The following is a 71401-nucleotide window of genomic DNA, read 5'->3' on the forward strand; positions in this document are numbered from 1 at the left end:
CCAGTTCGGCAGGCGATGGATGAAGGAACTCCCCTCGGTGGTCTGGAGCCTAAGGACGACGCCGAGTCGTGCCACGGGCTTCACGCCGTTTTTCCTGGTCTACGGGGCTGAAGCTATCCTGCCCACTGACCTGGAATACGGCTCCCCAAGGGCGAGGGCCTACACCGAGCAAAGCAACCAAGCCAGCCGAGAGGAATCGCTAGACCAGTTGGAGGAAGCTCGGGACAGGGCCTTACTACACTCGGCGCGGTACCAACAGTCCCTGCGACGTTACCACGCCCGAGGGGTCCGGTCCCGAGAACTCCAGGTGGGCGACCTGGTGCTTCGGCTGCGACAAGACGCCCGAGGGAGGCACAAGCTCACGCCCCCCTGGGAAGGGCCGTTCGTCACCGCCAAAGTTCTGAAGCCCGGAACATACAAGCTGGCCAACAGTCAAGGCGAGATCTACGGCAACGCTTGGAACATCAAACAGCTACGTCGCTTCTACCCTTAAGATGTTTTCAAGTTGTTCACATACCTCGCACCTACGCAAAGTTTAGTTGTCAAGGAAGGGTCGGCCTAGCCTCGGCAAAGCCCGACCCTCCCTCGGGGGCTAAAGGGGGGGAGACCCCCTCTGCGTCGAATTTTTTCCTCGAAAAAGGACCTCTTTTTAGCAGGATTTCTTCCGTGCTTCTTGACTACTTTGGAAAGCGGATCCTGGAAACGACGAGGTACACGTAAGCAGCCAAGGCTGACCGAGCCGAGGGACTCCTACGCCTCCGGGATACGGATACCTCACTCGTCCCCTTCTGCGATAAGTAACTTGCGCTCGGATAAAGCGACTCCGTGGACCGAACGAGTCATCACGTTCGGAAGCTCTCCTGCCGAAGCAGTCCTTCAAGCTTTCTCGACTAAATCGGGGACAGGGCCTCATGGACGGGTGAAAGTACGCGTAAGCGGCAAGGCCGACCGAGCCGAGGGATTCCCACGCCTCTGGGATACGGATACCTCACTCGTCCCTTCCGCGAAAAGCAACTCTCGCTCACACAAACATCCCTATTACCGACAGAGTCCAGATGCTCGAAACAAGAGGAAAAAAGGACGCAGCTTCGCAAGCGCGGCGAGGGCGTGTTCTTCTGGCCTCGGCGGCCGCAGAAAGCGCACGCTACAAGATGATCTGATCCTGCAGGCTCGGGTCTTCACGCCGAGGGGAGCCATAGCACCCTCGGCATCGACGACGTCTACAGCAAAGCCCGACCCAGCCTCGGGCGGCGCCGAGGTCCAGGGGCTCCTCCAGGAATCCGGCCCGAGCAGGCGGCTCAACCGGTTACCCCTGGGGCCTCGGGCAACCGGCTTCCAAGGGCGCTAGCCCGATCCGAGGCCTCGACTGACCGACTTGGGCGTCGACACCGCTGACGGGCGACACGGCTAGGCTCCGGTCAACCAGGTTCCCCATTCTCGAGCCAACTCCGCCTCTGTTCATACTGATATCGCTACCCCCGGCCTCGATCCACCAAAGGGCGGCCGAGGGGTCCCTTCAACTAAGCTAGAGGAGCCTCACGTAACAAGGACGAACGGGCCGAGGGATTCCTACGCCTCCGGGATACGGATACCTCACCCGTCACCTTGACACGGGGCAACTCATGCTTGGTAAAGCGGTTTAGATAATAAAACAGGCGAGACTTAGTGCTCGGAAATGAGGAAAAAACACGGCTCCGTGCCAAAATTACATACACGTTCAGGCCTCGACAGCCACAATGAACGAACTCACTGGCATTCGAAGTGCCATTACAAACGGAACTCCGGTTCCCCCTCCGCAGGTACGAACAACCCCACTCCGAGGGGGAAGGCCAGCGGAGCAACGGAAGACCGACGAACGGCGCGCCGTCACCTGCTCCAGCAGTGGCGACGACGGCGACTTCTGCTCCGGGGGGCCGAACAGCGGCAACGCTGACCTCAGGGTGGATGCCGCTGTCAGGAGGCCCCCGCCCGTGCCAAAACTTGTAAGGCAAGGACGGGCAGAAGGCCGTAGAAGATGGAGGTCAGCCCGTGGCCGGTCCCGGCCGCCGCGCCGGCGGAAGAACCTCTTCCGGCTGCCGTGGCAGACGCCGACGCCGCAAGGGGCCCCGAAGCCACTCGCGGCTAAAGACCAGGCACGCTGCAGCTGCCGGACGCCACGGGCAATGCCCGCTTCTCCCCCCATCACTGAGTGAAGGAGCGGGCCACCGCCCACGCAGGGGCCGACCCCAACTCGGCACTCTCCCCTCCCCAGCCTTGGTGATGAAAATCCTTGAGGCTGAGGAAGGGGCAGAGGCCGCAGCCCGGCTCGCTTTCCCCCACCATCAAGCTGGAGGTCGCCATCTCGGGTGACCGCCGGTGAAGGGGTGCGACCGGGCTGCGTGATGAAAATCCTTGAAGCCGAACGATGGCTGAGAGGTACCAACTCCCATGGAGTTGCGTTCCTCCAACGAGGAGGCGGAAAGGCGGCGGATATCCCCCATCCGGGGGCTTGGAAGACGGGAAGACCCGGCGCTTAAGGAAGGAAGAAGACATGGTTGCCTTACGAAGGGAGCCTCCCTCCTTTTAAAGGCAACTCCCCCTACGTGCGCCCCCAGGCGCCGCGGGCCGAGTCTTCTCCAACACGCTCCAAGGCCCTCCCCTGCGACTCGGGGGCTGGGTCCCGCATGTCATGCAAGCCGGCTCAGGGCAGAAGAAGCCAAACCACCGCGCATGGTGCGCACGACCGTCCAGCGGTTACAGGCGACCCCCCATTTCCGCCCAGACCAACGGGCAGAAGGGGCGAGCAGCCATGCAGGCGGCATGCAACCGCGCCAGATGGACGCGCTTCTCCAACTTCTGACACGCCAGCCTGGGGCCCAGGCCCACGCGTCGAGCAACTGGCACGCCAGTTGCTGCATGCAAGCAACCGCACCGCCACTTGTGCCACCGTCGCGCCTCTTCGGTTGCGAAGCCTATGCCACGACTCGAGGCGACCCAACAGCGCCAGACTGGCGCGTCGGTCAAAGCGACCGAAAGTGGGCCGGCAGTAATAGCGGTGGCAGGCGGGCGGGCGCAGCGGTCACGTCGTCAGCCAGGCTCACGTCCCATCCTGAGACAGCAAGAGAGCCTCCTCTCACGGCGTGAAGACGGTGCACCCGTGACCCGTTCCTCGAACGGATCACCCGCGCGCAACGGCCGCCCCGCCAACCACTCGCCCCGTCGCATTAACTCCGCGGCGGGACACGCGGCGCTTCTGGCGGGAGGAGCGCGCGACGCTTCACCTTCGCCTTAATAACCGCGTCAGAAAAGGTACGCCACGTCGTCTGATTTCGTATCCTTTTCCGTTTTCCTCTTTCTCTATCTCTTGCAACAGGGACCGGGGAAGGGGGATACCCCGAGAGGGATCCTTCTCCGCGAAGGAACCGGGCTCCGCGCCCCCCATTACTGATCAGGGGTTCGAAGGCTGGCCCCCCGAGGGTTCAACAGCCGCCTCAGATCGCGTGGGCCCGACACCCACTACTGGTCAGGGGTTCGAAGGCCAGCCCCCCGAAGGGCTCCATGGCCGCCTCAGGCTACTCGGGCTCCGCGCCCATTACTGATCAGGGGTTCGAAGGCTGGCCCCCGAAGGGTTCACAGTCGCCTCAGACACCGAGCGAGGGATGACCAGGGGTACGTTCGATACATAACCGAGGCTCGGGCTGCGCTCCCGAGGTACCCTAGGACATATCCGAGACCAGTGGGAACGATCTTGTAACGGAATCCCATCGGAGGGAGGCATCGAGCCCTCGGACCCCGTCGCCAGGGGACCGGGTCCGGCAAGTCACCCGCAGGTACTTTTGGGCGTGCCTCTGGGCCCCTAGCCGACCCCCAACGAACGGGGCACGGACGTCCACTCGGATTACCCGCTTGCAGCTCACCGGAGACACCATGTTCGGTGCCCATCGAGGGTAACATGGCGCACTCCCCCCCTCCTCCTTGCGGAAAGGCGACGTAGGGGCGTATGTAAAAAGCCGAGTCTGTCCCTGATCGTCCTCTCGCCCTGTGCAGAGGCTCGGGGGCTGCTCTCGCAAAAACCGGCTCCGGCCAAATCGTTGACAGCGTCAACATACCAGCCCGAGAGCTTGGGCCCCGACCGTGCACCCGGGCTACGACCAGTTCGCATGAGGGAACGACCAGACCAGCCGAAGCGTTAAGCGAAGTATTAAGACCTCGAAGGAGTGTAACCACTCCTCCGAGGCCTCGGGGGCTACACCCGGCGGGTGCGCTCGCGCGCACCCACCGGAACGAAATGCAACCGAGAAAGGCTGGTCCCCTTGCAAAAAAGTGCGACAAAAGCCTCCAAGCGAGTGCTAACACTCCCTTCGAGGCTCGGGGGCTACTGTCGGGGACCATAATTAGGGGTACCCTCAAGACGCCTAATTCTCAGCTGGTAACCCCCATCAGCATAAAGCTGCAAAGGCCTGATGGGCACGATTAAGTCAGGGATCAGTCCACACGAGTGACTCGATCGCGCTTCACCCGAGCCTAGCCTCGGCCAAAGGCAGCCGACCTCGAGAGACTTCCGTCTCGCCCGAGGCCCCCCTTTTTATGGCGGACACATCACCGGCTTGCCCAAGGCCTTGGCTTCGCTCAGAAGCAACCTTGACTAAATCACCACACCGACTGACCAAATTGCAGGGGCATTTAACGCAAAGGTGGCCTGACACCTCTATCCTGACACGCGCCCCCGGCAGAGCCGAGGTGACCGCCGTCACTCCACCGCTCCACTGGCCAGTCTGACAGAAGGACAGCGCCGCCTGCGCCACTCCGACTGCAGTGCCACTCGACAGAGTGAGTCTGACAGGCAATTAGGCCTTGCCAAAGGCGCCATGGCGAACTCCGCTCCGCCCGACCCCAGGGCTCGGACTCGGGCTAAGACCCGGAAGACGGCGAACTCCGCTCCGCCCGACCCCAGGGCTCGGACTCGGGCTAAGACCCGGAAGACGGCGAACTCCGCTCCGCCCGACCCCAGGGCTCGGACTCGGGCTAAGACCCGGAAGACGGCGAACTCCGCTCCGCCCGACCCCAGGGCTCGGACTCGGGCTAAGACCCGGAAGACGGCGAACTCCGCTCCGCCCGACCCCAGGGCTCGGACTCGGGCTAAGACCCGGAAGACGGCGAACTCCGCTCCGCCCGACCCCAGGGCTCGGACTCGGGCTAAGACCCGGAAGAAGGCGAACTCCGCTCCGCCCGACCCCAGGGCTCGGACTCAGGCTAAGACCCGGAAGACGACGAAACTCCGCCTCGCCCGACCCCAGGGCTCGGACTCCGCCCTGGCCTCGGCCGGACGACTTCCGCCTCGCCCGACCCCCTGGCTCGGGCTCGGCCACGGCAACTGAAGGCAAGACTCAACCTCGGCTTCGGAGGAAACCCCACGTCGCCCTGCCTAGAGCACAGACCGCCACGTCAACAGGAAACGTCATCATCACCCTACCCCGAATCGACTCGGGTCACGGAGAACAAGACCGGCGTCTCGTCCGGCCAGCTCCACCAGAGGGGCAATGATGGCGCTCCACGAGCTCTATGACGACGGCGGCCCCCAGCTCTCTTACGGCAGCAGGACAACGTCAGCAGGGACTCGACCGCTCCAACAGCTGTCCCTCCATCAGGCTCCGCCGCACCACCGATAGCCACGACATCACGCCAGCAGGATGCCCAGATCTCTCCGGCTGCCACATCGGCATGTACCTAGGGCACTAGCTCTCCCTCCGCTAGACACGTAGCACTCTGCTACATCCCCATTGTACACCTGGGTCCTCTCCTTACGACTATAAAAGGAAGGACCAGGGCCTTCTCAGAGAAGGTTGGCCGCGCGGGACCGAGGACGGGACAGGCGCTCTCTTAGGGCCGCTCGCTTCCCTCACCCGCGTGGACGCTTGTAACCCCCTACTGCAAGCGCACCTGACCTGGGCGCGGGACGAACACGAAGGCCGCGGGACTTCCACCTCTCTCACGCTCGGCTCCGGCCGCCTCGCCTCTCTCCCCTCCGCGCTCGCCCACGCGCTCGACCCATCTGGGCTGGGGCACGCAGCACACTCACTCGTCGGCTTAGGGACCCCCCTGTCTCGAAACGCCGACAAGGTGCACCCCATGATTAAGCTCCTATGTCTAGATATGTATATTACCTGTCAACAAATCTTGGCATCCAGGTTTAAACTCCTCCCGCTGCTCGCCGATGTAAAGCTACGTACCTTCTGTCGGACTATGGCTCTAACTGATATAGCTTTTAGGCCCAACAGCATCTACCACTGCTTATCACGCCATTAAATTGTTTGATGAAATACCAATATAATATAGTAATGTGTCATATATCAGTTCAGTTTGAGTTGTGGTTGCAACTTGAGAACATATATTTTGTTTCTAATAAGTGATGAATTTTTGTTGTTGTTCTTCCCTTCTGCAAAACTTCATATCTCCTACCTCTGCGATTCTAAAAAGAAGATTCAGGTCCCATTTGCCATAGTGGATCCGTTCCACTGTTGCTATTGTTTTTGTTTGTTATCTGGCAAAAAAACTTAGCAAATGCTTATAGGAATAATGAGTTATCTTGGAAGATGATTACTTAGATAGGTGCATGTTTGTTTCAGAGCTTATTTCAACCATTTAACTATGTGTCCAACTATATAGAGAGAATATCATTGAAAGGAACTTGAAACTCTGCAGGCAAAAGGATCTCTAGAAATGACTAACTGAATTTTTCTAGGTAACAACAAGCTTCCCAGTTCCTCATTAGTTCTGTATTTTTTACCCATTCTGCCTCATGCAAATATTTATATCTTTGATTACTGATTTTTTAGAAAAAAACTATATATCTTTATGTTTTTAGATCCCAAGATACTTATTAATATGTTGTGGAACTAAGGATTCTTAAAACTGTTGGTCAAAGATAGTAATATTTAACTTAGGATATGTAACAAAGATTAGAGGGGGATAGTATTAGAGTTTTTCTGGTTATAGTTTAAAGGCTATACTTGGCACTGCACTCCGCACCTCGCAAAATGTACATATGTTCTCTTTTTGTGGGGCTGTGTTTGTTACATTATAAAACAGAATTTGAAAAAAAGGAATAGCATTGTTGAAAGTTGGCTAGGTTGAGCTTCAGCCAAACTCACAGAAGGTTCGAGCTTTACACATGGTATCTAAAATGTTTATTGAATCCGGGGCAAGGGGGCAGAGGATCTGGAGGCGGCGATTGCGCGGCTTCGCCTGCCTGTCTTCCTGATGCCTACTTCTACTCGTGCTCACACCAACCAAAGGAGCAAGCCCGCAACTGATGCCACCCCTATAAAGGGACCAGAGGGAAGGCGACGCCGGGAGACAGGGAAGGAGACGCGGTGACCATGTCTCAGATATGGGTGTTCGAGTACAGCTCGTTGATCTGGAACCAGGCATCACCCACGACGTCCGCGTCGTCGGCTTCGTCGGGGACTACCACCACGTCTTCTACCAAGGTAACGTCCACACTGCTTACCTGCTTGTGAGTCAATGAAGTGCTGACTTTTCCAACTAGACGGTCAATGAATTTTTGCAAAATCAAATACATCAGCAGTGCAAAGACACAACCAGTCAATTGCAAAGTTGCAACGGTTTCCATGTACTGTAAACCCTAAGGCCAAGTAATGTACAAGGCATGCTAGCAGGTTCTGGGAGTTTGTTCTTTGATAGGAGTACATAAACACTTAAACAGTGTACCGTGTAAACTATCAGAACATATTACCAGGTAGTTGAAGAGCAAGGCATATCAAAACACAGGTACCAGTTAGAACTCACAAATCCTGCAGTTTTATTCATTTTGTGTATCTTAAGTTATGCTTTCAAATATCTTTTGTCATGTGCCACCTAATTGCACCAGAACACATCACTTTCAGAACCAATTCTTTTTCAGATAGAAGTATTTTCCTTGCTGGCGCCTAATCTTTATCTTGTAGGTGCGCGACAGAGCAACCCTTTACCTCAAATTGTTAGGTGGGGAAGCTACAGTTGGTGAGACAGAGAAGGATGTGAATGAATTTCTCTTCGGATCACTTGATGTTCCATTAGTGAACTTGGAGACGAGTCTGCGGAATTATGTATTTCTTGGCCACTTCAATGTAATCTTGATTTTTTTGTATTATCCTTGCATATTATGTTAGCTTAACTTGTTGACAGGAACCTTCGGATGTACCTTTTGATATATCATCTGTTCCGAAGGAGACAAAATCCCAACCCCTTGCGGAGAAAAAGTCTACAGGCAAGAAATCAGCAGGTCCGGCATCTGCTGTCAGTGACCCTGTTTCTACAGTTGATGCTTCGTATGAGAAGCTTCTTTCGTCCATTCCGGAATTCGCTGATTTTGGAAAGCTTTTTAAGGTTGGTATATATTACTTGTCCTTCTATGGAAGATGAGCATTATGGACCTGACTGAATCTCATTTGATGTGTTGTAACTTTTTGTTCGCACTTCCAGTCATCTGCACCTGTAGAATTGACTGAAGCTGAGACTGAATACTCAGTTAATGTTGTGAAGCATATTTTTGATGGACATGTTGTGCTCCAATACAACTGTACCAATACAATTCCTGAACAATTGCTTGAACAGGTATGTAACTTATTTTGTGCATAGGTTTAAAAGCAATATGATGTGTTTTTATGATTCATTGCTTTTAACTCCTCAATTCCACAGGTTATTGTTTTTGTTGATGCTTCTGAGGCTGATGAATTTTTAGAAGTTGCTTCGAAGCCTTTAGAATCATTACCATATGATTCTCCTGGGCAGACCTTTGTCGTTTTTGAGAAGCCAGAAGGTGTCATTGCTACTGGCAAGTTCTCAAATATCCTGAAATTCATTGTTAAGGAGGTATATATTTTGTTTGCCGCTCCCCATTATCTTATATATTTTATGTGCATTTTGTGTGAGAAGTGCCATACAATGCGGTGAACATCTGCAAGTCTGTACCTTCAAGGTTTGAATTCCTTCTTCATAAGTCCAGTCCAGTTCTCGGTACATATTTTTAGCGATGTTTAAGAAACCTTTTGCCCATTACATGTTTTGACAATCTCACACTAATGTGTCTTTACCATTGGATCATGGCGCTCCAATTTTATGAGATGCTAGCGAGCCAACGCAACTTGATCTCTTCTCGTGTTAGCCAACGCAACTTGATCTGTGCTTCTAATCATGACTATGGACCTTCCTTCCTTCTTGTGCTAGCCAACACAACTTGATCTCTGTATGTAAATATCTTACTACAGTTCCCAGGTGCAGTGGCTGCTCTTCTTACGCCCACTGGTAGGTTAATCTGGTTCTTAGAATTTTCTAGCCGCAAATTGTATTGTTTAGTTACTTGGATAGCTGACGTCTTTTGATCACCAAAATATGTAATTGATTTCGTACTGTCCATGTCCTTGCGATCATGCAGCCAACACACTAATGCTAAATTCGTATGTCTGAATTTGTTGCTTATTTTCGTACTGCACACGTTATATCTCCTGATCTCAATATGCCTGATACAGCGTCCGATAGGGCGCTTTCTTTTTCTAGTAGGAGTAATTGGTGCTAGGATAGGAAAGGTGGTGCGTCCGTTGTCCGTCGCGGGGTTGGGTTGCGTCCCAGAAGATCCGCGGCGGCGCTCCCACGTCCCACGGCCAGCAAGTGGCGGCGACCCCTGGCGATCTGATCTCTCGTTCCGGCCGTTGATCCGTGTGCACGCACGGACCCGACGCGCGCATTGGGCGACGCCGACGCTGAATGGTGGCGCGCCCACCCACCACCACCACCATTGGGAGGCGCAACTGTATATGTATCCGCATCAGATGGATCGCCTCGCCCCGATATATACCTCCCCTCAGGGCCTCCTCAGGTAGTCACGTGAAGCTCCTGCTCCCCTCCCCGGCTGTTGGAGCAGGATTTGCAGCAAATCGCAGCACCCCCACCCAGACATGCATCTCTTGTTCCAACCCACCCGTTTGCATGTGTGTGTGTGTGTGTTGGTGGTGGCAGCGCGCATTCCGTTGCCTGGACTGGACCACGCCGTCAGGAAGGAGCCAGCAAACCTCTTTGCGCGGTTCAAAAAATCGCGCACGGCACAGGGCGCGTTTGCTGCGCCGACCTTCACAGGTTTTCCAGACGTGTGGCTTGGCATGACACGCTGGATACCGCAGTCCGCAGCTGTAGTTAGCATTAGTAATTAGTACAGTAGAGACTAGAGAGGCCTGAAGTACCTGCGGCCAGGCGGCCACAATGGATCCGACACACAGGAGTCATCCAAAAAAAAAAAAAAAGCTGGAGGCAAGCCGGCCGGCCGGCCCGGGACCAATCGATCGATCGTCCGTCTACTTAAGTACTACTACTAGGAACTAGAAAGGGCATCTATGGACTCTATATATAGTACAGCAACGAGACGTCTGCTCCTTTTATTTTATTTTTTACACGGATGGAAATCGCCCTGGTCAGTCAAAGCTTTCAGACGCCATGTTTGTTGTGTTGTGTTGTGTTGTGCTGTGACCACAGCAGAGCGAGCGCGCGTACTCCGGCGCGACAGGACGGACGTAACCCCCAAACTCCGTGCCGATTCAGCTACCCAAGCACCCGTTCCGTTCCGCTGTGACGGACGCGAGAGAGAAATACACCGTACGTAGCAGACACGACACGACACGGGCTGCTGCACTTGCACCTGCACCTGCACCGCACCACCTCCGTGCCGTCGTTTTCGAGGCCGGCCGGCCGGGCGCGCGGGACGGACGATCGCCAGACAGCAACGGCTCGCGAGTATTGTTTTTTTAAAAAACTCGGAGGACGGCGATGAGCCCCGACGACGGCGACAGGGAGTAGTAGCTATAGCTAGCTAGCTACTAGGTAGGAGTAGCTTCGTCATCTGAATGCTCCATCTGATCAGCCGACGGATGGACGCTGCTGCGTAGCGCTTGAGATTGAGCCGGCCCGCGTCACATCGCTAGGCCTTAAATTAATTACAACACCTTGATGCCGAGCATTAGTGGCAGCAGCTAGGATCATGGTTCAATTTAAGGACAGCTGCAGCTCTAGCTTGGCTGTAACAATATACAACAACTGGGACGGAACTCTCGCGGGATCGGATGTTTATTATTATGTGCACGTCAAGATCCGATGAACGCACGCACACACCGGCGAAGATCGCAGCCAGATACGTACCGGGGGGGGGGGGGGGGGGGGGGGGGGGGGGGGGGGGTCGGGGTCGCGTCACGCTGTCACTTGTGTGTGTGTGTGTCTGTGTACCTGGTTGTGTGTGTGGTTGCCGAATGCCGAGCAGAGAGCCCCATGCCCAGCAAACGCCGCTCTAGCTTTCGATGCCTTTTCTCGTCGTCGCCACAGGCCCACAGCCCACACAGTGCAGCGCTCTCTGCCTGTGCCCTGTGTACGTACGAACTGCGTGCCTGCCCTCGCTCGCTCCCCTGTCTCTCTCTCTCTCTTTCTTTTTTCCTTCGCACCCACCATCACGCAGTACGTACTCACTCTGCGGCACTCGTCTTTGATGAAAGGCATGCATGCGCGGTGCGCCCGTGTGCTGGACCGTACGTAAACTCGTCGTAGGCAGCCGCCGTGTGTGTGTGTTTCGCGTAACCCTTTTGCTACACAAGGACGGCGCGCATGTGAGCCCTCTCTGCCACGCGCGTACCGCCGTGCATGGGGCTGTACCGACACATTCAGTGCCCCCCCCCCCCCCCCCCCCCCTCTTTTTTTTTGTAACGACCGATTATTTGTAGCCTGTTCGTTTGATTTTAATTCTTAACGGTTTTTACTGCAATGCTTTTGTCTCTGTTCGCTTTGCGCTCGCATTCGGAGTTGTCACGTCGGAACACGTAGGAAACGCACTGCATACATATATATATAGAGAGAGGGGCTCGCGCTAATAATTCGTCCAATGGGGCTTATCGGGCCAGGCAGATAAAAGACCGCGCCGACATAATTTGGTTCTCTTGCGCTACGTAGCGCAGCCAGGACCGCAGGAGCCAAGCAAAGTTTTTCCAAAAAAAAAAAAATCCTCTCTCTCTCTCGCGTCTGGACTAGTGAATCTGAATCACAGGAGGGGAGAGGTTGGCAAGTGCCGTCTTGTCCGGTCGGCGTGAGTTGAGTGTGAGGTCCCGTCAGCTTTACGGCGCCTCTTGAGATGAGGAGAGGCGCCGAAGCAAGCACTCGGCGCACCCCGGATGACCCGAGGCCTCCATCGATCGGTCCAATCCGCCTGCGCGCGGTGAAAACGCGGCGGAGGGAGGCGAGCACAACTATTATTATTATCACAGCACTGCCGAACTCCTGTTGTGCCCGCCCGGCCTGGCCCGTCTGTAGCAAAATGTTTTTTTTTTGTTTTTTTAAGACAACGAGTGTCGGTGTTTTTGATCCGAGTAACCTACCAACCAGTGAATTAGTGCTACATGTCTAGCAGGGGCGAAGCCAGCATTTGAGATTGAGGGGGACAAATCAGATTGAGGGGGCTATTAACACGTATTTTATATTATTTATATGGTGATTAGCTAAAAAAAATAGTAGCTTCTATAGAATTTAGGGAAGATTAGGGGGACCTTGCCCCCCTCAGCCCCTCCCTGGAATCACCCCTGATGTCTAGGTCCAGATGATGATATAAGATGACACAAGTTTTATCCTAGTTTGGTTAAAATAAGCCTTACTTTCAGCAAAAGGGATAAGACTTATATTACTTACATCTAAGTGATTATAGCAGTGATGTCGGGAGAGTGAGAAGTTTCCAAGTGCCTAAGTGCCCGGCCATGTGAGCCTGTGGTCGCGCGTAGCTCGCTCGCTCGCGATCGGCGCGGCACACATGGGTATCCCAATCTGACGCCGGCCCGGCCGCTCCTGTCGCCATCGCGTCGCGTGCCTGTTTGTTTCGGCTTCTGGCAGCTTCTGGCCACCAAAAGCTGCCGCGGACTGCCAAACGCTCAGCTTTTCAGCCAGCTTCTATAAAATTCGTTAAGGCAAAAACCATCCAAAATCAACATAAACACATAATTGGTTGAGTCGTTGTAATAGTAGGAATCCGTCACTTTCTAGATCCTGAGCCCTATGAACAATTTTATCTTCCTCCACTCGTAATCGTAATGATACTTAGATTCTCCCCACAGTCAGATTCTCCCCACAGCCAGATTTTCAGAAAAGCTGGTCAGAAAAAGCTGAACCAACCAGGCCCGCTAGCTCGGCCGAGCTGTACGCGACCGTGCTGAGCTGTTGACGGGTTGCGCTGTGTGGTGCGCGCGCGCGTGAGCGACCCTGAGCTGTGGTGATCTGATTCATCTCGGCGGGCGGGCGGACGGCGGACCGGCGCACGCGCCCGACGGGGATTGGGGGCGCTGCTGGGGCGCGGATCCATGACCATGTGCCGCCCGCCCTCTAGGCACAGGCAAGGCAGCTGGATGGATCGATCTCATCATCGGCCGAGGCGTGGGGACGGTCAGGGCGGCGAGTTCTTGAGATCATCTAGGCCGGCCGTCCAGTCAGTCGCATTGCAGTCACATTATTTTGCACGGTTGCGCCTTGATGCGCGGATACATGGTAGTACATTGCATACGCCGGGGAGCTAGCACTGCTACTAGCGCGCTACACGCTACCACCACCCTCTTGGCCTCACAGACGTCTGTGGTTGCAGTGGCTTCTTGTCGCTGGAAAAGCAAGCTCTCCGTCTCCGTCTCGATCAAGCGACGAGGGTGGGGCGAGCGAGACGGACGGAACGCAACGCGAGCGGATCGGGCCGGCGGAGCAAGCAGGCAGGCAGTCAACAAAAGGCAAGGCCGAGAGGCACGGCGAAAGCGAAGCGTGCACGTGTACGGATAGGAGCAGCTAGATTAACCGCGAGCTGGTTTTGTCGGACGGACGCGTGTCGCGCGGCCACGCTTCTGTGCCACGAAAAACTAATAATTTTGCTATTAGCGCGCTAGAGAGATAGTAGTACAGTACTTATGGATCCGGCTATTAGCGCTAACTAATAATTTTGCCCTCGAGATGGTTCGGTGTCAACGAATGGGACATGATCAACCCTGGCTGACCCCGTCCCTTGTTTTTTTGAGGGATGATCTCATCCACTATTTTTGAAGAATATTCTTTGACCCTGATTTTGGACCTCTAAACCAAACACGAGTTAAACTAAAATGATTCCATCACATCCATCTTCATCCTTACTCACCCCTCCACCCAAACACTACCTAAGAGGACTTGGTGGGGAGGCGTCGCGGAGTGAGACGGACGCCCCACGTACCGATCGTGTCAAGGTAACCGGTCCCGTCGACCTGTAATGTAAGCTTCTCGCGTCGTCGTCAGAGAAAACGATGCCTGCGAGGCGACCTACGAGGCACGTACTACTACTCGTACAACAAAGATCTATCAGCTGAGGCAGAGATCTCGAAAGGTACGGTGCAGGTTTCACCAGCCGGTCGAAAGGAACACCCAGTGAATTCCACGCTGGGGGACGAGAACGAGAGGATGCGTGGGGGCCCCTACCCTTCCACTGGAATGGCCACATGTTATTGTGGCTCGCTGACGCTGACGCTGACGCTGCCGCCCAGATGCAAAAATAATAATAATAAAACTACTATAAGGCTCCGGCCTCCGAGCAGAGCATACAGTCTGCTGCTAGATCTGGCAGGCAGCGAGCGGCATGGAACCCGAAGCCTGTCGCCCGCCGAGACGGTGGTCCTCTTCTCTCGATCGGGTCCGGGTCCGTGTCCGTCTGCGCTGTGCGTGCCTCCTCGCTCCTCCTCCTCCTCCTGGTGACCACGCGGGCGGGCGAACGACGAGGAAGGGGAGGGACAGGGACAGCCGCAACGACGCACGCGCGGAGACAGGCGTCGTCCGGAGTCGCTGCGGTTTCGGCAGGCGGTAGAGACGTAGACCCCATATACGATCGATCGAGACTGAGGTGAACAATAATGCGACGATTCAGAGCACCGCCACTATATGGGCCATCGCCAGACCGTATTGTTCGTCACTTGGCGAGCTGGCCAGAGAGAGAGAGAGATAGAGAGTCGTTCGAGAACTCGTTTTGTTGTTGTTGTTGTTGTTGTTGTTGTTATTATTGTTGATGATGCTGCGTGTGTTGTGGAATTAAGACCTTGCCGCGGTGTCGAGGGACAGGATGTCACAGGCTCACAGCGACGATGCACCACGAGGTAACCGCCGACTAGCAGACTTTGTAGGCGGCGACGCGCATCGGCGGCATGCCGCCCTTGGCGGTGTCTATGGCGTAGCTGAAGAGGCTGCGCAGGACACAAAGTTATCGGTGGTGATGTAGAGCCTGTGAGTGCATTGGCCCTCACTGTCGCGCGTCCGGTTAGCGTCCATCACGGCGGCGGGTTGCTGAGCAGCATGTCCCTGTTGAAGAATCCGGCGCCGATAAGCTTGTGGTTGCAACGCCGTGTTTTTGGAGGAGCGTTTCCCAGCGGGGGATAGCACTAGGCATCATCGTTTTGATCTTGCACGGGCATATTTTTTTTACTAGTATTTAATAGTTCTCAACCAACGAGAATGACAACTGCAGAGAGAGTACATGCAGACCCGTCTCGTCTTTCAAACCTGAACTGTGGTCACTGCGCAGTTTTTGTTGATGCATTGCACTGCCTGCGTTTGCGTTCGCATGGTCCCGGACCCGGATGAGAAGGGAAGGGAAGGGAAGGAAGGGGGGGCTAACCTAGCCAGCCTAGCGAGAACCACCGGGCAGCAGGATGGAACACGTACGGCGTACCTACCCGTCGCCTCCTGCGCCTCACGGGCGGGCGGGCGGGCTGGGCCCATGCCTCGTGGTCGTGCTGCTCCTGTTGAGAACGTCCGGCCGGCCGGCCCAGTGCGTCCCGCATGATGTTGTCTGTCTGTTCACTTCACGGCTTCAGTTTCGGTGGTGTGTACCTGGTGCTCATCTTTTTCTGGACTCAGGGATATATGATTGTGATCGCACAGAGAAATTCCACGGTACTCGTTGCCCCAAATAATATAAGGCCCTATGTGTGGCCGGCCCCCTGGCAACAACAACAACAATAAAAAAACTCGACGAATATCTTGCGTAGGATTCACAAAAATACTTTTTTTTCTAAAGGGAAATATATATTTACCGAATACTCTGAGAAAAGTACTCGCAGCTTTGCCAACGGCCATTGTGTTCGGTTGATGCCGGAACCTTCCTATCCTGCTGCCCCGCTCGTCGTCGTGCAAGGGGGGCTGTTTTCTTCGCGAAAAAAGGGGTCGGGCTCCGGGTCCCGATCAACGATTAGTTTACGACCACGCACGCACGTACGGCGCGGCGCCCTCCTCCCTCCGTTGGCTAGGGGGCCAGGGCCCAGGGCGGAGTGGTAGTGGAAGCCAAGTCAAAGGACCGCTCCTCCACACCGTGCGGCTGAGGATCGCTTTTTCATTTCCGAGCAACAATGATAGAGAAACGCATTCGGCGCCGGTTGGCCGGTCCCGTCCACGTCGTCGTCGAGGAGCAGCACTGGGCTGGGGGAAGGACGGCGGCACTGCCGTGTTGCCTCGCCCGTGTCGCCCGGCCCCGTACCGGTCAAACCAGCGGCTGTTTCTCGCTGCTGCCAATGATTCCTCCGAGTCCAGGCCACAAACTTTTTTCACGGAGCAACCAGTGATTCTCACGGCGGCTAGCTACTCTGTTCGCCGTGGTGAAACTGTTTGGTTTGATGCTTAAGACGCCACAAGGTGTCTAACCTTTTCATCCAACATTAGCTTTTCGATCTATGTAAGGTACGACGCCTTATGCGTAAACCAAAGAGGCCCGTCTTCCTTCTCGCAGGGCGTCAAATTGTTAGGCCTCGTGCGATATGACGACACGGCGTCGCGCTTAGAACCAGCAAGGGGAATAGAATCTTTGCAAGCTGCACATCCCAGTACTGGGTCCGCACAACATGCAACGTCCAGTGTCCGTAGCTCGCTAGCATTAGGTGAGTTCCACACAATCAGGGTAACGAGCTTAGGTTGGAGCCCGTTAGCGCTCCTGTATATGGCCCAAAACTAACCCAACAGCCTATGCGTAACAACAGCAATCACCGGATCACCCATCCATTGAAACAGGAACTAGCCTCAGCCCTCAGGACCACTTGCACATCCACGCACTGGACGAGGTACCTCTTGTTAAGCAATCCATCAACATACGATTAGGGACGCGTCATTTGACGCAGACAGCCGCTACTATAATACAGGAAATTTCAGTGACGCTGACAGCAACTAGCAAACAACCGAAACTGAAAGGGCTGAAAGGTTCAGCCGGCGAAGCGACTGCGCGTCAGCACATGGCCGCCTAACAGCCTCCACGAGCGACCTCACTGGTGGCAGCCGTTTTCAGAGCGAGCCCGCAAAAAAGCTGCCGCTCAGAACGGCAAGGAGAGATGGGTACAGGTAAGCATGGCAGAAAAAGTTCGATTGGCAAAGCGTCTGAACAAATAATTGGCGAAACTATATTATACATGGTGGGGATGGCGGACACCCGTAAACTGCTTTCCGGTTCCCAAAAAACCTTCTTTATTTTGCTTTTCCAAAACTTTGGGTGGGGAGAGAAACCGCTAAATTGACCCTTAACCTGATCTCAGTGTTGAAATCCGTTCCCACTAGCTCAAACTGTGATCAGCATCCGTCGGTTGAACTCAGGTACTTCAATCCCACCCCTTGTGTGTGCACAAAATATGAGGTTATCATATCTTCATGCAGCTTCATATTCAAGGAAACAGCTTCTTTAACCTGTTGATGGCAACACCAGCCGTCTTGTTCATTGGTTCTAGAACAAGGGCGTGGTTGAAATCTGTAAAATAATATAAGGTCATAATTTGATCCAGTTCATTGGATATTAAACAAACAGACGATTCCTTGCATATAGTATTAACTAAAGGGCAAAAGGCAAGACTGACCATCAACGGCCTCCTTATAATAACCTAGCATCTCCCTTGCAGTGCCTCTCCGTAAATAAGCTTTCACGCTCTGTCAACGATAAATAGATTGGAGTTAGAATATACAGCAAATATCAAACCAATAATTTAGGGGGAACTTGCATTGCCTATCAAAACATCAACCAAAATTAAATGTGTCCAAAGTTTGAAAATTTGAACAAAGTCTACCAACGATAGATACAACTAGTAAAAATAAACATTGGAATGTTTCCCTACAGCACACCCGTTAAGTAAATTTTAATACAATTCGCAATATCATATGCTCCATTTTAATTTCGCCTGCATTGAATACGTTAGAATAATATCCATTGCACATTGCTCTGTAATAAAATGCAAAAACCCAGAATACAAAACAAAGACCGAACCTTGGAATCAAGTTCGATGGCACTTGTGCAATCTGCCTCAGCCTGACGGTAGCTGAAAGGAACCATCGAGCAACAGAGTGTTGAGAAAAAAACTCAATGTCAAATCATTAAAAATTTCGAAGAAAAATATGTCTGATAAGTAGGGGAAAATCATACCTAGTTAGTTCTAGAAAGGCAGCAGCTCTGTTGCTGTAGTATGTAGCCACTTTTCCATTTAACTTTATTGCTTCAGTGTAGAAATTTACTGCCTTTTGCCATTGTTTTTCCTTAAATGCAGCATTACCCTGTGGAGAAGCAAACAGTAAAAAGAAAACTAGTAAGAACAATGTTAACACACTAATCCGCCAAGAAAGATTTGGTTGGAGGACTTGATTGAGCGTTGTTACAGGGCATATGAGAAATAAGTATGCCCAAGACTGTTGGGACAGTAGGACAATGTATCTTCAAAGTAAACTACCACCAGATTGTTCTTTCATACATTAAATGAGCAATCAGAAAATTTAACTTCCTTTGATGCCATCAGGTTCTAAGTGAACTTTTTTTTTATTGCTGTTAAGCCTAAAATAAGTATGCCCAAGACTGTTGGGACAGTAGGACTATGTATATCCAAGTGAACTACCATCACTTCTTTGATATATTAAATGAGCCATCAGAAATTTAAACTTCCTTTGATGCCATCAGGTTCTAAGTGAACATTGTCTTACTGCTGTTAAGCCAAAGTGCTACTAGAGGATTTGCACAGGAGTTAGAAAATTTTACATCCTACAAGAATATGCAATAAGAAAAACTAACTTTCTCTTTAGCAGCTTCAGCTGCTTCTTCATTCATCGCCTGTTTACTTGAAACACTAGATTTCGCTAGTATCTCCACTTGCTCTTGGATGGTTGTATACATGGTTTGTGTGGTGTCCAACAAAAACCGATCACCACCATGCCTAGCAATCAACGAAACTGAAATGGGGCACTTATCATGTGTACCCAAAGGAATGGAAACCTGAAATGATCACCAAACAGCTGAGGATTAGTACAAATTTAAAGAGTGCTTACTGGAAAAGCAAGCTCACACGCTATGCACTTAAAGCTAGGAATGATATCGAAACTCCTCATTTTTATCTAGATCCATACTCACCAAATATTCACCCAAATTCAATTAGCACATTTATTCTATAATAACAAGTATTAGTGTATGACATGGCACTACCACAAAAAAAACTAAGGCATGTTTAGGGCAGTATCTATTCCAATGACTATTTATATTCACCCAGGACCAAACCTAAATCCTAAAAGTAGTGGCTTCATTTATACAGGTTACACTAGTATTCACATCTCCAATCTTCCATTACTTGGAGATTTTGAAAAAAAACTTCAGGTCCAGCATTCTGCTACTGATTGAGCCCATGTAATAAATCATGAGTCCTTCCCTTGTTGCCAAACATTGTTTGTCTGTTGTTAAGAGTCTGAGTAGGGCTGGGCACTTTAAACCCGCAACCTAAAAACCGACCTGACTAGACCGAATTTGTGGTCCATTCGGATGTCGGATCTCGGATTCAGTCTACGATCTGTGCTAATTCAGGTTTCAGGTTCGGTTCCTGACTCCTTAAACCCGAAAAGACCTATTAACCCGAAATAAATCCCTATTAGGCTGTCACCTAGCCGAGCAACGTTTCTACTTAGTTTTCTTTTTTAATCCAGCAAACCACTTCTGGTAAGTACGCAAGGCAAAAAAAACATGCTAAAATAGGTGGGAAATGAACCACTTTTGCTGATCTGGACTAGTTAATTCAAGATTTTTTTGTACGACATACTGTTATTTCGGTCTAATAGGTGGACCGAATAGATCGAACCGAAATTTTCGATTTATTTGGGTTCGGTTCCTATAATTGTGTCTATCATTTTGGTCCATATTTTCTGATGCCCGAAATTTTCGGAACCCGAACAGACTGAACCGTATAGACCAAATAGACCAAATGCCCACCCCCAAGTCTGAGTAATCTGCTACTTTGGAATAACTTTTGCAAAGATTTTATTTCATTCAGAGTAAAGTTCGCCCTACCCTGTAGGCTACAGTGATTCTTTTCTCTAGAAGATTTCAGTAAACTTAATTATTCTGGTAGCTTAACTCATGCTGTGTAAAGATCAACTGATTGTCACTCTAGACTCTTCACTTGTTCAAGAGTGCTTAACTACAGAATTCAGACACTCTACAAGTTGTTATGTTTCCATAGAACATGCATTACGTGAGTTTGCACATGACAGTAGTTGTTATATTTATTCCTTGTTTGAATTAGGACTAATATTCAAAATGATTGCAAGCTTGCAACCTCATAAAGAAAAAGGTTCAGCAGATCACTGGAAGAGAACTAGAGAAGAAAGAACAGGTTCATATAATTCATGTGCTACTAAACCCAATACAGAAAAACTGTACCTGGCAACACCCTGACATGCTAGCTAAAGACAAAAGGCGTAGTGTCTGAGAATTGTAGCTTTCAGACGAGAGTTCCTTAGCGTTAAGCTTCGGGGGGCACCCCAAAGCAGTTGGAATCACCAGAATCCCATCATCCTGTGTATTAGCATATCACCAGAAAATAATGCATTAGCAGTGCACTATTAAATAGTAAGTAGCACATTCAGTGGTACCACTTCTCTATATACAGAAAAAACTATGGATCATAGAACACAAACAGTATTAGCAAAAGTGCATGAGAAAGGAAAAAATTACAAAGGATTTTTTTTAAAGCTCAGTTGTTGGCTTGTTACACACACTGGGCAGTATTATACTTAGCTGAAACATCAACCTAGAAAATTTCAGCAAAAGAACTTTACTTTCTGGAATGTTCCTCAAGTGGTTAATTATACATTCTTATTAGTAAGAAAATACAGAATGTATCAGATTCAACTGTGATGGATAACAAAGAGCAGAATTGTTTTTGAACAAAAAAGTATACTTTGGTCGTACATCGTGTTTCTGGTAACCGTTTTGGGAGGGGGGATAGTAACTGTAACTTTGCTAGGCCAATTCTGCCATTCTATGCGCATGTGAAACATATAAGGCAAAGTTTCCAATGGAATATGCAAAACCTACGAAACAGGTTTTCCTTCCCTATGGTAGTCCAGAAATATCAGCCATGCCAAGGTTTTGAAATGATATTTACCAAGTAAAACTACCAGTAACGGTCATAAACCTGTGCTAACTGCTAAACAAAAAAAACATAATTGCAGTTTTTATTAATATTGTTAGTAAGCACCATCATAAGCTCGCGACTAAGAAATAAACAATAGTTCATTCTGAAACTGATGTCCCAGTACCTTAAGAAGTCCACTTAGAGCAGAGCGCGCTTCTTTCCTCACATTTTGGCAGCCATCAATATCTGAATCACCATCCTCAGACAAATCACTGACTATGCGTGCATCCACAGCAGGCTTAACTGAATTTATCCACTCCATATGCTTATCTTTGAATTCCTGCCTGAATCCAGTTCGTGAATTAATATTATTAACCAAATGATGCCAAATTGCTAAAGGATGACAAAGAGAAAGAGCTAACCATTACAACACACAACAGACAAGTTGAATTACAATCAAGTAATAATATATAGGCATAACAGATTAACAATAGAAGTGGTGAGCACATGGCAAAATTTACGATCATTTTGGAGAACTAAGGAATTTGCAATCATACACCACAGAATTTGCAACTACACTCTGCAGTTAAAAAGTCCTAACTTACGGCCCCCCTTCGGAAGGAGAATGCTTTACTACTTTTTCTAATTTAATTCACATTTTAACTTTTAGATGGGCTGGCACCACTGTTGGGCTGCCGGCCGATTAGGGTTTCCTGGGTAGTATATATGTAACCATCTTCTATGCAATACACAAGGTGTTCCATTTTCTTACATGGTATCGGAGCTAGGTTTTCTTCTTCCTTCCATTCCTAGCCGCCGACCACCTCTTGCACAGGCAGTCGGCATCTGCTTCTACGCCACCGTGCCCGGGAGGCTCCGCTTATCCTTCCCTCCCAGGGCAACCCCCATCCCAGCCGTTGGCCACTTTCCACTCCTCGGCCGACAGCCCATGTGCCCCTGCTCCCCAGGCCGGCCCCGCACGCCTCCGCTCCTCCTCCCGCTGGATCCGGCGCTAATGCCTCATGTCCGTTTCCGCAACGTCTCCACCGCGCCCCTTCCGGCCGCGACTACGGCACCGCGACCACACCTGCCCCCGACGCTGCTCCTCTTCCTATCCCCGCACGCGCTGTCGCTGGGCTACGACGCGCGCACCTTCCTCCCTCCCACGAAGCTGCCGCTAGGTCCGCGTCCCTTCCTCCATGGTCGGCACGTCTCCCTCCTTCGCCGGCGACGCCCGTCGTTCCCCTCCCCTTCCCGGCATGAGCTTCTCCTGTCGCGGCGTCAAACCCCCTGCCAGGCCCGGCGCAGCCCCCTGCCCAGTCTCATTGCTTGGGGTGCCCCCGTTGTGACTGCGGGGGATGTTAGAGTGTGTGTTCCTATTATCCTTGTATGTGTAGATGAGCTAGCACCATCGTTGGGCTGCCGGCCATTAGGGTTAGGGTTTCCTGGGTCTCTATACATATAACCATCTTCTATGCAATACACAAGGTGTTCCATTTTCTTACATTAACTAACACCTAAGTATTTGGATCCAAAAACAATCTTTCCGACTATGAGAGTTGTGTCAAAAACCTATAAGCAGCTTCAACTAAAGTGAGTCCTGGAAGTCATAGTTTGAATAGTATTAATAATATTTTACACCGAACGATCGCTAATTATTTCTTTAGCAGCAACAGTATGACTGTTAGGAAGACATACTTGTGAAGTGATATCATGGAGTTACAAAGTGCTAGCAACAGAGGGAACTTTGAATCCCCATTCTTATGCCCATTTGAATAGTTACCCAGGCTGGATATTCTTGAACTCAAATAATTTTCGAGATTCACATGCCGGACTTGTCCTAATAAAATAAAAAAGAAATCCTTCACCATTAGGAAGTTAACTGCCAGAAAAGAATTCAGAAAGTTTTGAAATAATGAAGGAAATCACAGAGAGTAAAAACACATACTTCCAAAGAGCTTCTCCACAGATTTTGTCACCACCTGAGTAAGTCTCCTAGCAGGTATCTTTGAAAGTTCAAAGCAATCATCTGCTATGTAAAAAATTCTCGGTTGGCGAATACCAGCATAAGGAAGTCTAAGAAGAAGATGCCCAACACGATGCAAAACACTTGGATCCTTTGCAAACCAACCTGTAATAGAATAAATAAAATATTGGGTCATGCCAAGTTCAAAGAGATTGGTTTTAGAGAACAGTTTTCAAAGAGGTTATGCCACTCATGACATAAACTCCACACTGGAGAAAAAACAATTCCAGCAAATACCTATAGTGTCCAGGCTAGGTGCAACAGGAATGACACCACTATTGGAAACCACAGCATGCGAAGGCCTGAATGCTAAGACACCACAATAAGCACCAGGTATCCTTACACCTCCAATCGAGTCAATACCTGCCAAAACCACACTTTCTGTAACATTAATCAAATGAAAAATGGGCCAACCCACATTTAATGTACAGTACACGCGTAGCGTAGATAATGGCATGGGCCAAAAAAATTTATCTAGAAATGTCAGCCACCAGGTATCATGAATTATAATGACATCTCTAAAATACTTGATTTTCGTAATGGCATATATCTGAAAACCCCTATAAAAAGGCAGACCCAGTGCCGGAGGCTCCCACATGAGGGATATGAGGAAGAGATAAAACGAGGCAAGCCTTCCCTCCACAAATGCAGAGAGGCCGCTTTGAACTTGCAGACCCAGTGCCGGAGGCTCTCACTATTACACCAGACCTGTCCCTTTGTCAATATTAAAAAAAATAGTTTTTTAAGAGAAATAAAGACACCCTAGGTAGAACAAATAAGAGAGCTACAGATAAGCACATGTGCAGTATACTTTAGACCTGCACCACAATCGTTGACATCTACCAACTCTATAAAACCCACTTTTTGACATGAACTGAACCATAAGAAAAGAATATTTGCACATATCAAGAGAGATGTAATGGTTCATTGGTTCCAACTTCCAACTCTAAACCTAAACATTTGAAAAGAAATCTCACTGTTATATTAAAACTAAACGATCCTTTCTTATAATTCACTTTACAAATTATTGAGTAGGCTTTAAGGTTTAAGCCCTCTTTTGCAACACATTGTGTGAACATTGTAAGTACAAATTCTCATGAAATAAAACATTAAAGGGGTAAGTATCAAGAACATATGCAAGCATTCATCAAGATTCAAAGCATTTTTTATTTTACCACGAGTTACATGTGAAATGATACTGTTTTGTTTCTTTCTTGGAGCTTAGAGATGGTTCAGTTGGGTGCCCGCTGCCATAACACATGTGATATTAAGAAAACTATGAAAGCTTCAGCCCAAATAGCCAACGACTTTTGAATAAACAAAACTCGTAGCATAATAGCATGCACAGGCTGTCCAGAAATTCTACAGATATTTATGAAGAAAAAAACTCACCCAGGGCAAAATCTACCATTCCACCAGCAACTGCAACAGCTGATCCACTTGAACATCCTCCTGGTACTCGATCTGGAGCGGCAGGATTTGTTGGTGTATCAAAATATCTATTCTCACCATGGATACTGAAAGAATATGTATTAAGTCACACACACACATAATACAGCTAAAAAAGATATCATACTAAATGCAACGAGCCTTTGTTGCCATTACAATATGCATAAAAATTAGAATCAGCAAGAGATAAAAAGAAATCAGCTCTACAAAACAAATGTCAAGCAAAAATGATTTTACCTGTATGCCATCTCATCAATAACAGTTTTCCCAACACAAATAGCACCACCATCAACAAGAGCTGAAACCACTGAAGATGTTAGCACTTCTGCATTGTGTGTCTTTGCCCATTCAAGACTGCCGAAACTTGTAATATAACCACTGACATGCAATCTGCAAATCATCAAAGCAGATATTTGTTCTCAAGGGTAAATAACGCAAGATGACAAAAAACACCATTGCAGATGTACTACTGATCTACTGGTTGTCAGGGCAGGTGCAGAAATCATGACATGTAACTATTTCATGCAACATTGGAAAGAATAAATTTTACACCTAGGTAGTGCAAGCATCTATTAAATTTCTTTCTCATGATGTGCGTGCAACAATTACCAACCTAGTAACCTACAGATCTAAAACTACTGGTGTATCACAAAACAGCAACAAACTTTCTACCATAATACATATCTATGGTATAGCATGAAAATGCCCTCCTAAAAAACTAACTACACGAACGTTTTCAGGGAGTAGTGATGGCAAATCTAGGTATTAATTATTAATTTCTGGTAGGGTAATAAAGTTCAAGAAATTTATAACTGCTTAAATATGCGAGTAGAAGCAATATTACCCTTGGTTCAGATAATTACTCACCGGGTGGCTGTCACTACATAACTAAGAGGCCAAAAGCTGTACGAGGAATGACTAATTATATTATACCTTAAACCAGTTTAGAACACCTTATCAAACATGGCTTTATGACTGGCAGCATTTATACACCATATGACTGCAGATACAATGAGATGGTTGGCATGCAAAGTATTGTGTTGAAACTGATAAAACATTATCTTATATCTCAAAGTTCTCAATTGTTTACAAGAAGGTAAAGCCCTGTATAATTTTATGGCAGATAACTGCAACTCCCATAGAAAATCCAATGCCGGAGGTTCCCACATGAGTAGGGTCTGGGAAGAGAAAAACCAAGGCAAGCCTTCCCCCGCAGATGATGGGAGGCTACAAATCTCATCAACAGACAAAACTCATCCATCGGCGTTGGTAGCGCCCAGATGCCACATCTGGGTCTGGCACTGGACGCAGCATCCACCATCCATTTGTCCTATCCTTTGATCCACAGTTCATTTAATTTAGTCCACAAGGAATAACATATCTACTTCTAATTAATCCAAGTGAAATGGGACTATCTTCGTGCATTCCTTTACCTCCACATCTGCCTACCTCTTGCACCATCGCTATTTCTCTCGTGCGGAATTCCAAGGCTGGGTTAAAAAAAACACGGAACACCCCTCACCCCTGTCGGCCTGTTCTTCCACTGACGCAGCTGCAGAGATATAAGTAACCTGCAGCCACATCCTGGTTGCTCCTGGACAGATAACCTATGCGGATGGGGCCTTCAGGGTGTTTTCGTGGTCCTGCAGCGAGAAAATTTCTTCTTCTTTAATACCCAGGGTGGTCTATCCCCCAAGGACTGAGTCTGACAACCAGGAAAACCCTTGCAACAAATAATTTAAGATATTGAAACATTTTGAGAAAAGCGACGAAGCATTGCCACAGCAAGTGCTCCATGGAGTAGAGGTCCTGTTGGCCAGGCTGCTGTTGCTGCACATGGCACCTAAGCTTGTGTCAACTTGATGATGACACAATCACCTCCAGGGATGCTCTTCCTCTTCCCCTTGACCTACTCCTTGACCCATGAGGAAGCAGGAGCAGCCGAACAGGACGGGGTCAGCAGCCCAGCAACCATGACGGACAACTTCTTCATGTTAAGAGTGGTGATGGCATTGATAGAGGGCGTGTATGCTGCCATTTGGTTCCTGCCAGGTCAGATATCTGGCATCTCGAATTTGGCATAAACAGCACTAGATTGGTGCTTGAAGAGATGAGGTGTGAGGAGAGAGGAGAGCACGGGAGGAGATAGAAGCAAATGGGGAATCGGAGAGGGATGAGGTGTGTCGAGCAGGGGTATAATAAAAAGCTAGTGGTGGAGGTTTGATGGTGGAAATTGTGTGTTTTAATTGATTGGAGAACTGGTCCTATGTGGAAGGAGTGGCCAATGTGTTGTACACACGACGAGGAGCATTTCCACGGGTCCATTCATGTTCCTTTGCAGCCAACATTTTGGTATAAAGAAAGCCATGCATAAAGCTGTCTGATGTGAGGCAATTTACTCAGTTCCAAGAGTATATACCGGTTTGCAAGGCAAAACAAGCTCTGTGCAATTCATTGTCCTTTTTGGCTCAGGCAAGCCATGCACGAATTTGTCTAGTGTGAGGAAGTTTAGTATCAACTGACAGAACGTATCCGCTTTGCCACATAGAGCAAGCTAAAGAAAACACACAATCATGTTGTGCTGAAATAGATAAGAGCAAAAGCATGCTATACTTTGGCATGATGAGCATCCAATGCACCATGTCAAATGAATTTGTATCGCCCTAGCTCAGTGATACCAGACAAAAATTCCACCACTCACGACATCGACCTGATATCGATAACAACCTAGCATTATCCAATCTATCGAATTACTATTCATGCAGCTCTAAAAAGTCTTCCACCGATCCAAATCCGACGCTAAATCATATAATCAACCAAACACAAGGATATGTGGTCGCTAGAGCTTACGCGTCAGCGATGGCGAAGCAGAGTCCGGTGAGCGGGTGGGGCGCCTGCGGCGGCGGAGGCTGGGGCGGCGGGAGGAGCTCGAGGCGGGCGACGAAGGCGCCGTGATCGGGGCGCGCAGGGCGCCTCAGTCGCCGCGCCGCCAGGAGAACGCCCGCGATGCCGAGACCAAGCAGTACCCAGAGGTTAGCGGCGGCCCCTGAGGACGCCATGGACGAGGAGGACGGGCTCAGGCTCGTCTGCTCCGCGCGGGCAGGGGAAGGAATTCGAGGGCTAGGGTTTTAGCACGGCGCCAGGGGTTTTGAGGCAAGCGTACAAGCGCTGAGGACGACGGACGGCGAGGGGTGGAAGAGGAAGGCGAGGCGGCGTGAGAAGCAGATGCAGCGTGGTGGATGGATAATACCGCGGGCGATTGCTTTCTAGCAGACCTAGGAGATACTGCGCCGAAGAAAGAATTTAAGGGGAGCTTCTTATGACCACGAATAAGTACACTAGGAGGCAAAGGCGATCAGCTCTCAGGAGGCTGAACCGAGACAATTAGGTAAGTTTGTTAGAAAGAGGAAGATAAAATAGTAGATAAGTTAGAATGATTAGTTCCAGAGAGATAAAATAGGAGATAAGTTAGAAAGATTAGTTTCAGAGAGATAAAATAGGAGATAAGTTAGATGGATTAGTTCCAAACATGATAAGCTGTTATCAGTTGAGATAAATTAGGAGATGTATTATGATGCCGGGCTATATTATGCACCGGTAATGATTCAATGAAAAACAGAGAAGAATTAATCTAAGAAAAGAGATTATCTTCTCACTTCTCTCCGGCAACCCTCGACGGCGCTCCAGCCACTTCGCCGTCGTAGAGCCTACCGATCTCGGCCAGCAACCTCTCATCCGTACCAGCTCAAGCTTAGGCTTGGTTCTTCCAATTTGGTATCGAAAATGCCAGGTTCTACGGAAGGAGACGCATCAGCACCCGTCGTCGTCACCACCAATTCGGGTTTCGATCACAAACTCGATCACGTCCTCAAGATCGTCACCGACCTAGTTACCAAATTCTCCGACCTTTCCACCCGTGTCATCAACATTGAAGCCTGCCCAGCTGTATCCACACCCTTTCCCACGTTGCTAGTGTCAACCAAAATTTTGGTGCCCAGTTTAAATCTTGTGTGCATATCTTACATTACCATTGTCTCTAATGCTAAAAAAAGACAAGCATTTAATATTATGATGATGTATTCTTAGCACATTTAAGTGTTATCCTAAGCATCTCTTTCTCTAGCGACTCCCCTGCTAGAGGCATCGAAAATTCTGGTGGTGCCTAAAAAGCAGCACTAAGTCAAACTCGCAATCAGCTTAAATTCACTAATTCTAATATACTCAAACATGAATGTACCTTAGGAATGGAGTTAGCTTTTCAAAACAACATGTTCACTTGCATCTCACTATTTAATTAGGTATAATGCAAATATAAGTTAGTTCACACCTAGTTCCACTATGATAACCATTTAGCGTTAGAGTTCGCCTCTTCAAAGTACGACTATCTAACATAAACACCCTCTATTGTTTCTTAGTCAACAAAAGAAAATTTTAACATATATCTTTGACTTTGATTTTGCTCCTAACTTTTTTCTCTAATGTTGAAACTTTATCAGCTTGAGGCCTTGTCACGACCCGGTTGTGCCAACCTTCTGTTCACAAGAACCATGGGCATAATCTACACTTCAAAATTCATATTTTAAAAACTTGCATACTAACTCTACACTTTTGGGTTCTGCGATAATCAGACAATTCGGTTGTCCTACAAAACAGTCTGACAATGGATGATTTCTTGTAGTGTCTGCACTTACATTCACTTTAAACCATGTTATACTTTGTCAATGCTTAGTATAAGGTCCACATTTACATTCTTGTATAAAACTGCTTTTATGCAAAACCAAATGTGTCCCTTTCTACTAACCAAATGCATTATCCTTGTATTATATTAGGTAAGCCTTGTAGAGTATATTTGAGTATTGATCTTGTGATTGCTTAAGTTTTGTAGGTAGTGTTGTGTCTGCCTATTAGTTTTTCTATGCACCTGATTCTGTTGAGGACCTAGAGTGGTAGAGAAATCCATGTTGCATAGATATGTGGAACATGACACCGTCCACATGTGTTAATTTTCAAACACTATGTCATTAATATTTCTGCTATACTCTTTAATGTTGGTATTTTTAATTAGATGGTTGTATTTCATGTGTGATGTGTGATAAATTAAGTTTGGAACAATAGTTTGTGAAACCAGTGTACATATTGTGATGTGATATGATCTACCCATGTGTTTTGATATTTTCTTTCCCTTGTGTGATCCTGGATGAAGGTCGAACATAGTACATCATATTGGTGGTGTACTGGGATGACTAATTAAGTGTTATCTAATCTAGTACCCAATGAAACACTACTAATCCATGTATTCTACTTAAAATGGATATGATCCTGACCTTTTGGGGTTCTTGGGTTGGGACAAGGACGTGGTTTTACAATGCTTGTGACATCTTATATGGCTCCTAGCTTCTCTTTATCTCCTGGTCTATAACAATGAATTGATGGGTTGCCTTCTTAGCCACTTAACACTAGTACTTAAGGTCTTCTCTTAAGGGGGATTTTGTCTAGTTGGGCTCGAGCGTATTTTTATTCTAACTTTGGTGACTCTGGACAAGGTTTGGCAACCATGGAAATTATGGTGTAGGGACATGTAGGTTTGACTATTCATTGGGAAACTAAAAGTAGCTACTCATTAACCTTTGCTAGGATATTGAACTTGCAAGATTTTAGTTCAAGGAAAACAAGGTTAACAATGAAAGACTTGACAATAACTATGGGTCTTGCAGTGCCTGTGTTGGAGGGTAAGGTTAATGCACTTAGAATCAGGGGAAATTCCAACATGGTTCAAGATCCATCATGGGAAACAATACAAACAACTTAAAGAGATGTCTAGCTCATGGGGTTAGGAAGAAAAAATCAATGCATTAGACAAGACATATGTGATCTTTACCTTCCATTGGGGGATAACAAGTTTGACCAAGCTAGAAGAAAATCATGAGCATGACTTAACCACTACAAGATCAATGATGGATAAGGGCCCAATTGATTCACTAGGGTGTAACAAGACTATAGCTAAAGATGGTGAAGCGCCCCAATCCTCTGGGACTCAAATGTGATACAATTACTAGTCCCAGGAGGCTAGTAACCGTACATTCCTTACTTCAAATAGTACAGAGTTCGAATAAAAGTTATTACAATACCAGAGTACAAGCTCTATTGAGCCTGAAATACATAACATAGTGGAAGATTCAACTAGCCCAAGCCACATGCAGATTGGGTGCAGACACAGCCCCCTTCTAGTCGAGCATAGCAGAAAAGAAGTCATCAGCTGCTAAAAAACATAAATAAATCTGGGTGAATACACTAGGTATTCCGCAAGCCCATCCCGCCCGTAAAGAGAGAGGGACCTATATAATACATGCTTTATATGGTGGAGTTGAAGTCACTCTTATTGAAAGGGAAATAGGGTCAAACCTTTTCCTATATGAATTTTGGTGGTTGAATTGCCCAACACAAATTAATTGGACTAACTAGTTTGCTCTAGATTATGAGTTCTACAGGTGCCAAAGGTTCAACACAAACCAATAAAAGTCCAAGAAAGGGTTCAAATAAAAAAGAGCAAAAGACAACCCAAAGGCAGCCCTGGTCTGGCGCACCGGACTGTCCGGTGTGCCACCGGACAGTGTCCGACGCACCAGGGAACCCAACTCCAAACTTGCCACCTTCGGGAATTCTGGGAGCCGCTCCGCTATAATTCACCGGATTGTCCGGTGTAGCACCGGACTGTCCGGTGTGCCAGTGGAGTAACAGCTACACAACGCCAACGGTCGTCTGCAAAGGAACAGTAAAAGTGAACAGTGCGCGCCTGCGCGCGTAGAAGTCAGAGCAGTGCCAGAAGGCGCACCGGACAGTGAATAGTGACTGTCCGGTGGCCCAGTTGTCAGAAGCTCCAACGGTCAGAACCCAACGACCTGGTAACATGGCTGGCGCACCGGACTGTCCAGTGCGCCATACGACAGAAGCCCTCACCAACGGTTCTTTTGGTGGTTGGGGCTATAAATACCCTCCAACCACCACACTTCATTGCATCCAAGTTTTCAGCCTTCAAACCTCATACAAGAGCTCTAGACTTCATTCAAAGACACAAACAAGAGATCAAATCCTCTCCCAAGTCCAAAGATCATTCCAATCAAATAGTGACTAGTGAGAGAGACAATTGTGTTCATTTGAGTTCTTGCGCTTGGATTGCTTTTCTTCTTCCTTCTTTCTTGTTTCCAACTCAATTGTAATCAAGGCAAGAGACACTGAAAGTCGCCTAGAGGGGGGGGGGGTGAATAGGGCGAAACTGAAATTTCCAAATATAAACACAACTACAAGCCGGGTTAGTGTTAGAAATGTAAACGAGTCCGCGAGAGAGGGCGTAAAACAAATCGCAAGCAAATGAGGAGTGTGACACACGGATTTGTTTTACCGAGGTTCGGTTCTCGCAAACCTACTCCCCGTTGAGGAGGCCACAAAGGCCGGGTCTCTTTCAACCCTTCCCTCTCTCAAACGGTCCCACGGACCGAGTGAGCTTCTCTTCTCAAATCACTTGGAACACAAAGTTCCCGCAAGGACCACCACACGATTGGTGTCTCTTGCCTCAATTACAAGTGAGTGTTTGATCACAAGAAAGAATGCGAAAGAAAAGAAGCGATCCAAGCGCAAGAGCTCAAATGAACACTACAAATCACTCTCTCTAGTCACTAGGACTTTGAATGGGATTGGGAGAGGACTTGATCTCTTGTTGGTGTGCTTTGCAATGAATGCTAGCTCTTGTATAGTGGTTGGAAGCTGGAAAACTTGGATGCAATGAATGGTGGGGTGGTTGGGGTATTTATAGCCCCAACCACCAACACGACCGTTGGTGGAGGCCGTCTGTTCGATGGCGCACCGGACAGTTCGGTGCCCCAGCCACGTCACCAGTTCCGTTGGATTCCGACCGTTGAAGCTTCTGACTTCTGGGCCCGCCTTGATGTCCGGTGGCACACCGGACATGCAATGTTCACTGTCCGGTGTGCCAGCATGGGCATGTCTGACCTCTGCCCGCGCTGGCGCGCAATAAATGCGCTGCAGGTAGCCGTTGGCGCCTGAAGTAGCCGTTGCTCCACAGATGCACTGGACAGTCCGGTGAATTATAGCGGAGCGGCTGAAGTGAAAACCCGAGGCTGGCGAGTTCCTGAGGCCGCCCTTCCTTGGAGCATCGGACATGTCCGGTGCACACCGGACAGTCCGGTGAATTATAGCGGAGTGGTCTCCGGAAAATCCCGAAGCCGAGCAGTTCGAAGTTGGAGTCCCCTGGTGCACCGGACATGTCCGGTGGCACACCGGACAGTCCGGTGCGCCAGACCAGAGGAGCCTTCTGTTGCTCCTTTGCTCTTGTGTTGAACCCAACTCTTGGTCTTTTTATTGGCTAAGTGTGAACATTTTGCACCTGTATAACTTATACACTAGAGCAAACTAGTTAGTCCAATATTTGTGTTGGGCAATTCAACCACCAAAATTATTTAGGAACTAGGTGAAAGTCTAATTCCCTTTCAATCTCCCCCTATTTGGTGATTGATGCCAACACAAACCAAAGCAAATATAAAAGTGCATAATTGATCTAGTTTGCATAATGTAAGTGCAAAGGTTGCTTGGAATTTGAGCCAATATAAATACTTACAAGATATGCATGGATTGTTTCTTTCTTATTTAACATTTTGGACCACGTTTGCACCACATGTTTTGTTTTTGCAAACTCTTTTGTAAATCATTTTCAAAGTTCTTTTGCAAATAGTCAAAGGTAAATGAATAAGATTTTGCAAAGCATTTTCAAGATTTGAAATTTTCTCCCCCTGTTTCAAATGCTTTTCCTTTGACTAAACAAAACACCCCCTCAAATAAATTCTCCTCTTAGTGTTCAAGAGGGTTTTAAGATATCAAGTTTTGAAATACTACTTCCTCCCCCTTTAGAACATAATAAGATACCAATTTGAAATTGACCAATTGAAAATCTCCAATTTTAAAAACTATGTGGTGGTGCGGTCCTTTTGCTTTGGGCTCATATTTTCTCCCCCTTTGGCATGAATCGCCAAAAACGGAACCATTAGAGCCCTCGAAGTAATTTCTTCCCCTTTGGTCATAAACAAAAGAGTTAAGATTATACCAAAGATGAAGTCCTTTTTGCTTTCTCCCCAAGGATGGAGAGTGGCTTGGAACGACGGCGAAGGATGAGTTACGGAGTGGAAGCCTTTTTCTTCGCCGAAGACTCCAATTCCCTTTCAATACACCTATGACTTGGTTTGAAATAGACTTGAAAACACATTAGTCATAGCATATGAAAGAGATATGATCAAAAGTATATAAATGAGTTATGTGTGCAAGCTAGCAAAAGAAGTTGCGAGAATCAAGAATATTGAGCTCATGCCTAAGTTTGGTAAAAGTTTGTTCATCAAGAGGCTTGGTAAAGATATCGGCTAATTGATCTTTAGTGTTAATGTAAGAAATCTCGATATCCCCCTTTTGTTGGTGATCCCTAAGGAAATGATACCGGATGGCTATGTGTTTAGTGCGGCTATGCTCGACAGGATTGTCGGCCATTTTGATTGCACTCTCATTATCACATAGCAAAGGGACTTTGGTTAATTTGTAACCGTAGTCCCGCAGGGTTTGCCTCATCCAAAGTAGTTGCGCGCAACAATGACCTGCGGCAATGTACTCGGCTTCGACGGTGGAAAGAGCAACCGAATTTTGCTTCTTTGAAGCCCAAGACACCAAGGATCTTCCCAAGAACTGGCAAGTCCCCGATGTGCTCTTCCTATTAATTTTACACCCCGCCCAATCGGCATCTGAATAACCAATCAAATCAAATGTGGATCCCCGAGGGTACCAAAGCCCAAACTTAGGAGTATAAGCCAAGTATCTCAAGATTCGTTTTACGGTCATAAGGTGTGATTCCTTAGGGTCGGATTGGAATCTTGCACACATGCAAACGGAAAGCATAATATCCGGTCGAGATGCACATAAATAAAGCAATGAACCAATCATCGACCGATATACCTTTTGATCCACGGACTTACCTCCCGTGTCGAGGTCGAGATGCCCATTTGTTCCCATGGGAGTCTTGATGGGCTTGGCATCCTTCATCCCAAACTTGTTTAGAATGTCTTGAGTGTACTTCGTTTGGCTAATGAAGGTGCCCTCTTGGAGTTGTTTCACTTGGAATCCTAAGAAATACTTCAACTCCCCCATCATTGACATCTCGAATTTCTGTGTCATAATCCTACTAAACTCTTCACATGTAGACTCATTAGTAGACCCAAATATAATATCATCAACATAAATTTGGCATACAAACAAGTCATTTTCAAGAGTTTTAGTAAAGAGTGTAGGATCGGCTTTGCCGACTTTGAAGCCATTAGCAATAAGGAAATCTCTAAGGCATTCATACCATGCTCTTGGGGCTTGCTTGAGCCCATAAAGCGCCTTAGAGAGTCTATAGACATGGTTAGGATACTCACTGTCTTCAAAGCCGGGAGGTTGCTCAACATAGACCTCTTCCTTGATTGGTCCATTGAGGAAGGCACTTTTCACGTCCATTTGATAAAGCTTAAAGCCATGGTAAGTAGCATAGGCTAATAATATACGAATTGACTCAAGCCTAGCTACGGGTGCATAGGTTTCACCAAAATCCAAACCTTCGACTTGTGAATACCCCTTGGCCACGAGTCGAGCTTTGTTCCTAGTCACCACACCATGCTCATCTTGCTTGTTGCGGAAGACCCATTTTGTTCCTACAACATTTTGATTAGGACGTGGAACCAAATGCCATACCTCATTCCTAGTGAAGTTGTTGAGCTCCTCTTGCATTGCCATCACCCAATCCGCATCTTGGAGTGCTTCCTCTACCCTGTGTGGCTCAATAGAGGAAACAAAAGAGTAATGTTCACAAAAATGTGCAACCCGAGATCGTGTGGTTACCCCCTTATGAATGTCGCCGAGGATGGTGTCGACGGGGTGATCTCGTTGTATTGCTTGGTGGACTCTTGGGTGTGGCGGTCTTGGTTCTTGCTCATCCTCCTTTTCTTGATCATTTGTATCTCCCCCTTGATCGTTGCCGTCATTTTGAGGTGGCTCATTTTCTTGATCTTCTTGTTCAACATCTTGAGCCTCATCCTCAATTTGAGTTGGTGGAGATGCTTGCATGGAGGAGGATGGTTGATCTTGTGCATGTGGAGGCTCTTCGGATTCCTTAGGACACACATCCCCAATGGACATGTTCCTTAGCGCTATGCATGGAGCCTGTTCTTCACCTATCTCATCAAGATCAACTTGCTCTACTTGAGAGCCGTTAGTTTCGTCAAACACAACGTCACAAGAAACTTCAACAAGTCCTGAGGACTTGTTAAAGACTTTATATGCCCTTGTGTTTGAGTCATATCCTAGTAAAAAGCCTTCTACAGTTTTAGGAGCAAATTTAGATTTTCTACCTCTCTTAACAAGAATAAAGCATTTGCTACCAAAAACTCTAAAATATGAAATATTGGGCTTTTTACCTGTTAGGAGTTCATATGATGTCTTCTTGAGGATTCGGTGAAGATATAACCGGTTGATGGCGTAGCAAGCGGTGTTGACCGCCTCGGCCCAAAACCGATCCGAAGTTTTGTACTCATCAAGCATGGTCCTTGCCATGTCCAATAGAGTTCGATTTTTCCTCTCCACTACACCATTTTGTTGAGGGGTGTAGGGAGAAGAGAACTCATGCTTGATGCCCTCCTCCTCAAGAAACCCTTCAATTTGAGAGTTCTTGAACTCCGTCCCGTTATCGCTTCTTATTTTCTTGATCCTTAAGCCGAACTCATTTTGAGCCCGTCTCAAGAATCCCTTTAAGGTCTCTTGGGTTTGAGATTTTTCCTGTAAAAAGAATACCCAAGTGAAGCGAGAATAATCATCCACAATAACTAGACAGTACTTACTCCCGCCGATGCTTATGTAAGCGATCGGGCCGAATAAATCCATGTGTAGGAGCTCCAGTGGCCTGTCACTAGTCATGATGTTCTTGTGTGGATGATGAGTGCCAACTTGCTTCCCGGCTTGACATGCGCTACAAATCCTGTCTTTCTCAAAATGAACATTTGTTAATCCTAAAATGTGTTCCCCCTTTAGAAGCTTATGAAGATTCTTCATTCCAACATGGGCTAGTCGGCGGTGCCAGAGCCAACCCAAGTTAGTCTTAGCAACTAAGCAAGTGTCGAGTTCAGCTCTATCAAAATCTACCAAGTAAAGCTGACCCTCTAACACTCCCTTAAATGCTATTGAATCATCACTTCTTCTAAAGACAGTAACACCTACATCAGTAAATAGACAGTTGTAGCCCATTTGACATAATTGGGATACGGAAAGCAAATTGTAATCTAAAGAATCTACAAGAAAAACATTGGAAATAGTATGGTCAGGTGATATAGCAATTTTACCCAATCCTTTGACCAAACCTTGATTTCCATCCCCGAATGTGATAGCTCGTTGGGGATCTTGGTTTTTCTCATATGAGGAGAACATCCTTTTCTCCCCTGTCATGTGGTTTGTGCACCCGCTGTCGAGTATCCAACTTGAGCCCCCGGATGCATAAACCTACAAAACAAGTTTAGTTCTTGACTTTAGGTACCCAAATGGTTTTGGGTCCTTTGGCATTAGACACAAGAACTTTGGGTACCCAAACACAAGTCCTTGACACCTTGTGCTTGCCCCCAACATATTTGGCAACTACCTTGCCGGATTTGTTAGTCAAAACATAAGATGCATCAAAAGTTTTAAAGGAGATATTATGATTATTTGATGCAGTAGGAATTTTCTTCTTAGGCAACTTAGCACGGGTTGGTTGCCTAGAACTAGATGTCTCACTCTTATACATGAAAGCATGGTTAGAACCAGAGTGAGACTTCCTAGAATGAATTTTCCTAATTTTGTCCTCGGGATAACCGGCAGGGTATAAAATGTAACCCTCGTTATCCTGAGGCATGGGAGCCTTGCCCTTAACAAAGTTTGACAATCTTTTAGGAGAGGCACTAATTTTGACATTGTCTCCCCTTTGGAAGCCAATGCCATCCTTAATGCCAGAGCGTCTCCCATTATAAAGCATGCTACGAGCAAATTTAAATTTCTCATTTTCTAAGTTGTGCTCGGCAATTTTAGCATCTAGTTTAGCTATATGATCATTTTGTTGTTTAATTAAAGTCATGTGATCATGAATAGCATTGATATCAACATCTCTACATCTATTACAGATAGAAACATACTCAACATTAGATGTAGAGGGTTTGCAAGATTTTAATTCAACAAGCTTAGCATGTAATATATCATTCTCACTTCTAAGGTTGGAAATAGTAACATTGCAAACATCAAAATCTTTAGCCTTAGCAATCAAATTTTCATTTTCTACTCTAAGGCTAGCAAGAGAAATGTTCAATTCTTTAATCCTAGCAAGCAAATCATCATTATTATCTCTAGGATTGGGAATTGAAACATTACAAACATGTGAATCAACCTTAGCATTTAAACTAGCATTTTCATTCTTAAGGTTGTCAATCATCTCACGACAAGTGCTTAACTCACTAGATAGATTTTGACATTTTTCTACTTCTAAAGCATAAGCATTTTTAACCTTAACATGCTTTTTATTTTCCTTGATTAGGAAGTCCTCTTGGGAGTCCAAGAGGTCATCCTTTTCATGGATGGCACTAATTAGCTCATTTAGTTTTTCCTTTTGTTCCATGTTAAGGTTGGCAAAAAGGATACGCAAATTATCTTCCTCACCACTAGCATTATCATCACTAGAAGATTCATATTTAGTGGAGGAGTTAGATTTAACCTTCTTCCTTTTGCCGTCCTTTGCCATGAGGCACTTGTGGCCGACGTTGGGGAAGAGAAGTCCCTTGGTGACGGCGATGTTGGCGGCGTCCTCGTCGTCGGAGGAGTCGCTTGAGCTTTCGTCGGAGTCCCACTCTCGACAAACATGGGCATCGCCGCCCTTCTTCTTGTAGTACCTCTTCTTCTCCTTTTTTCTCCCCTTCTTGTCGTCGCCCCTGTCACTATCACTTGATAATGGACATTTAGCAATAAAGTGACCGGGCTTACCACACTTGTAGCAAACCTTCTTGGAGCGGGACTTGTAGTCTTTCCCTCTCCTTTGCTTGAGGATTTGGCGGAAGCTCTTGATGACAAGCGCCATTTCCTCATTGTCGAGCTTGGAGGCGTCTATAGGTTGTCGACTTGGTGTAGCCTCCTCCTTCTTTTCCTCCGTCGCCTTGAAAGCGACGGGTTGAGCTTCGGATGTGGATGGATCATCAAGCTCGTTGATCTTCCTCGAGCCTTCGATCATGCACTCAAAACTTACAAAATTCCTGATAACTTCCTCGGGGGTCATTTTAGTATATCTAGGATTACCACGAATTAATTGAACTTGAGTGGGATTAAGAAAAATTAGAGATCTTAGAATAACCTTAACCATTTCGTGGTCGTCCCACTTCGTGCTCCCGAGGTTGCGCACTTGGTTCACCAAAGTCTTGAGCCGGTTGTACATGTGTTGTGGCTCTTCCCCTTTGCGAAGCCGGAACCGACCGAGCTCCCCCTCGATCGTTTCCCGCTTGGTGATCTTTGTGAGCTCATCCCCTTCGTGCGCGGTTTTGAGCACATCCCAAACTTCCTTGGCGCTCTTCAACCCTTGTACTTTGTTATACTCCTCTCTACTTAGAGAGGCGAGGAGTATTGTTGTCGCTTGAGAGTTGAAGTGCTCGATTTGGGCCACCTCATCCTCATCATAATTTTCATCCCCTACTGACGGTACCTGTGCACCAAACTCAACAACATCCCATATACTTTTGTGGAGCGAGGTTAGATGAAATCGCATTAAATCACTCCACCTAGCATAATCTTCACCATCAAAAGTTGGTGGTTTGCCTAATGGGACGGAAAGTAAAGGTGTATGTTTTGAAATGCGAGGGTAGCGTAGGGGGATCTTACTATACTTCTTGCGCTCTTGACGCTTAGAAGTGACGGATGCCGCGTTGGAGCCGGAGGTGGATGTTGATGAAGTGTCGGTCTCGTAATAGACGACTTTCCTCATCCTTTTGTGCTTATCCCCACTCCGATGCGGCTTGTGAGAGGAAGATTTCTCCTTCTTCTCTTTGTGATGAGAAGAAGATTTCTTCTCCTTCCCTTTGTTGGAGGAGTTCTTCTTCTTCTCCTTCCTCTTGGTGCGGGACTCTTCCGATGAAGTGCTCCCGTGGCTCGTAGTGGGCTTTTCGCCGGTCTCCATCTCCTTCTTGGCGTGATCTTCCGACATCACTTCGAGCGGTTAGGCTCTAATGAAGCACCGGGCTCTGATACCAATTGAAAGTCGCCTAGAGGGGGGGGGGTGAATAGGGCGAAACTGAAATTTCCAAATATAAACACAACTACAAGCCGGGTTAGCGTTAGAAATGTAAACGAGTCCGCGAGAGAGGGCGTAAAACAAATCGCAAGCAAATGAGGAGTGTGACACACAGATTTGTTTTACCGAGGTTCGGTTCTCGCAAACCTACTCCCCGTTGAGGAGGCCACAAAGGTCGGGTCTCTTTCAACCCTTCCCTCTCTCAAACGGTCCCACGGACCGAGTGAGCTTCTCTTCTCAAATCACTTGGAACACAAAGTTCCCGCAAGGACCACCACACGATTGGTGTCTCTTGCCTCAATTACAAGTGAGTGTTTGATCACAAGAAAGAATGCGAAAGAAAAGAAGCGATCCAAGCGCAAGAGCTCAAATGAACACTACAAATCACTCTCTCTAGTCACTAGGACTTTGAATGGGATTGGGAGAGGACTTGATCTCTTGTTGGTGTGCTTTGCAATGAATGCTAGCTCTTGTATAGTGGTTGGAAGCTGGAAAACTTGGATGCAATGAATGGTGGGATGGTTGGGGTATTTATAGCCCCAACCACCAACACGACCGTTGGTGGAGGCCGTCTGTTCGATGGCGCACCGGACAGTCCGGTGCACACCGGACAGTCCGGTGCCCCAGCCACGTCACCAGTTCCGTTGGATTCCGACCGTTGAAGCTTCTGACTTCTGGGCCCGCCTTGATGTCCGGTGGCGCACCGGACATGCACTGTTCACTGTCCGGTGTGCCAACATGGGCGTGTCTGACCTCTGCCCGCGCTGGCGCGCAATAAATGCGCTGCAGGTAGCCGTTGGCGCCTGAAGTAGCCGTTGCTCCGCAGATGCACCGGACAGTCCGGTGAATTATAGCGGAGTGGTCTCCGGAAAATCCCGAAGCCGAGCAGTTCGAAGTTGGAGTCCCCTGGTGCACCGGACATGTCCGGTGGCACACCGGACAGTCCGGTGCGCCAGACCAGAGGAGCCTTATGTTGCTCCTTTGCTCTTGTGTTGAACCCAACTCTTGGTCTTTTTATTGGCTAAGTGTGAACATTTTGCACCTGTATAACTTATACACTAGAGCAAACTAGTTAGTCCAATATTTGTGTTGGGCAATTCAACCACCAAAATTATTTAGGAACTAGGTGAAATCCTAATTCCCTTTCAGACACCAATTGTGTGGTGGTCCTTGTGGGGACTTAGTGTCCCGATTGATTGAGAAGAGAAGCTCACTCGGTCTAGGTGACCGTTTGAGAGAGGGAAAGGGTTGAAAGAGACCCGGTCTTTGTGACCACCTCAACGGGGAGTAGGTTTGCAAGAACCGAACCTCGGTAAAACAAATCATCGTGTCATCCGCTCTTATTCGCTTGTAATTTGTTTTCACCCTCTCTTTCGGACTCGAATTTAATTCTAACGCTAACCCCGGCTTGTAGTGTGTGCTTAAGTTTGTAAATTTTAGATTTGTCTATTCACCCCCCTTTAGGCGACTTTCAATTGGTATCAGAGTCCGGTATTTCATTAGAGCCTAACCGCTCGAAGTGATGTCGGGAGCTCACGCCAAGAAGGAGATGGTGACCGGCAAGAAGCCCGCCACAAGCCACGGGAAGGCTCCATCGGGGGAGTCCGGCAAGAAGAAGAGGGAAGAATCACCTCCCCGCGTCAAGTCGCACCGGAGTGGCGACAAGAAGAAGAAAATGAAGAAAGTGGTCTACTACGAGACCGGTTCTTTGTCGCCATCCACCTCCGGCTCCGACGCGCCGTCCGTAACTTCTAAGCGCCATGAGCGCAAGAAGTTTAGTAAGATCCCTCTACGCTATCCTCGTATTTCCAAATATACTCCATTACTTTCCGTCCCATTAGACAAACCACCGATGTTTGATGGTGAAGATTGTTCTAGGTGGAGTGATTTGATGAGATATCACCTAACCTCACTCCACAAAAGTATATGGGACATTGTTGAATTTAGAGTACAGGTACCTTCCGTAGGGGATGAAGATTATGATGCGGACGAAGTCGCCCAAATTGTGCACTTTGATTCCCAAGCAACTACTATACTCCTCACCTCTCTTAGTCGAGAGGAGTATAATAAGGTGCAACAGTTAAAAAGTGCTAAAGAGATTTGGGATGTGCTAAAGACCGCACACGAAGAAGACGGGGTGACCAAGATGAGAGCACCTAGAGGGGGGGTGAATAGGTGATCCTGAATAAAAAACTTAAAACTTAAAGCCACAAACTTGATTAAGTGTTAGAGCAATGAAATCAAGTGGCTAAGGAGAGGAGTTCTTGCAAACCACAAAGAGATCAACACAGAGAGGCACAGTGGTTTATCCCGTGGTTCGGCCAAGTACAAAACTTGCCTACTCCACGTTGTGGCGTCCCAACGGACGAGGGTTGCACTCAACCCCTCTCAAGTGATCCAATGATCAACTTGAATACCACGATGTTCCTTTTTCCTTTACTATATCCCGTTTGCGAGGAATCTCCACAACTTGGAGTCTCTCGCCCTTACAATGAGGATCAAACTGAAAGCACTAGAGTAAGGGAGGGAAGCAACACACACAAATTCACAGCAAATACGCACACACACACAGTCAAGACTTGAGCTCAAATGAATGTCACAAAGTTCTCACTAGAACGGAGCTCAAAACACTAAGAATGTCGAACGAGTGCGCAAAGACGAAGTGTGAATGATCAAGAATGCTCAAAGTGTGCTTGGTGTTATCCTCCATGCGCCTAGGAGTCCCTTTTATAGCCCCAAGGCAGCTAGGAGCCGTTGAGAGCATTCCAGGAAGGCAATTCTTGCCTTCTGTCGACTGGCGCACCGGACAGTCCGGTGCACCACTGGACACTGTCCGGTGCGAATTTCTTTCCTATTTTGGCGCAGCCGACCGTTGGCGATTTGGAGACGTTGGCGCACCGGACACTGTCCGGTGCACACCGGACAGTCCGGTGCCCCCTTCAGACCGTTGGCCCGGCCACGCGTCACGCGCGGATTGCGCGGCCGACCATTGGCCCGGCCGACCGTTGGCTCACCGGACAGTCCGGTGCACACCGGACAGTCCGGTGCACACCGGACAGTCCGGTGAATTTTAGCCGTACGCCGCCGACAAATTCCCGAGAGCGGCCTTTTCACCAGAGCCAACTTGGCGCACCGGAGAGTCCGGTGCACCTAGATTGAGCGGAGACTTGGCTGCTAGAGCCAAGTCTTTTCCAATTGTATTTTCTCTGATTCTAGCACTTAGACAAATATGTTAGTACACAAAAACCAATGTACTAAGTCTATAATCATACCTTTGTATTGATTTGCACTTTGTCCACCCTTTGGCATATACTCATTCCCTTAATGTGTGTTGGGCACTTAATCACCAAAATCTTATAGAAATGGCCCAAGGGCACATTTCCCTTTCAATCTCCCCCTTTTTGGTGATTTATGCCAACACAACAAAAAGCAACTAAAAGAAGTGCAACATCAATGCAAATAAGAACACAAATTTGTTTTGATTCAAATTTGGCATATTTGGATCATTCTTTGCCACCACTTGGTTTGTTTTTGCAAATCAAACTCAATTTCCTATCTCTAAGTCAAATTCACTTGTTGAGTCATAAAGAAAGATATTCCAAGAAAAATTGATCACTGATTCAAAAACTCCCCCTATTTCCCATAATCAAACATTCCCATAATCAAACATTCTCCCCACAAGAGACCAACTTTTGACAGAAAGAGACAATAAGAATTTTGACAAATCAAAAAGTCCTAACTCTACTATTTTCAGAATTCTCAAGTGGTAGCTGATCCATTTGTTGCTTTGGCCCTTAATTTCTCCCCCTTTTGCATCAAGCACCAAAACGGGATCATTTTTGGCCTTTTAACCCCATTGCCTCACCAAAATCTTCAACTAAGAGTAGAAAGGCAATAAGAGTATGAAGATGAACTTGGAGTTAGTTACTTTTTCATCGGAGTGCAGTGGAAGTCTTTTATGGTCCAAGTCCAACATTCCCTTTCAATCCACCTTTGAGACTAAATCAAGCAAACTCAAGCACACAGTTAGTCTCAAAGGGTCAAGTTGTAGCACATCTCCCCCTAAATATGTGCATCACTTGCAAATGGACTTGTGAGGTCCGGGGAGTGTTTGTACAACTTGAGCACCATAAATAAACAACAAAATGCATAAGGAACATGATCAAGGCATAAAACACATGTATGCTATAAATCAATCCAGGTTCCACGAATCTAAGACATTTAGCTCACTACACAGCCTGCAAAAGGTCTTCTCATCTAGAGGCTTGGTAAAGATATCGACTAGCTGGTTCTCGGTGCTAACATAAAACACTTCGATATCTCCCTTTTGCTGGTGGTCTCTCAAAAAGTGATGCCGGATGTCTATGTGCTTTGTGTGGCTGTGTTCAACAGGATTGTCCGCCATGCGGATAGCACTCTCATTATCACATAGGAGTGGGACTTTGCTCAGATTGTAGCCAAAGTCCCGGAGGGTTTGCCTCATCCAAAGTAGTTGCGCGCAACACTGTCCTGCGGCAACATACTCGGCCTCAGCGGTGGATAGGGCAACAGAAGTTTGTTTCTTAGAGCTCCACGACACCAGGGACCTTCCTAAGAATTGGCACGTCCCCGATGTACTCTTCCTATCGACCTTACATCCAGCATAGTCAGAGTCTGAATATCCAATCAAGTCAAAGGTAGACCCCCTTTGGATACCAGATCCCGAAGCAAGGCATAGCGACTAAATATCTAAGAATTCGCTTCACGACCACTAAGTGACACTCCCTTGGATCGGATTGAAATCTAGCACACATGCATACGCTAAGCATAATATCCGGTCTACTAGCACATAAATAAAGTAAAGACCCTATCATAGATCGGTATGCTTTTTGATCAACAGACTTACCTTCTTTGTTGAGGTCGACGTGTCCGTCAGTTCCCATTGGAGTCTTTGCGGGCTTGGCGTCCTTCATCCCAAACCGCCTTAGCAAGTCTTGCGTGTACTTCATTTAGGAGATAAAGGTGTCGTCCTTGAGTTGCTTCACTTGGAACCCAAGGAAGTAGTTCAACTCGCCCATCATCGACATCTCGAATTTCTGCGTCATCACCCTTCTAAACTCTTCACAAGACTTTTGGTTAGTAGAACCAAATATTATGTCATCGACATAAATTTGGCACACAAATAAGTCACCATCACAAGTCTTAGTGAATAAAGTTGGATCGGCTTTCCCAACCTTGAAAGCATTAGCAATTAAAAAGTCTCTAAGGCATTCATACCATGCTCTTGGGGCTTGCTTAAGTCCATAGAGCGCCTTAGAGAGCTTACACACGCGGTCGGGGTACCGTTCATCCTCAAAGCCAGGGGGTTGCTCCACGTACACCTCCTCCTTGATTGGCCCGTTGAGGAAAGCGCTCTTCACATCCATTTGGAACAACCTGAAAGAATGGTGAGCGGCATAGGCTAACAAAATGCGAATGGACTCTAGCCTAGCCACAGGAGCAAAAGTCTCCTCAAAGTCCAAACCTGCGACTTGGGCATAACCTTTTGCCACAAGTCGTGCCTTGTTCCTTGTCACCACCCCGTGCTCGTCTTGTTTGTTGCGGAACACCCACTTGGTTCCCACAACGTTTTGCTTGGGACGAGGCACCAGTGTCCAAACTTCATTTCGCTTGAAGTTGTTGAGCTCTTCCTGCATGGCCAACACCCGGTCCGGTTCTAGCAAGGCCTCTTCTACCCTGAAGGGCTCAATAGAAGAGACAAGAGTAATGCTCACAAAAATTAACTAATCTAGAGCGAGTAGTTACTCCCTTGCTAATGTCACCCAAAATTTGGTCGACGGGATGATTCCTTTGAATCGTTGCTCGAACTTGAGTTGGAGGTGCCGGTTGTGCTTCTTCCTCCATAACATGATCATATTGTGCTCCCCTTGATCACGCGCCTCTTCTTGATGAACCTGTTCATCGTCTTGAGTTGGGGGATGCACCATTGTTGAGGAAGAATGTTGATCTTGCTCCTTTTGTTCCTGTGGTCGCACATCGCCAATCGCCATGGTACGTATTGCGGCCGTTGGAACGTCTTCTTCATCTACATCATCAAGATCAACAACTTGCTCTCTTGGAGAGCCATTAGTCTCATCAAATACAACGTCACTAGAGACTTCAACCAAACCCGATGATTTGTTGAAGACCCTATACGCCTTTGTATTTGAGTCATAACCTAACAAAAACCCTTCTACAGCTTTGGGAGCAAACTTAGAATTTCTACCTTTCTTCACTAGAATATAACATTTGCTCCCAAATACACGAAAGTATGACACATTGGGTTTGTTACCGGTTAGGAGTTCGTACGACGTCTTATTGAGGAGGCGATGAAGGTAGACCCGATTTATGGCGTGGCAAGCCGTGTTCACAGCTTCCGACCAAAACCACTCGGGCGTCTTGAATTCTCCAAGCATCGTCCTTGCCATGTCTATGAGTGTCCTGTTCTTCCTCTCTACCACACCATTTTGTTGTGGTGTGTAGGGAGCGGAGAACTCGTGCTTGATTCCTTCCTCCTCAAGGTACTCCTCCACTTGAAGGTTCTTGAACTCGGACCCGTTGTCGCTCCTTATCTTCTTCACCTTGAGCTCAAACTCATTTTGAGCTCTCCTTAGGAAGCGCTTGAGGGTCCCTTGGGTTTCTGTTTTATCCTGCAAAAAGAATACCCAAGTGAAGCGGGAAAAGTCATCAACGATAACAAGACCATACTTACTTCCTCCTATGCTTAGATAGGCGACGGGTCCGAAAAGGTCCATATGAAGCAACTCCAAAGGTCTTGATGTGGTCATCACATTTTTGGTATGATGAGAGATTCCCACCTATTTACCTGCTTGACAAGCTGCACAAGGTCTATCTTTTTCGAAGGTTACATTTGTTAGACCTATCACATGTTCTCCCTTTAGAAGTTTGTGAAGGTTCTTCATCCCCACATGTGCTAAACGGCGATGCCACAGCCAGCCCATGCTAGTCTTAGCAATTAAGCATGCATCTAGACCGGCCTCCTCTTTTGCAAAATCAACTAAATAGAGTTTGCCGTCTAATACACCCTTAAAAGCTAATGAACCATCACTCCTTCTAAAGACAGACACATCTACATTTGTGAATAAGCAATTATATCCCATATTACATAATTGACTAACGGACAACAAATTATACCCGAGCGATTCAACTAAAAACACATTAGAGATAGAATGCTCGGAAGAAATAACTATTTTTCCTAGTCCTTTAACCTTGCCTTGATTCCCGTCACCGAATATGATTGAGTCTTGGGAATCTTTGTTCTTGATGTAGGAGGTGAACATCTTCTTCTCCCCTGTCATGTGGTTTGTGCATCCGCTGTCGATAATCCAGCTTGATCCCCCGGATGCATAAACCTGCAAGGCAAATTAGGCTTGGGTCTTAGGTACCCAACTCTTGTTGGGTCCTACAAGGTTAGTAACAATAGCCTTAGGGACCCAAATGCAAGTTTTATCTCCGTTGCATTTTGCCCCTAATCTTCTAGCAACCACTTTCTTGTCCTTTCTACAAATAGCAAAGGAAGCATTGCAAGCATGATAAATTGTAGAAAGTTCATTACTTGTTTTCCTAGGTACATGTACATTCCTCCTAGGCATATGATGAGTGACATTTTTCCTAGCCAAACTTCTATCATGCATAATAGAAGAACTTGAAGCAGTCATGGCATGTGAAACAACATCATTGTAACTTTTATCATAATGAACATTCCTAGAATATCTCCTATCATGGTACATGAAAGCATGGTTCTTTTGAGTACTATTAGCCATAGGGGCCTTCCCTTTCTCCTTGGCGGAGATGGGAGCCTTATGACTTGTTAAGTTCTTGGCTTCCCTCTTGAAGCCAAGCCCATCCTTAATTGAGGGGTGTCTACCAATCGTGTAGGCATCCCTTGCAAATTTTAGTTTATCAAATTCATTTTTGCTAGTCTTAAGTTGAGCATTAAGACTAGCCACTTCATCATTTAATTTAGAAATTGAAACTAGGTGTTCACTACAAGCATCAATATTGAAATCTTTACACCTATTGCAAATCATAACATGTTCTATACAAGAGGTTGATTTACTAGCTATTTCTAACTTAGCATTCAAGTCATCATTGATACTCTTTAAGCTAGAAATAGATTCATGGCATGTAGACAATTCATATGAAAGCATTTTTCATTTCTTTTAACTTCTAAAGCAAGAGAATTTTGTGCATCTACGAATTTATCATGTTCTTCATACAAAAGATCCTCTTGCTTTTCTAACAATCTATTCTTATCATTCAAGGCATCAATTAATTCATTGATCTTATCAATCTTAGTTCTATCTAAGCCCTTGAACAAACTAGCATAGTCTATTTCATCATCGCTAGATTCATCATCAATAGAAGAAGCATACGTAAGAGTCTTTCAAGTGCTTACCTTCTTCTCTCTTGCCATGAGACAGGTGTGATGCTCGTTGGGGAAGAGGGATGATTTGTTGAAGGCGGTGGCGGCGAGTCCTTCGTCGTCGGAGTTGGACGAAGAGCAATCCGAGTCCCACTCTTTGCCAAGGTGTGCCTCGCCTTTAGCCTTCTTGTACGTCTTCTTCTTTTCCCTCTTCTTTTCACTATCCTGGTCACTATCATTATCGGGACAGTTAGCAATAAAGTGACCAACCTTACCACACTTGAAGCAGGAGCGCTTCCCCTTCGTCTTGTTCTTTTGGGGATGCTTCTTGCGACCCTTAAGCGCCGTCTTGAAGCGCTTGATGATGAGGGCCATTTCTTCCTCGTTAAGCTCGACTGCCTCAACTTGCGCCACCTTGCTAGGTAGCGCCTCCCTGCTACTTGTTGCTTTGAGAGCAACAGTTTGAGGCTCGTGGATTGGGCCATTCAACGCATCATCAACGTATCTCGCCTCCTTGATCATCATTCACCCGCTTACGAACTTTCCAAGTATCTCCTCGGGCGTCATCTTGGTGTACCTAGGATTCTCACGAATAGAGTTAACAAGATGAGGATCAAGGACGGTGAAGGACCTTAGCATAAGTCGGACGACATCGTGGTCCGTCCATCGCGTGCTTCCATAGCTCCTTATTTTGTTGACGAGGGTCTTGAGCCTGTTGTACGTTTGGGTTGGCTCCTCCCCCTGATCATCGCGAACCTTCCTAGTTCGCCTTCCACCAATTCCATCTTGGTGAGCATGGTGACATCATTCCCCTCATGCGAGATCTTGAGGGTGTCCCAAATCTGCTTGGCGTTATCCAAGCCGCTCACCTTATGGTATTCATCCCTGCACAATGATGCTAAAAGAACAGTAGTAGCTTGTGCTTTTTTGTGAATTTGCTCATTGATAAATCTGGGACTATCCGTACTATCAAATTGCATTCCATTCTCTACTATCTCCCATATACTTGGATGGAGAGAGAACAAGTGACTACGCATTTTGTGACTCCAAAATCCGTAGTCCTCTCCATCAAAGTGAGGAGGTTTGCCAAGTGGAATGGAAAGCAAGTGAGCATTTGAACTTTGCGGAATACGAGAATAATCGAAAGAAAAGTTCGAGTTAACCGTTTTCTTTTTCTCCTCGTATTCGTCGTCCTTTTGGGAAGAGGAAGACTCGTCGCTGTCGTAGTAGACTATCTTCTTGATCCGCCTCTTCTTCTTCCCGTCCTTCTTCTTTTGACTCGAGCCGGAGTCATTGGCTTTGTCGTCCCTCGGCTCGTTGAAGATGGACTTTTTCTCCTTATCGTTGACCACCATCCCCTTTCCCTTAGGATCCATCTGTTCGGGCGATTAGTCCCTTTGTGAAGAGAACGGCTCCGATACCAATTGAGAGCACCTAGAGGGGGGTGAATAGGTGATCCTGAATAAAAAAATTAAAACTTAAAGCCACAAACTTGATTAAGTGTTAGAGCAATGAAATCAAGTGGCTAAGGAGAGGAGTTCTTGCAAACCACAAAGAGATCAACACAGAGAGGCACAATGGTTTATCCCGTGGTTCGGCCAAGTACAAAACTTGCCTACTCCACGTTGTGGCGTCCCAACGGACGAGGGTTGCACTCAACCCCTCTCAAGTGATCCAATGATCAACTTGAATACCACGGTGTTCCTTTTTCCTTTACTATATCCCGTTTGCGAGGAATCTCCACAACTTGGAGTCTCTCGCCCTTACAATGAGGATCAAAGTGAAAGCACTAGAGTAAGGGAGGGAAGCAACACACACAAATTCACAGCACACAGCCAAGACTTGAGCTCAAATGAATGTCACAAAGTTCTCACTAGAACGGAGCTCAAAACACTAAGAATGTCGAACGAGTGCGCAAAGACGAAGTGTGAATGATCAAGAATGCTCAAAGTGTGCTTGGTGTTATCCTCCATGCGCCTAGGAGTCCCTTTTATAGCCCCAAGGCAGCTAGAAGCCGTTGAGAGCATTCTAGGAAGGCAATTCTTGCCTTCTGTCGACTGGCGCACCGGACAGTCCGGTGCACCACTGGACACTGTCCGGTGCGAATTTCTTTCCTATTTTGGCGCAGCCGACTGTTGGCGATTTGGAGCCGTTGGCGCACCGGATACTGTCCGGTGCACACCGGACAGTCCGGTGCCCCCTTCAGACCGTTGGCCCGGCCACGCGTCACGCGCGGATTGCGCGGCCGACCGTTGGCCCGGCCGACCGTTGGCTCACCGGACAGTCCGGTGCACACCGGACAGTCTGGTGAATTTTAGCCGTACGTCGCCGACGAATTCCCGAGAGCGGCCTTTTCACCAGAGCCAACCTGGCGCACCGGACACTGTCCAGTGCACCACCGGACAGTCCGGTGCACCTAGACTGAGCGAAGACTTGGCTGCTAGAGCCAAGTCTTTTCCAATTGTATTTTCTCTGATTCTAGCACTTAGACAAATATGTTAGTACACAAAAACCAATGTACTAAGTCTAGAATCATACCTTTGTATTGATTTGCACTTTGTCCACCCTTTGGCATATACTCATTCCCTTAATGTGTGTTGGGCACTTAATCACCAAAATCTTATAGAAATGGCCCAAGGGCACATTTCCCTTTCAATCTCCCCCTTTTTGGTGATTTATGCCAACACAACAAAAAGCAACTAAAAGAAGTGCAACATCAATGCAAATAAGAACACAAATTTGTTTTGATTCAAATTTGGCATATTTGGATCATTCTTTGCCACCACTTGGTTTGTTTTTGCAAATCAAACTCAATTTCCTATCTCTAAGTCAAATTCACTTGTTGAGTCATAGAGAAAGATATTCCAAGAAAAATTGATCACTGATTCAAAAACTCCCCCTATTTCCCATAATCAAACATTCCCATAATCAAACATTCTCCCCACAAGAGACTAACTTTTGACAGAAAGAGACAATAAGAATTTTGACAAATCAAAAAGTCCTAACTCTACTATTTTCAGAATTCTCAAGTGGTAGCTGATCCATTTGTTGCTTTGGCCCTTAATTTCTCCCCCTTTTGCATCAAGCACCAAAACGGGATCATCAATAGAAGGAGCCACAAGCTATGTACAACCGGCTTAAAACCTTGGTGAACCAAGTGCGCAACCTCGGGAGCACTAAATGGGATGACCATGAGATGGTCAAGGTTATTCTTAGATCACTTGTTTTTCTTAACCCTACTCAAGTTCAATTAATTCATGGTGATCCAAGATATAAACTAATGTCTCCCGAGGAAGTGATAGGAAAATTTGTGAGCTTTGAATAGATGATAAAAGACTCCAAGAAAATCATCAAGCAAGGCGCCACCTCAACATCCGAGGTGCAACCCGTCGCATTCAAGGCGACGGAAGAAGAAAAGAGGGACTCTACACCAAGTAGGATCCCCATCGACGCCTCCAAGCTTGACAACGAGGAGATGGCGCTCATCATCAAGAGCTTCCGCCAAATCCTCAAGCAAATGAGGGGGAAGGATTACAAACCCCGCTCCAAGAAGGTTTGCTACAAATGTGGTAACCCCGGTCACTTTATAGCAAAATGTCCTATTTCTAGTGACAGTGACAGGGGCAATGACAAGAAGGGAAAGAAGAAGGAAAAGAAGAGATACTACAAGAAGAAGGGTTGCGATGCCCACGTTTGCCGGGAGTGGGACTCCGACGAGAGCTCCACCGACTCCTCCTCCGACGAGGACGCCGCAAACATCACCGTCAACAAGGGTCTTCTCTTCCCCAACGTCGGCCACAAGTGCCTCATGGCAAAGGACGACAAGAAGAAGAAGGTAAAATCTAGATTCTCCACTAAGTATGCAACATCTAGTGATGAGGCTAATTCTAGTGATGATGAGGATGATTTGTTTACTCTTTTTGCCAACCTCAACATGCAACAAAAGGAGAAATTAAATGAATTTATTAGTGCTATTCATGAGAAGGATGAACTCTTGGATAGCCAAGAGGACTTCCTTATTAAGGAAAACAAAAAGCATGTTAAGGTTAAAAATGCTTATGCTCTAGAGGTAGAAAAATATGAAAAATTAACTAGTGAGCTAAGCACTTGCCATGACACTATTTCTAGCCTTAGAAATGAAAATGCCAAATTAATTGCTAAGGTTGAAAATCAAATGTTTGTGATGATTCTATTGTTAATCTTAGAAATGATAATGCTAGCTTAATTGCTAAGATTGACATGTTGAATGAATCTCTCGCTAACCTTAAAATTGAGAATGAAAAATTAATTGCTAAGGCTAAAGATTTAAATGATTGCAATGCTTCTATTTCCAATCTTAGAGATGAGAATGCTATTTTACATGCTAAGATTGTTGAATTAAATACTTGCAAACCCTCTACATCTACCGTTGAGCATGTTGCTATTTGTACTAGATGTAGAGACATTAATGTTGATGCTATTCATGATCACTTAGCTTTAATTAAGAAACAAAATGATCACATAGCTCAACTTAGTGCCAAAATTAATGAGCATGACTTAGAAAATGAAAATTTTAAATTTGCTAGAAGCATGCTCTATAGTGGGAGACGCCCTGGCATTAAGGATGACATTGGCTTCCAACAGGGAGATAATATCAAGCTTAATGCCCCTCCTAAAAGATTGTCTAACTTTGTTAAGGGCAAGGCTCCTATGGTTCAGGATAACGAGGGTTACATTTTATACCCTGCCGGTTATCCCGAACACAAAATTAGGAGAATTCATTCTAGGAAGTCTCACTCTGGCTCTCATTATGCTTTTATGTATAAGAGTGAGGCATCTAGTTCTAGGCAATCCACTCGTGCTAAATTGCCTAAAAGGAAAACTCCTATTGCATCAAATGAACCTAATATTTCATTTAAGACTTTTGATGCATCTTATGTACTCACTAACAAATCAGGCAAAGTAGTTGCCAAATATGTTGGGGGCAAACACAAGGGGTCAAAGACTTGTGTTTGGGTACCCAAGGTGCTTGTTTCTAATGTCAAAGGACCCAAGACCGTTTGGGTACCTAAGAACAAGGCCTAAATTTGTTTTGTAGGTTTATGCATCCGGGGGCTCAAGTTGGATAATTGATAGCGGGTGCACAAACCACATGACTGGGGAGAAAAGGATGTTCTCCTCCTATGAGAAAAACCAAGATCCCCAACGAGCTATTACATTCGGGGATGGAAATCAAGGTTTGGTCAAAGGACTTGGTAAAATTGCTATATCACCTGACCATTCTATTTCCAATGTTTTTCTTGTAGATTCTTTAGATTACAATTTGCTTTCTGTTTCTCAATTATGTAAAATGGGTTACAACAGTCTTTTTACAGATTTAGGTGTTACTGTCTTTAGAAGAAGTGATGATTCAGTAGCATTTAAGGGAGTGTTAGAGGGTCAGCTATACTTAGTTGATTTTAATAGAGCTGAACTCGAAACTTGCTATTTTAATAGAGTTGAACTCGACACTTGCTTAATTGCTAAGACTAACATGGGTTGGCTTTGACACCGCCGACTAGCCCATGTTGGAATGAAGAATCTTCATAAGCTTCTAAAGGGAGAGCACATTTTGGGACTAACCAATGTTCATTTTGAGAAAGACATGGTTTGTAGCGCATGTCAAGCAGGAAAGCAAGTTGGTGTTCATCATCCACACAAGAACATCATGACGACTGACAGGCCACTCGAGCTACTCAACATGGACTTATTCGGCCCGATCGCTTACATAAGCATCAGCAAGAGTAAGTACTGTCTAGTTATTGTGGATGATTATTCTCGCTTCACTTGGGTATTCTTTTTGCAGGAAAAATCACAAACCCAAGAGACCTTAAAGGGATTCTTGAGACGAGCTCAAAATGAGTTCGGCTTGAGGATCAAGAAAATAAGAAGCGACAATGGAACAGAGTTCAATAATTCACAAATTGAAGGCTTTCTTGAGGAGGAGGGCATCAAGCATGAGTTCTCTTCTCCCTACACACCACAACAAAATGGTGTAGTGGAGAGGAAGAATAGGACTCTATTGGATATGGCGAGGACCATGCTTGATGAGTACAAGACTTCGGATCGGTTTTGGGCCGAGGCGGTTAACACTGCTTGCTACGCCATCAACCGGTTATATCTACATCGAATCCTCAAGAAGACATCTTATGAACTCCTAACCGATAAAAAGCCTAATGTTTCATATTTTAGAGTCTTTGGTAGCAAATGCTTTATTCTTGTTAAAAGAGGTAGAAAATCTAAATTTGCTCCTAAGGCTGTAGAAGGCTTTTTACTAGGATATGATTCAAACACAAGGGAATATAAAGTCTTTAACAAGTCCACTGGACTAGTTGAAGTTTCTTGTGACATTGTGTTTGATGAGACTAACGGCTCTCAAGTAGAGCAAGTTGATCTTGATGAGCTAGATGATGAAGAGGCTCCGTGCGTCGCACTAAGGAACATGTCCATTGGGGATGTGTGTCCTAAGGAATCCGAAGAGCCTCCACAAGGACAAGATCAACCATTTTCTTCCATGCAAGCATCTCCACCAACTCAAGATGAGGATGAGGTTCAAGATGATGAAGGAGACAATCAAGAAGATGAGCCACCTCAAGAGGAGGACAATGATCAAGGGGGAGATGCTAATGATCAAGACAAGGAAGATGATGAGGGTCCAAGACCGCCACACCCAAGAGTCCACCAAGCAATCCAACGAGATCACCCCGTGAACACCATCCTCGGCGACATTCATAAGGGGGTAACTACTCGATCTCGTGTTGCTCATTTTTGTGATCATTACTCTTTTGTTTCCTCTATTGAGCCACACAGGGTAGAGGAAGCACTTCAAGATTCGGATTGGGTGTTGGCAATGCAAGAGGAGCTCAACAACTTCACAAGGAATGAGGTATGGCATTTAGTTCCACGTCCTAACCAAAATGTTGTAGGAACCAAGTGGGTCTTCCGCAACAAGCAAGATGAGCATGGTGTGGTGACAAGGAACAAAGCCCGACTTGTGGCCAAGGGATATTCACAAGTCGAAGGTTTGGATTTCGGTGAAACCTATGCACCCGTAGCTAGGCTTGAGTCAATTCGCATTTTACTTGCCTAAGCTACTTACCATGGCTTCAAGCTTTACCAAATGGACATGAAAAGTGCCTTCCTCAATGGACAAATCAAGGAAGAGGTCTATGTTGAGCAACCTCCCGACTTTGAAGATAGTGAGTATCCTAACCATGTCTATAAACTCTCTAAGGCACTTTATGGGCTCAAGCAAGCCCCAAGAGCATGGTATGAATGCCTAAGAGATTTTCTTATAGCTAATGGCTTCAAAGTCGGAAAAGTCGATCCTACTCTTTTCACTAAAACAATTGCAAATGATTTGTTTGTATGCCAAATTTATGTTGATGATATCATATTTGGGTCTACTAACAAATCTACTTGTGAAGAGTTTAGTAGGATTATGGTTCACAAATTCGAGATGTCAATGATGGGGGAGTTGAAGTATTTCCTAGGTTTTCAAGTGAAGCAACTCCAAGAGGGCACCTTCATTAGCCAAACGAAGTACATTCAATACATACTCACCAAGTTTGGGATGAAGGATGCCAAGCCCATCAAGACACCCATGGGAACAAATGGGCATCTCGACCTCGACACGGGAGGTAAATCCGTAGATCAAAAGGTATACCGGTCGATGATAGGTTCTTTACTCTATCTATGTGCTTCACGACCGGATATTATGCTTTCTGTATGCATGTGTGCAAGATTCCAAGCCGATCCTAAGGAAGTTCACCTTAGGGCCGTGAAACGAATCTTGAGATATTTAGTTTATACTCCTAAGTTTGGCCTTTGGTACCCCAGGGGATCCACTTTTGATTTAATTGGATATTCAGATGCTGACTGGGTAGGGTGTAAAATTGATAGAAAGAGCACATCAGGGACTTGTCAGTTCTTGGGAAGATCCCTGGTGTCTTGGGCTTCAAAGAAGCAAAATTCTGTGGCTCTTTCTACCGCCGAAGCCGAGTATATTGCCGCAGGCCATTGTTGCACGCAATTGTTTTGGATGAGGCAAACCCTTAGGGACTATGGTTACAAATTAACCAAAGTTCCTCTCCTATGTGATAATGAGAGTGCAATCCGCATGGCGGATAATCCCGTTGAGCACAGTCGCACTAAGCACATAGCCATTCGGTATCACTTTTTAAGGGATCACCAACAACGGGGAGATATCGATATTGCTTACATTAACACCAAAGATCAATTAGCCGATATCTTTACCAAGCCATTAGATGAGAAAACATTTACCAAACTTAGGCATGGGCTAAATATTCTTGATTCTAGGAATTTTGATTGATATTTATATACCTTTGATCATATTTATATACCTTTGATCATATCTCTTTCATGTGCTATGACTAATGTGTTTTCAAGTGAATATTATGCTAAGTCATAGATTGAAAGGGAAATGGAGTCCTTGGCGAAGACAAAAGGCTTCCACTCCACTCCATCGAATTATTCATCCTTCACCATCGCTCCACAACGCTCTCCATTTTCGTATAATCTTCACTCCTATATTATTTACCAAAGGGGGAGAAAATTAGAATAAGGGCTTGTATTTCACTCACAAGTATCCATTTTTGGCGATTCATGCCAAAGGGGGAGAAAGTATGAGCCCAAAGCAAAAGGACCGCACCACCACCAATTTCAAAAATGTAGTCTTTCAAATTTGTGTTAACAGAAGAATTTTCAATTGATATATTAATTTTGATATAATTTCAAATTAGTATACCCTCTTCAAATTAATAACTAAAAACCCTCTTGAACACTAAGAGGAGAATTTCATTGAGGGGGAGTTTTGTTTAGTCAAAGGAAAAGCATTTGAAACAGGGGGAGAAAATTTCATACCTTGAAATTGCCTCTCAAAATCTTATTCATATACCTTTGACTATTTGCAAAAGACTTTGAAAAGAATTTCTAAAACATTTGCAAAACAAAACAAGTGGCGCAAGAGTGGTCCAAAATTTTCAATAAGAAGAAAAACCATCCATGCATATCTTATGAAATGAATATTGGTTTAATTCCAAGCAACCTTTGCACTTACCTTATGCAAACTAGTTCAATTCTGCACTTTTATATTTGCTTTGGTTTGTGTTGGCATCAATCACCAAAAAGGGGGAGATTGAAAGGGAAATAGGGTCAAACCTTTTCCTATATGAATTTTGGTGGTTGAATTGCCCAACACAAATTAATTGGACTAACTAGTTTGCTCTAGATTATGAGTTCTACAGGTGCCAAAGGTTCAACACAAACCAATAAAAGTCCAAGAAAGGGTTCAAATAAAAAAGAGCAAAAGACAACCCAAAGACAGCCATGGTCTGGCGCACCGGACTGTCCGGTGTGCCATCGGACAGTGTCCGGTGCACCACAGGACAGTGTCCGGTGCACCAGGGAACCCAACTCCAAACTTGCCACCTTCGGGAATTCTGGGAGCCGCTCCGCTATAATTCACCGGACTGTCCGGTGTAGCACCGGGCTGTCCGGTGTGCCAGCGGAGTAACGGCTACACAACGCCAACGGTCGTCTGCAATGAAACAGAAACAGTAAAAGTGAACAGTGCGCGCCTGCGCGCGCAGAAGTCAGAGCAGCGCCAGAAGGCGCACCAGACAGTGAATAGTGATTGTCCGGTGCACCACCGGACTGTTCGGTGGCCCAGTTGTCAGAAGCTCCAACGGTCGAAACCCAACGGCCTGGTGACGTGGCTGGCGCACCAGACAGTGTCCGGTGCGCCATACGACAGAAGCCCTCACCAACGGTTCTTTTGGTGGTTGGGGCTATAAATACCCCCAACCACCACACTTCAATGCATCCAAGTTTTCAGCCTTCAAACCTCATACAAGAGCTCTAGACTTCATTCAAAGACACAAACAAGAGATCAAATCCTCTCCCAAGTCCAAAGATCATTCAAATCAAATAGTGACTAGTGAGAGAGACAATTGTGTTCATTTGAGTTCTTGCGCTTGGATTGCTTTTCTTTTTCCTTCTTTCTTGTTTCCAACTCAATTGTAATCAAGGCAAGAGACACCAATTGTGTGGTGGTCCTTGTGGGGACTTAGTGTCCCGATTGATTGAGAAGAGAAGCTCACTCGGTCTAGGTGACCGTTTGAGAGAGGGAAAGGGTTGAAAGAGACCCGGTCTTTGTGACCACCTCAACGGGGAGTAGGCTTGCAAGAACCGAAGCTCGGTAAAACAAATCACCGTGTCATCCGCTCTTATTCACTTGTGATTTGTTTTCACCCTCTCTTTCGGACTCGAATTTAATTCTAACGCTAACCCCGGCTTGTAGTGTGTGCTTAAGTTTGTAAATTTCAGATTTGCCTATTCACCCCCCCTCTAGGCGACTTTCACTTATTTTCCAAAAAAAGGCAATACTTTGATGGTTTTCCCCAAAGAAGGAAGTAGCACATTTTCACACTCAACCACCACTGAGCTTCCTGCTCTCGTGGCATTGTTTTCATTTCCAAAAAAACACACCCACTCACACATTTCCATGTCCGCGGAGGTTATAAACACTAATTGTCATACATTATCAGACTCGTCCATACCAATGGACACAGACTATTCGAATAGGTTTGAACTCTATGCAGAGGGGTACACTTTACCCACTATTCTGGCTCTGCGGTCTCATGGCCAATGAGACCCGAATCCGAATCTCTTTCTTTCCTCGCACGTCCTTACCTTAATGGTTATACCGGAAGGAGTCAGGCCACTGCCATGTCCAAATCGGACAAAACATTCCCCCTCCTTATCCTCTCGGTGCTCCCCAGCCATCATAACCCTGGGGTTTGGACCGTACGAGTTCAGATTGAATGACTACCCATACAGTCTCGAGTGGTTGTACTTGTCATGAGTACAGGTAGTGAAGGATGACAAACCGGTCCTTATGTGACGGAACAATCCTTCTGCTCACACCTAACCCGGCTGAGCCAACACCTGAGGCCCTCCCCTAAACTAGGGAGTCCCTGATTATCCCACTCCAAAGGTGATAAGGGTGAACACCCTTCATCATACACTCTTTGAAAACATCGTTTAGTAAAAACACCACCCTTCTCTCATCCCACATTTTGTACTCAAAAAATATTCTTTAATGCGGGCTATCTCTCTTCTCACAATGCAAGAGACCCATCCCTTATTCCCGGCTTAGGTAGTGGTAGAAAGAGTAGGTAATTTATGCATCAAGGGAAGAATGGACTTGCCTTCGTCGAAGTTCTCCTGGCACGAAAGATCTATTTCGGAGAGGTCGAGTTCCTGCCCTTCTTCCGGAGCTACAAATTCCGGAGGATCGGATCCCTCTTCTCCTAGCAAAAATAGGTAATGAACAATACATCAACCATGGTGGCTTGGTGGAGTGTGCCAAGTTTTTAAATATTATTATTTTTGTGCCCTATAATTTATTTAGACTATTTTTGGTGCGTAAAATATCAATATATGCATAAATATATGAAAATAGGAAAAAGAAATGGAAAAAGGAAAAAGGGGATTTCCTTGCTAACTGTGTCGGGGGGAAATTTCGGCCCAGCCAGCCCATGGGAGGGGGGAACGGCACGGGCGAACGTCGTGGGCGCGGGCCCACGCGTCAGAGGGAGAAGGGTGGTAACGGCGTCGAGGGGGGGGGGGGGGGGGAAGAAGGGCGGTCCGCGGCGGTGAGAACCAGTCGCCGGTGAACCCGACGGCGGTTCGTCGCCGGTGGTCCGGTTCTGCGTCGACGGAGAGATGGCAAGGCACGAGCAGAGGTAGGGGATCACGGAGGTGGGGTTAATTTGGCCGATGGATGCTCGGGATGGCCGGTCCATGGTGGGTGGCGGGCTCCGCGGTGGTGATATCGTCGACGAGGCCAAGCGGGTGAAATGGGCGAGGGGGAAAAAGGCGTGTCGTGCTCGCGGTGAAGTGGCAGAGCTCAAGAGCTACACTAATTTGACTAGAACTCAACAGAGAGAGGAGAGTGGAGCTCATCGGAGAGAAGAAAGGCGGCGGCGCCGAGCGCGATTCGGTCCAGTGGAGGGGGAGAGGGAGTGGCCGAGGCCGGTGTGAGGAAGGATGGAGCTCGGGCGGTCCTTTTAAAGGCGGTCGGGGAGGGGAAGGGAGGAGAGGTGGTGAGCACCGGCGAGCTTGCCACGACGGTGATGATGGCACACAGTGGCGACAGGACGACTCGGGCAGGCGGGGGTGATGGGACGGCTCGGACATAGTGCGCGGGGGCACAAGGTGCCAAACCGAGCTGGTGAGCGCGTTAATGGCGAGGCGACGGGGCAGACGGTGGCCGGCGGCGAACGCGCCGATAGCCTGGTCACAAGCGAGGGGGAGAAGGGGCTGACAGGCGGGCCCTGCGAGAGAGAGCGAACGCGAGGGAGAAAGGGCAGGAGTGGCTGGCGGGTGGGGCCGGGCTGACAGTGGCGTGGCACGAGCGCGGGCGCGGGAGGTGGGCCGTGCTGGGCTTCGGTCGGGGGATGAGCGCGTGGGAGAGAGAGAGAGGGTTGGGCCGGATCCGGCCCAGCCGAGGGGGGATTTTCCTTTTTCTTTTTCTATTTCTATTTCCATTTTCTATTTCTTTTTTCTCTTTTTCTTTAATCTCCTTTTTCTTTTGAACAAATATTTATCTATATATTTCTTGGGTGTCAAAAATATTTTATGTGAGGTGCTACTAACAACCATGGTGTATGCATATGATGAATGAAATGTCTTATGAGGTGGGGGCCTTAAGAGATAATTAAAGGGGGGTTAGGAGTTCTAGGGTTTCTAACCTTGGGATTAAATTTGGGATGTTACAAACCTACCCCACTTAAAGGAATCTTGCCCTCGAGATTTAGACTGGGTTTGAGAAAAGGTAAGGGTATTCCTTCCTCAAAGAGTCCTCACTCTCCTAGGTAGCTTCTTCTTCTCCTTCTCTGCTCCACTGAACTTTACAGAGTCTTACTTCTGAGTTTCGGATCTTTCGGACGGCTGAGTCAAGAATCTTTACTGGCTTTTTCTCGGTACTGTAGAACCTTCTGAATCTGAATTGCCTCTTCTTCGATGTGACTTTCTGGCACTTTTAGGCATTTGCGGAGCTGGGATACGTGAAACACATTGTGGATATCTAGCATGGATTCTGGCAATTCAAGGCGGTAGGCTGCGAGTCCTATTCTGCTAATGATTGGATAGGGGCCAACGAATCGTGGAGCTAGCTTCCCTTTCACTTGAAATTTTTTGACTCCGCACATTGGGGAGACCTTGAGGTAGACGAAGTCTCCTTCCTCGAATCTGAGTTCTCTCCGACTGTTGTCTGCATAACTCTTCTGCCGACTCTGAGCTTCGAGTAATCTTTTGCGGATTAGGGCAACTTTATCTTCTGCCTCCTCAACGAAGGCAGGCCCTTCCAGTGTCTTTTCCCCTACATTGGACCACATCAGAGGGGTCTGACACTTTCGTCCATACAAGGCTTCAAACGGTGACATCTTGATACTGGCCTGGTAGCTGTTGTTATACAAGAACTCTGCATATGGCAAACTGGACTCCCAATTCCTGTCATAAGTCAACGCACAGGCTCTCAACAAATCCTCAAGGACTTTGTTGGCCCTTTCTGTCTAACCATCTAACTAAGGGTGATAGGCGGTGCTAAAGTCTAGCTTGGTGCCCATAGCTTGCTGAAGGCTCATCCAGAATTTTGAGGTGAACTGTGTTCCCCTATCTGACACTATCTTCCGTGGAATACCATGGAGTCTGACTATTTCTTTAAGATATATCTGGGCAAGGGTGGCTCCTCTGAAGGTAGTTTTTTACTAGGATGAAATGAGCTACCTTGGTAAGACGATCGATTATAACCCAGATAGAATTGTCGACGTTTCGACCCCGAGGGGTCCCTGGACCGACGAGTAAATTGTCGCCGCGTGCCCCAGCCCAGATGGGTCGGCGCGAGAAGGAGCGCGAAGGGGGGAAAAGCCGGAGGGAGACAGGCGTAAAAGGGGGAACCCGCGGCCTTCGTGTTTGTCCCGCGCCCAGGTCGGGTGCGCTTGCAGTAGAGGGTTACAAGCGTCCGCGCGGGAGGGAGCGAGAGGCCTACGCACACGCCGTCCCGTCCTTCCCCGCGCGGCCAACCCTCTGTAAGAGGGCCCTGGACCTTCCTTTTATAGGCGTAAGGAGAGGGTCTAGGTGTACAATGGGGGATGTAGCAGCGTGCTAACGTGTCTAGCAGAGAGGAGCTAGTGCCCTAAGTACATGCCGTCGTGGCAGCCGGAGAGGTTTTGGCACCCTGTTTGTGTGGTGTCGTGGCCGTCGGAGGAGCGCTGGAGCCTGGCGGAAGGATGGCTGTCGGGGCCGTCGAGTCCTTGCTGACGTCTCCTTGCTTCCGTAAGGGGGCTGAGAGCCGCCGTCGTCTTGGAGCATGCGGGGCGCCATCATTATTTGTTTTTACCGGGGCGAGCCAGATGGGACACCGGTCTTGTTCCCCGTAGCTAGAGCTAGCTAGGGGTAGGGTAATGATGGCTCCTCCTGTGGCGTGGTCGGTCCGAGCCCTAGGTTGGGCGAGGCGGAGGCTCCTCCGAGGTCGAGGTTGAGTCTGTCTTCCGAGATCGAGGTCGAGTCCGAGCCCTTGGGTCGGGCGAGTCGGAGACCGTCGGCTGAGGCCGAGGCCGAGTCTGAGCCCTGGGGTCGGGTGAGGCGGAGTTCGTCGTCTTCCGGGGCCGAGCTCGAGTCCAAGCCCTGGGTCGGGCGAGGCGGAGTTCGTCGTCTTCCGGGGCCGAGCTCGAGTCCGAGCCCTGGGTCGGGCGAGGCGGAGTTCGTCGTCTTCCGGGGCCGAGCCCGAGTCCGAGCCCTAGGTCGGGCGAGGCGGAGCTTCCTAGGGCGCTCGAGGCTGGACTTGGTCGCCGTCAGCCTCACTCTGTCGAGTGGCACAGCAGTCGGAGCGATGCGGGCGGCGCTGTCTTCTTGTCAGACTGGTCAGTGGAGCGGCGAAGTGACTGCGGTCACTTCGGCTCAGTCGACTGAAGGGCGCACGTCAGGATAAGGTGTCAGGCCATCTTTGCATTAAATGCTCCTGCGATACGGTCGGTCGTCGTGGCGATTTGGCCAAGGTTGCTTCTTGGCGAAGACTGGGCCTCGGGCGAGCCGAAGGTGTGTTCGTTGCTTGAGGGGGCCCTCGGGCGAGACGTAAACCCTCCGGGGTCGGCTGCCCTTGCCCGAGGCTGGGTTCGGGCGAGGCGAGATCGTGTCCCTTGAGTGGACCGAGCCTTGACTTAATCGCACCCATCAGGCCTTTGCAGCTTTGTGCTGATGGGGGTTACCAGCTGAGATTAGGAGTCTTGGGGGTACCCCTAATTATGGTCCCCGACAGTAGCCCCCGAGCCTCGAAGGGAGTGTTCATACTCGCTTGGAGGCTTTTGTCGCACTTTTTTGCAAGGGGACCGGCCTTTCTCGGTTGCGTTTTGTTCCGGTGGGTGCGCACGAGCAAACCCGCCGGGTGTAGCCCCCGAGGCCTCGGAGGAGTGGTTTGATTCCTTCGAGGTCTTAATGCGTTTCGCGATTCTTCGGCCGGTCTGGTTGTTCCCTCATGCGAGCTGGCCGTAGCCCGAGTGCACGGTCGGGTCCCAAGTTCTCGGGCTGGTATGTTGACGCTGTCAACGGTTTGGCCGGAGCCGGGTTTGCGAGAGCAGCCCCCGAGCCTCCGCACAGAGCGAGGGGACGGTCAAGGACAGACTTGACTTTTTTACATACGCCCCTGCTTCGCCTTTCCGCAAGGAGGAGGGGGGGGGGAGCGCCATGTTGCCCTCGGAGGGCGCCGAACATGGTGTCTCCAGTGAGCTGCTAACGGGTAATCCGAGTGGACGCCCGTGCCCCATTTGTTAGAGGTCGGCTAGAGGCCCGGAGGCGCGCTCCAAAAGTACATGCGGGTGATTTGCCGGACCCGGTCCCCTTTTGACGGGGTCCGAGGGCTCGATGCTTCCCTCTGATGGGATTCCGTTACAAAATCGTTCCCGTTGGTCTCAGAAATGTCCTAGGGTACCTCGGGAGCGTAGCCCGAGCCTTGGTTATGTATCGAACGTACCCAGGGTCATCCCTCGCTCTGCGTCTGAGGCGTCTGTGAACCCTTCGAGGGCCAGCCTACGAACCCCTGATCAGTAGTGGGCGCGGAGCCCGAGTGGCCTGAGGCGGCCGTTGAACCCTTCCGAGGGGCCAGCCTTCGAACCTCTGACCAGTAGCGGGCGCGGAGCCCGAGCGCTCTGAGGCGGCTGTTGAACCCCTCCAAGGGGCCAACCTTCAAACCTCTGATCAGTAGGGGGGCTCGGGGCCCGTTTCCTTCGCGGAGATGGATCCCTTTCGGGGTATCCCCTTTCCCGGTCCCTGCTGTAAGAGAGAGAAAGAGGAAAAGGAAAAGGATACGAAATCGAATGACGTGGTGCACCTTTTTTGACGCGGTCATTATGGCGAAGGCGAAGCGTCGCCCGCTTCTCCTGCCAAAGGTGCCGCCTGTCCCGCCGCAGAGTTAATGCGACGGGACGAGTGGTTCGCGGGGCAGCCGTTGCGCGTGCGCGAGCCGTTCGAGGAACGGAGCACGGGCGCGCCGTCTTCACGCCGTGGGAGAGGGTTCTCTCGCTGTCCCAGGAGGGGACGTGAGCTTGGCTGACGACTTGACCGCTGCTTCCGCCCGCCTGCCACCGCCATTACTGCCGTCCCATTTCTGGCCGTATCGACCGTCGCGCCTTCTCCCGTGGCTGACTGACCCGTGACCGATGTGCCTGGCTGGCACTGTTGGGTCATACGCAGGTTTGCCTCGAGTCGCGGTACTGGTTCCGCAGTCGAGGAGGCACGGTAGTGGCGCGAGTGGCGGTGTAGTTTCTTGCACGTAGCAACCGGCGCGCCGGTTGCATGACGTGTGGGCCTGGGCCACCATGCTGGACGCGTTGGAGTCGAAAGGGTGCGCCCACTTGGTGCGGTTGCATGCCGCCTGAATGGCGGTCCGCCCTTTCATCCGCTGGTCTAGGCGAAAGTGGAGGAATGCTTGTAACCGCTGGGCAGTTGCGCGCACCACGCGCAGCGGTTTGGCTTCTTCTGCCCTGGGCCAGCTTGCATGACGCGTGGGACCCAGCCCCCGTGTCGTCGGGGGAGGACCTTGGAGCGTGTTGGAGAAGACTCAGCCCACGACGGCTGAGGACACAAGTGGGGAGAGTTGCCTTTAAAAGGAGGGTGACCCCTTGAAAGGCAACCATGTCTTCGCGCTCCCCTTATGCATCGCGTCTTTCCACCTTCCGAGCCCCCGGATGGGGGACACTCGCAGTCCTTCCGCCTTGTCATTGGGGGAACGCAACTTCGCAGAAGTTGGTACCTTTCAGCCATCGTTCGGCTTCAAGGATTTTCATCAGGCAGCCCGGCCGCATCCCCTCGCCGGCGGTCACCCAAGACGGTGACCACCAGCTCCTGGGTGGAGAGAAGCAAGCCGGGCTGCAACCTCTACCCCTCCCTCAGCTTCAAGGATGTTCATCATCAGTGCTGGGGAGGGGAGTGTGCCGAGTTGGGGTCGGTCTCCGCGCGGGCAGCGGCCCGCTCCTTCCCTCAGCGATCGGGGGGAAGGGCGTTCGCCGTTCGTGGCGCCGGCAGCTGCCGCGTGTCCGGCTCTCCGGTCCGAGCGGCTTCGGCGCTGCTTCCAGTGCCACCTTCCACCGCGGCAGCTAGAAGAGGTTTCTCCGCCGACGAGATAGTCGGTGCCGCCCGCGGACTGACCTCCAACTCTACGACCTTCTGCTCGTCCTCACCCCTCGAGTGGGGACGTGGGCGAGGGCCTTATGGCAGCAGCATCCACCCTGAGGTCATCGCTGCTGCTGTTCGGCCGCTCGGAGCAGAAGTCGTCGTCGCCGCCGCTGGAGCGGGCGGCGGCGAGCCATCCGTCGGCCTTCTGTTGCTCCGCAGGCCCTCCAATCGTGGGGGGTTGTTCGTACCTGCGGAGGTGGAACCAGAGTTCCGTTTGTAATGGCACCTTGAGTGTCGGTGTCAGTTCATTGTGGCTGTCGGGGCCTGAACATGTATGTATTTTTGGCACGGAGCCGTGTTTTTTCCTTATTTCGAGCACTAGGACTCGCCTGTCGGCTAACTGAACCGCTCAACCAAGTGTGAGTTGCCTCGTGCGAAGGTGACGAGTGAGGTATCCGTATCCCGGAGGCGTAGGAGTCCCTCGGCTCGGTCGGCCTTGCCGCCCGAGGCTTCTGTTGCTTAGTCAAAGGATCCCTCGGCCGCTCTTCGATGAGCCAAAGCCGGAGGCAGCGGTGTCAGCATGGACAAATCGGATTTGGCTCGAAAAGAAGACTTCGTCGGCCGGAGCTTGGTCGGGCCGTCCACTGGCGGGACCGACGCCGGAGTCGAGTTGCCGAGGCCACGAGCCAGGCTGATGTCCTCGGGGGATAGCTGGCTGAGGCTTCGGGGTGGCCGACCGAGCTTGTTTGCTCGAGCCGGATTCCTGGAGAAGACCCTGGCGGCGATGGCCCGGGCGCGGCGCTGATGTCGTCCTTCGGAGTGGAGATCCTCCGACCGCGTCGCCGTCCGAGGCTAGATCAGACTTCACCGAAGGTGTAGTTGACACCGAGGGTGCTGCTGCTCCCCCTCCGTCGAGGTTCGAGCCTGCAGGATCGGTTCATCTTGTAGTGTGCGTATGTTTTCTGCGGCCGCCGAGGCCCAAACATACTGTCGTCGTGTTGTAAAGCTGCGTTTCTTTTCCTCTTGTTTTGAGTATCTGGACTTATTTGTCGGTAACAAAATTGTTTGTCAGAGCGAGAGTTACTTTTCACGGAAGGTGATGAGTGAGGTATCCGTATCCCGGAGGCGTAGGAGTCCCTCGGCTCGGTCGGCCTTGCCGCTTACGTGTACTCTCACTCGTCCGTAGGATTCTGCTATCGATATAGTCGAGAAGGCCCAAAAAATCGTTTCGGCAGAAGAGTTTTCGAGCGTAAAGACTTGTTCGGTCCGCAGAATCACTTATCCGAACGTGAGTTACTTATCGCAGAAGGTGATGAGTGAGGTATCCGTATCCCGGAGGCGTAGGAGTCCCTCGGCTCGGTCAACCTTGGCTGCTTACGTGTACTCCATCGTTTTCGGGATCCCACTTTCGAAGTAGTCAAAAAGCACGAAAGACATCTTGGCAGAAAAGATCTTTTCCGAGGAAAATTTTGACGCAGAGGGGGTTCCCCCCTTCTAGCCCCCGAGGGAGGGTCGGGCTTTGCCGAGGCAAGGCTGACCCTTCCTTGATGGTTAGACTTTGTGCGTGAATGAGGTGTACGAACGACTTGAAAGCATCTTTAAGGGTAGAAGCGACGTAGCTGTCGGATGTTCCAAGCGTTGCTGTAGACCTCGCCTTGGCTGTTGGCCAGCTTGTACGTCCCGGGCTTCAGAACTTTGGCGATGACGAACGGCCCTTCCCAGGGAGGCGTGAGCTTGTGCCGCCCTCGGGCGTCTTGTCGCAGCCGAAGCACCAAGTCGCCCACCTGGAGGTCTCGGGACCGAACCCCTCGGGCATGGTAGCGTCGCAGGGACTGCTGGTACCGCGCCGAGTGTAGTAAGGCCATGTCCCGAGCCTCTTCCAGCTGGTCCAGTGAGTCTTCTCGGTTGGCTCGATTGCTTTGGTCGTTGTAGGCCCTCGTCCTCGGGGAACCGTATTCTAAGTCTATGGACAAGATGGCCTCGGCCCCATAGACTAGAAAGAACGGTGTGAAGCCCGTGGCTCGGCTTGGCATTGTCCTCAGTCTCCAGACCATCGAGGGGAGCTCCTTCATCCATCGCTTGCCGAACTTGTTGAGGTCGTTGTAGACCCGCGGCTTGAGTCCTTGCAGAATCATGCCGTTGGCACGCTCTACTTGCCCATTCGTCATGGGGTGAGCCACGACGGCCCGGTCCACCCGGATGTGGTGATCCTCGCAGAAGTCCAGGAACTTTCTGCCGGTGAACTGGGTGCCGTTGTCGGTGATGATGGAGTTCGGGACCCCAAAGCGATGGATGATGTTGGTGAAAAACGCCACCGTCTGTTCGGACCTGATGCTGTTTAGGGGTCGGACCTCGATCCACTTGGAGAATTTGTCGATGGCGACCAGCAGGTGCGTGTAGCCCCCGGGTGCCTTCTGCAAGGGGCCGACAAGGTCCAGACCCCACACATCAAACGGGTAGGTGATGGGTATCGTCTGCAGGGCCTAAGCTGGCAAGTGTGTCTGCCTCGCATAGAATTGACACCCTTGGCAGGTGCGGACAATTCTAGTGGCGTCGGCCACCGCGGTCGGCCAGTAGAAACCTTGTTGGAAGGCGTTTCCAACAAGGGCTCGGGGCGCCGCGTGATGCCTGCAATCCCCCGAGTGTATTTCTTGTAAGAGCTCCTGGCCTTCGGCGATGGATATGCATCGCTGGAGGATGCCTGAGGGGCTGCGGTGGTAGAGCTCCTTCCCGTCCCCCAGCAAGATGAACGACTTGGCGCGCCGCGCCAACCGCCAGGCTTCAGCTCGGTCGAGGGGTAGCTCTCCTTGGTGGAGATATTGCAGGTACGTGGTCTGCCAGTTTCGATTAGGCGTGACCCTGCTCCGCTCCTCCTCGACGCGCAGTGCCTCACCCTCCGGGGCCGAGGGTGCCCCGGGCTGAGCCGAGGCCTTCTCGGGCTCGGGCGCGTCGTCGGTCCTGACGGAGGGTCGATGCAGGTCTCGGGAGAAGACGTCCGGGGGAACTGTTGTCCACCCCGAAGCTATCTTAGCCAGCTCGTCCGCAGTCTCGTTGTAGCGTCGGGCGATGTGGTTGAGCTCGAGCCCGTAGAATTTGTCCTCCAGGCGCCGAACCTCATCGCAGTAGGCTTCCATCTTCAAGTCGCGGAAGTGGGAGTTCTTCATGACTTGGTCGATGACGAGCTACGAGTCACCGCGAGCGTCGAGGCGTCGGACCCCTAGCTCGATGGCGATGCGCAACCCGTTGACCAGAGCCTCGTACTCGGCCACATTGTTGGACACCGGGAAGTGGAGGCATAGCACGTAGCGTAGGTGCTTCCCGAGGGGCGAGATGAAGAGCAGGCCCGCGCCTGCTCCTGTGTTCATCAGTGACCCGTCGAAAAACATGGTCCAGAGTTCCGGTTGGATCGGAGTTGTTGGGAGCTGGGTATCGACCCATTCAGCCACAAAGTCCGCCAAGACTTGGGACTTGATGGCCTTCCGAGGGGCGAACGAGATCGTCTCACCCATGATTTCCACCGCCCACTTTGCAATTCTACCCGAGGCCTCTCGGCATTGGATGATCTCCCCCAGGGGGAAGGATGACACCACAGTTACCGGATGAGACTCGAAGTAGTGTCGCAACTTCTGCCGCGTCAGGATCACCGCGTAGAGCAACTTCTGAATTTGTGGGTAGCGGATCTTGGTCTCGGACAGTACCTCACTGATGAAGTAGACTGGCCTCTGGACGGGCAATGCATGCCCCTATTCTCGTCTCTCAACCACGATCGTGGCGCTAACCACCTGAGTGGTAGCGGCGACGTAGATCAAGAGGGCTTCTCCGGCAGCGGGGGGCACCAAGATGGGCGCGTTCGTGAGAAGCGCCTTCAGGTTCCCGAGGGCTTCCTCGGCCTCAGGGGTCCAAGTGAAGCACTCGGCCTTTCTTAAGAGGCGGTACAGAGGCAGGCCTCTTTCGCCGAGGCACGAGATGGAATGGCTCAGAGCCGCAAGGCATCCCGTGACCCTCTGTACGCCTTTCAAGTCCTTGATGGGCCCCATGTTGGTGATGGCTGCGATTTTCTCCGGGTTGGCCTCGATGCCCCGCTCGGAGACGATGAACCCCAAGAGCATGCCTCGGGGGACCCCGAAAATGCACTTCTCGGGATTGAGCTATACGCCTTTCGCCTTAAGACACCGGAATGCCGTTTCAAGGTCGGAGGCTTTCCTCGTCTTGACTATGATGTCATCGACGTAGGCCTCGACCGTTCGACCAATGTGTTCGCCGAACACGTGGTTCATGCACCTTTGGTTCATGCACCGTTCGACCAATGTGTTCGGCGACATCCCTCGGTATGTCAGGCATGTCCGAGGGACTCCACGCGAAAACGTTGGCGTTTGCGTGGAGAAAGTCGACGAGCACTGCTTCCTATTTGGGGTCGAGCTCGGAGCCGATTCGGATCTGCTTGGAGGCGTCGTTGCTGGGGTCGAGAGGGACGGATTTAACCGTCTCTGCTGGCTCGAAGTTGCCGGCGTGGCACTTCACGTCTGGCGCCTCCTTAGAGAGGCTCTCCAGGTCGGCGATGAGGGCCTCGGACTCAACGAGGGCCTTGGCATACTCCACGCACTTCATGTCGCATTCGTACGCGTGTCGGTACGTGGGGCCGACGGTGATGACCCCGTTGGGGTCCGACATCTTGAGCTTGAGGTAGGTGTAGTTGGGGACGGCCATGAACTTGGCGTAGCATGGCCTCCCCAACACTGCGTGGTAGGTTCCTCGGAACCCGACCACCTCGAACGTGAGGGTTTCCCTTCGGAAGTTGGAGGGAGTCCCGAAGCAGACGGGTAGATCGAGTTGTCCGAGGGGCTGGACGCGTTTCCCGGGGACGATCCCGTGGAAAGGCGTCGCGCCTGCCCGGACCGAGGACAAATCGATCCGCAGGAGCCCGAGGGTCTCGGCGTAGATGATGTTGAGGCTGCTGCCTCCGTCCATGAGGACCTTGGTGAGCCTGACGTTGCCAATGACGGGGTCGATAACGAGCGGGTATTTCC

The 71401-nt window shown here is 48.7% G+C and overlaps 2 protein-coding genes across 2 annotated transcripts; one reads left to right on the top strand and one right to left on the bottom strand.

Moving 5' to 3' along the window:
- Positions 1-7369: 7369 nt before the first annotated feature.
- On the top strand, positions 7370-9394 carry LOC103645564 (coatomer subunit gamma-2). Its single transcript, XM_020544049.1, has 5 exons — positions 7370-7495; positions 7947-8087; positions 8167-8367; positions 8464-8595; positions 8680-9394. The coding sequence occupies exons 1-5, from the start codon at positions 7370-7372 to the stop codon at positions 8932-8934; spliced, it is 855 nt and encodes a 284-aa protein (XP_020399638.1). The 3' UTR covers positions 8935-9394.
- An 8009-nt stretch (positions 9395-17403) lies between these two features.
- Positions 17404-28151, bottom strand: LOC100285985 (uncharacterized). Its single transcript, NM_001158873.1, has 13 exons — positions 27733-28151; positions 25120-25272; positions 24826-24950; positions 23671-23796; positions 23356-23538; positions 23106-23247; positions 21592-21751; positions 20711-20845; positions 19079-19279; positions 18443-18570; positions 18287-18338; positions 17883-17952; positions 17404-17776 (listed from the first exon to the last, which is right to left on the bottom strand). The coding sequence occupies exons 1-13, from the start codon at positions 27939-27941 to the stop codon at positions 17694-17696; spliced, it is 1767 nt and encodes a 588-aa protein (NP_001152345.1). The 5' UTR covers positions 27942-28151; the 3' UTR covers positions 17404-17693.
- Between the last annotated feature and the right edge of the window lie 43250 nt (positions 28152-71401).

This window comes from Zea mays, chromosome 1 (genome assembly GCF_902167145.1).
Source record: "Zea mays cultivar B73 chromosome 1, Zm-B73-REFERENCE-NAM-5.0, whole genome shotgun sequence".
NCBI lineage: Eukaryota > Viridiplantae > Streptophyta > Magnoliopsida > Poales > Poaceae > Zea > Zea mays.

Excerpts from the sequence above, each read along its gene's own strand:
- LOC103645564 (XM_020544049.1), top strand. The coding sequence starts at position 7,370 with ATGGGTGTTCGAGTACAGCTCGTTGATCTGGAACCAGGCATCACCCAC. Across the intron at positions 7,496-7,946 it reads TCCACACTGCTTACCTGCTT|GTGCGCGACAGAGCAACCCT; the intron begins GTGAGTCAATGA and ends TTTATCTTGTAG. Across the intron at positions 8,596-8,679 it reads CTGAACAATTGCTTGAACAG|GTTATTGTTTTTGTTGATGC; the intron begins GTATGTAACTTA and ends TCAATTCCACAG.
- LOC100285985 (NM_001158873.1), bottom strand. The coding sequence starts at position 27,941 with ATGGCGTCCTCAGGGGCCGCCGCTAACCTCTGGGTACTGCTTGGTCTC. Across the intron at positions 18,571-19,078 it reads CTGAAGCTGCTAAAGAGAAA|GGTAATGCTGCATTTAAGGA; the intron begins GTTAGTTTTTCT and ends GCTTCTCCACAG. Across the intron at positions 17,953-18,286 it reads CCATCGAACTTGATTCCAAG|AGCGTGAAAGCTTATTTACG; the intron begins GTTCGGTCTTTG and ends TATCGTTGACAG.